The sequence below is a fragment of the Heterodontus francisci genome, chromosome 24 (assembly GCF_036365525.1).
Source record: "Heterodontus francisci isolate sHetFra1 chromosome 24, sHetFra1.hap1, whole genome shotgun sequence".
Taxonomy (NCBI): domain Eukaryota; kingdom Metazoa; phylum Chordata; class Chondrichthyes; order Heterodontiformes; family Heterodontidae; genus Heterodontus; species Heterodontus francisci.
In genome coordinates, this window is record NC_090394.1 from 28401038 (window position 1) to 28473126 (window position 72089).

The 72089-nt window shown below is 43.7% G+C and overlaps 1 pseudogene; it reads left to right on the forward strand.

The window, feature by feature from the left end:
- Positions 1-8919: 8919 nt before the first annotated feature.
- Positions 8920-41893, forward strand: LOC137383603 (cytochrome P450 3A30-like; annotated as a pseudogene).
- Positions 41894-72089: the final 30196 nt, after the last annotated feature.

The following is a 72089-nucleotide window of genomic DNA, read 5'->3' on the forward strand; positions in this document are numbered from 1 at the left end:
ATTTCTGGGAGGTAATTTGTGTCCTCCTTTGTGAAGACAGAACCAAAGTATGCATTTAATTGGTCTGCCATTTCTTTGTTCCACAGTATAAATTCCCTCATTTCTGACTGTAAGGGACCCACATTTGTTTTCATTAATCTTTTTCTCATCACATATCGATAGAAGCTTTTACAGTCAGTTTTTATGCACTCTGCAAGCTTACTCTCATAATTTATTTTCCCTTTCTTAATCAATCCCTTTGACCTCCTTTGCTGAATCCTAAACTGCTCCCAATCCTCAGGTTTGCTGCTTGTTCTGGCCATTTTATACTTCTCTTCCTTGGATCTAATACTATCCCTAATTTGTTTTGTAAGCCACGGTTGAGCCACACTTCCTGTTTTATTTTAGCGCCAGACAGGAATGAACAATTGTTGGAATTCATCCATGCGCTCTTTAAATGCTAGCCATTGCCTACCCACAATCAACGCTTTCAGTAACGTTCCCCAATCTATCATAGCCAACTCACGCCTCATACCTTCACAGTTTCCTTTATTTAGATTCAGGACCCAAGTCTCAGAATCAACTCTCCCACTTTCCATCTTAATGAAGAACTCTATCATGTTATGGTCGCTCTTCCCCAAGGGACCCCACACAAGAAGATTGTTAAATTATCCTGTCTCATTACACAATACCCAGTCTAGGATGGCCTGTTCCCTAGTTGGTTCCTCAATGTATTGATCCAATAAACCATCAAACTCTAGGAATTCCTCCTCTGCAGTATTATTGCTAGTTTAATTTAATCTATATGTAGATTAAATTCACCCATAATTACAGTTGCACCCTTATTGCATGAGTCTGTAATTTCCTGTTTAATGCCATGCTCTACATCAACACTGCTGTTTGGGGGTCTTTATACAACCCCCACCAATGTTTTCTGTCCCTTGATGTTTCTTAGCTCCACCCATATAGATTCCACATCAGGATTCTCTGAACTAATATCCCTCCTCACTATTGCATTGATTTCCTCTTTTACTAACAACACTGCTCCACCTCTTTTCCCTTTTTGCCTGTCCTTCCTAAATATTGAATACCCTTGGATTTCAGTTCCCATCCTTGGTCACCCTGCAGACATGTTTCCGTAATCGCAACTATATTGTATCCATTTATATCTATTTGCGTGGTTAATTCACCTACCTTATTATGAATACTCCGCGCATTGAGACAAAATGCCTTTAGGTTTGTCTTTTTAACATTCTTAGTCATCTTAGCATCATTTTGCACAATAGCCCTATTTGTTACTTGCCCTTGAGTTCTATGCCTTCCACTTTTGCCTTTTTGTTTGCTGTCTTTCGTTTCTATCCTTGTTTCCTCCTCCTCGGTCTCCCCGCTCAGGTTCCCACCCCCCTGCCATTCTAGTTGAAATCCTCCCCAACAACACTAGCAAACACCCCTATGAGGACATCGGTTCGGGTCCTGCCTGGGTGTAACCTGTCTGGCTTGTACAGGTCCCACCTTCCCGAGAACCGGTCCAATGTGCCAGGAATCTAAATCCCTCCCTCCTGCACCATTTCTCCAGCCACGCATTCATCTGGTCTTTTCTCCTAGTCCTATACTCACTAACATGCAGCACAGGAAGTAATCCTGAGATTACTACCTTTGAGGTCCTGCTTTTTAATTTAGCTCCTAACTCCTTAAATTCATCTTACAGGACCTCAACCCTTTTTCCACCGATGTCGTTGGTACCGACAGGTACCACGACCACTGGCTGTTCACCCTTCCCCTTCAGAATGTCCTGCAGCCGCTCCAAGACATCCTTGACCCGAGCACCAGGGAGGCAACATATCATCCTGGAGTCTCATTTGCGGCCACAGGAACGCCTGTCTGTTCCTCTTACAGTTGAATCTCCTATCACTATGACTCTCCCAGTCTTTTTCCGCCCCTGCTGTGCAGCAGAGCCATCTGTGGTGTCACGAACTTGGCTTTTGCTGCTTTCCCTTGGGAGGCCACCCCCCAACAGTATTCAAAGTGATATATCTGTTTGAGAGGGGGAGGATTCCTACACTACCTGCCTGCGCCTATTACTCCGCCTGGTGGTCACCCATCCCTTTTCTGCCTTGCAGCCATTACCTGCTAAACGTGCTATCCACGATGTCCTTAGCATCGCGAATGCTCCAGTGAATCCACCCGCAACTCCAGCTCCGTAATGCGGGTAGCCAGTAGCTGCAGATGGATACACGTCCTGCACACATGGTCGTCAGGGACACTGGAAGCGTCCCTGATTTCCCACATAGCACAGGAGGAGCATATCATGGGTGCGAGCTCTCCTGCCATGACTTCGCTTTAGATTACATGGTTATTCCATTTAATTTTAAAATACTAATAATGCTAGGGGCCTTGTTCCATGCCAAACACTACCCACTACAATCTAAAGTCCTTAATAAATTACATTAATTTAAAAAAACACACTTTAGTATACTAACCTTATCACTTAAATGGTAGGTTTAGAAAAAGAACTTTCCCCTGATTTTTTTTCAGAAGAATGAGAGGGTATCTCATAGAAACCTATAAAATTCTAACAGGACTAGACAGGCTAGATGCAGGAAGGATGTTCCCGATGGCTGGAGAGTCCAGAACTAGGGGTCACAGTCTCAGGATACGGGGTATGCCATGGTGGTGAACCTATGGAATTCTCTACTGCCGAAGGCAGTGGAGGCCAAGTCACTAAATATATTCAAGAAGGAGATAGATATATTATGTCAAAGGGATCAAGGGATATGGGGAGAAAGTGGGAACAGAGTACTGAATTAGACTATCAGCCATTATCATTTTTGAATGGCGGAGCAGGCCTGAAGGGCCGAATGACCTACTCCTGCTACTATTTTCTATGTTTCTATGTTTCATTCCCCTCACAACTTAGATTCCCTCCTAGTTTTGTGTCATCCGCAAATTTGGTAATATTACAATTGGTCCCCATATCCAAATCATTTATATAGATTGTAAACAGCTGTGGCACAAACACTGATCCTTGCAGTATCCCACTAGTAACAGCCTACCATCCTGAGAATGACCCATTTATTCCTACTTTCTGCTTTCTGTCTGTTAACCAGTTCTCAATCCATTGTGATATATTACCCCAAACCCATGTGCTCTAATTTCGTTTACTAACCTCCTGTGTGGGACCTTATCAAAAGCCTTCTGAAAATCCAATTACTGGACTTGAATCCACAACTAGCTGGGTGGTTTTCCCAGGGTTGAAATAGGCATTTGTGCAACTTGCTGACAAATGTTGTTTGATCCAGTCTACCACCTGTTTGCATGATTTAGTCCATTCCCACTTGGTGGTCTCTTTTGTCAGACCGCATAGGGGAGCAGATAGTGTAGTGAGGTCAGGAATAAAATGACTCCAGTATGTGACCAGTCCTAGCAGACTCTGGACTACTTACACCTATGTAGAATCTGCAGCATTTGCAATGGCTTCAACTTTCCATGGATCTGCTGACACTCCTTCACCACTGAACACATGACCGAAGAATTCAATTCTGCTTTCATTAAACAAGCACTTGTCTTTGTTCAAGGTGAGGTTACATTCTCTGAGACGTTGTCGGCATGTATGTAGGTGTGTTTCGAGTTCACTTTTGGTGCGGCCATAGATGAAAATGTCATCACTGATGTTCAGCGTGCCTTCAAGTCCTTGAAGTGCAAATTGAATCAAGTGCTGAAATACCTCAGCTGCTGAGCTGACTCCAAAGTTGAAACTCTTGTATCAGAAAAGCCCGATGTGAGTGGAAAATACAGTACATTACGGCCAGGTAATGAGGGGGTCTCAGGCTCTCCTCTTACCCCTTCCTCTTATTTGACGGCAACAGGGTTTTTTCCTTTCAAACAGTGATTGTGCCTACCACCCCCATGAGTGTTTTACCTTTTTCTTTTCCTGTGATTACGAAAGAACCAATTGGACAGGTTTTCTTGAGTTTAAACAAGAAAGAGGTAAGTTTGGTATACTTAACACTCTAACCGATTTAAAAATACTAAAAATATGCTGCACATTTACATGAGAATCACACACACACACACACACAAATAAATTACAGGAGGGAAAACAGATTTGGTGGTTTGATTAAAGTCCAAAGTAAATGGAACTTAAATACAGTCTGTAAAGTGGTTGATCCAGTAGTCCTCGGCTGAAGCTGAATTCTTGAAGTTCTTGGTTGATCAAGTGTATTTTGACTGGCTTGCTTTGCTCAGGGTTTTCCTGAAGGCAGAACCTGTAGTTGGCTCTCTTCCCGGTTGCTGGCTGTACCAGTCTGTAGGCTTGGAGGGTCCCCCAGTCGTAGACAGTTTTCAAATTTGATGTTTTTTGGGGAGAGAGAGATAGCAAGAGAGACAGGGGAGCAGCAGCCTTCTATGCTGCCGTACACTCAGTTACTGCCTGTCTGCTTGTTTGTGTGATAAAACCTCCAGTTTCTTCGGAGATGAATGGACAGTCACATGGTTCTCTCACGCCCCTTTGCTTTTAATGAGGTCCAAAGTCTAAAATCCAAAGCTTCTCTTCAGTGGGGTTGACAGTGTTTACCCCTGGTGGGACATTTCCATTTATCAATGCCTCTAGATGGTTTGGAATGTCCCGCTAATGAGGGTGATCTGGCTAACCTACTCCGTTAGCCAAAGCATTGTTCTGGCTGGGTTTCTTGTTAGACTTCCTGTCTCCATTTCAATCACCTGGTATTTCAGATGGTTGCTGCTAGTTCTTTTAAAAAGTTACTGTAGAGTTTTTTTAATTAAAAGTCTAATGCAAGTTTCTAACTGATGAAATTAATATTTCCCCTTTGGCATATAGGATTTTCCTGACAAGTAAGATATTTTGATTCTTCTGCAAGCTCGATTTGATGGTAGCCTGCATTGAGGTCAAATTTAACGAATGCTTAGCACCGTTCACTTTCTCTATGATGTCATCAATTGTTGGTCACAAGTGTCTTTCTCATTGTATGGCTTGTTTTGATGTTTGCATATCAATGCAGATTCTAATCTGGTTCTCACTCTTGAGTTTCTTGACAACTTGTGTGGGTGAGACCCAAGGGATAGTCTCATCCCCAACTTTCACAATAATGTCGAGGTCAAGTTGTCATTGAGGTTCCTTCTCTGTCTGTTTCCTAACATGAAATGTTATTCATCGCGTTGATGCACAACTGGGGGCACATTAGGGTCGACATGCAGCTTGCATGTAACAACTTTCAGCTTTCCGATACCAGTGAAGAAATCAGCATACAATTTGAGAATGTTTTTGTTATGCGTAGGAATCGCGTATGTGACTGCAATCATGTGCAGATCTGTTGCTGTGCGGAAAGAGATAAGCATGTTGTATTCTCCAGATATGACACAGAATAGAGTATTCGTTCTCGTGTCTTTGAATGAGACTGGCATTTCAAAAGTTTTGAGAATTTTCAGCGGTTTGTCACAGTCGTAAGGGAAAATCTTTGCATTCCCTGGTTTGCAGAGAATGGGGAAATCCTGAAGTTTGTTGAATGTTTTGTGACTCATGACATTGACAGATGCTCCTGTGTCTATGAGAACATCTACGTCTGAGCAGCCAATGGTCACTGTCACATGTGGCTTTTTGCTGTGTCTGAGAGAGAGCTCAAAAGTACATTCAGGTTCATCGGTCTCTACATTAGCTACATTCTTTCGCTTTTTTCCTGTGTTACGCATATGTGGCGCCCTTCTCTTGGTATTAGTCTTAGTAGTTGATTTTACTGATGAGCGACAAACATGAGCAAAGTGGTTTGGTTTTCCACAGGCTTTACACTGTTTACCAGTAGCAGGACACTCTGTCGAGTGTGGGTAAGCACTGCCACAGTGGAAACATTCTTTGGATTCGTTGCAACTCTGTTTATGAGCTGGCTGTTGTTGCTTTGTGGGTGGTTTCCTGGCATGTGAGCAATGAACAGTGTTCACAGGAGTTGAACTTGCAGTGTAGACTCAACTTCAGTAGCTCTGGATTTTGAGAGTGATGGTGATCTTGCTAACTCCAGCAGCTCTGACAGCTTTCTTTCTTTCTCAAGAGCTTTTTCGTGTATTTGGCTGGAGAGACAGGCTTCGATTATCGGTGCTTTGATTTCCTGTTTGATATGTTCAACATCACTGAAGTCACATTTGACTGCTAGTTGCCTCAATCACATGCAATAGTGGTCAATTGTCTCATTTGTTTCCTGCTTAATATGCCAGAAGACAATAGTTTGATGTATTGTAATAATCGTTTGGTAGTACAGAACTTGAGTATTGCTGATAATAGAGACATGTTTTCGAAGCTTTTCATCTTGTACTCATCAGGACAATCCGCAAGAATACCAGTATAAGGGAAAACAACAACTTTATACTGTATGAGAAGAGAGTGCTGATTGGTTGCCAAGTTAACTCTCACAGGTATAGGTGTAGCCATGGAGAATGCACCAGTTTACGGTGACTGACAGTTAACTGCCAAGCTTTGTTTGAAATTTAAACCAGGCAGTTTGACTCTGATTGATCAAGGCGTTGCCCTGAGGACTGAACCAGCGAATGGCTGTCAGTTATTTTGTTTAGCTGAAACAGGCACAATGTTTGCACATATTCTTTCTGTCTGCAAAGAACAGGGCCCTGTGTATTAATATTTGCAGCTTCCAGAAAGCACAAATGCGCCACACTGTGAGCCCTACTGACAATTTTAAATTGGTCATCAGTGTAATCCTTAGCACACTGAGGATTATTTAGCAAATGTTGTCCAATTGCGGAATCGCATCTAATGTTGTCACTGTGTTTTGAGTTTTGCAAGCACAGGTTAGTTATTGTATTTTTCTTTGATGTATCGCAGGTTGTCAACGTATGTTTTGCTGAGTCAGTCATTTTGCTCAGGTGTCAGAGTCTCAATGATCTGAGATTATAATTGCTTTGGTTGGATGGTTATTTTGGAGAGATCAGTTTGTGTGTATATACTGTACATGCTCCCTGTGTGTTACTCCAACACAGTCTCCGGCTTAAAATGCTGTCTGTAAAAGTAGACAAAAACTTTCCAAAAGATTTCATACCTGAAAGCAATGTTTTCTGTTTTTCACCATCTGTTCCATGGGTTCCTATATGATTCTATAGCAGACTTGAATGTTGCTGGGTTTCTGCTGAAGCAGTTACTAAAGCAATGCACAATCCTGTCCTGAAGTCTCCGAAATCCTGAACCTTGTTTTTTTTTAAGATTGCAATATTATTTACATTTTTAAATGGAGGTTATCTGTTAGACAAGAGATTAGTGTTTGAATAAGGACATAAGAAATAGGAGCAGGAGTAGACCATACAGCCCCACGAGCCTGATCTGCTATTCAATATGATCATGACTGATCTTCTGCATCAACTCGACTTTCCCGCCCACTCCCCCTATCCCTTGAATCCCTTCGAGACCAAAAATCTGTCTATCGCAGCCTTAAATATACTCAATGATGGAGCATCCGCAACCCTTTGGGGTAGAGAATTGCAAAGATTCACAAGCCTTTGAAGAAGTTTCTCCTCATTTCAGTCCTGATTGTTCGACATTGAGACTGTGCCCCCCGCCCCCCCCACCGCATGTTCTAGAATTCCCCAGCCAGGGGAAACAACCTCTCTGTATCTACCCTCTCAAGCCCCTTCAGAATCTTGTATGTTTCATTGAGATAACCTCTTATTCTTCTAAACTCCAGTGAATATGGGCAGAATTTACTCAGCCTCTCATCATGGAACAACCCTCTCATCCCAGAAACACCAATTTAGTGAACCTTCCCTGTACTGCCTCCTATGCAAGTATATCCTTTTTTAAATATGGAGCCCAAAACTGCACACAATACTCCAGGTACGATTGGAGCAAGACTTCCTTTACTTGTGTCCTCCAGTCCCCTTGCAGTAAAGGTCAGCATGCCTTCCTAATTACTTGTTGTACCTGCATGCTGACTTTGTGTTCCTGGTTCCAAGTCTCTCTGAACATCAACATTCCGCGAAAGCATTCTACAAATCCATCTTCCAGACTGCTGTTTGCCAATTTGATTTGTCTAGTCTACATGAAAATTGAAGTCCGCCACAATTATTTGCCTTTGTTACAAGCTCCAATTATTTCTTAATGCTCTGTCCAGCGGCATAACTACTGTTAGGGGGCCAGAAAACCCTCCCACCAGCATTTCCTGGCCCTATTCTTTTATTGCAAACCTCTGCCCATACTGATTCAACTTCCTGATCTTCTGAACGATGATCCTTTTTCACTACTGTCCTTATGTCATCCTTTACTATCGGAGCTAATCCTCCTTTTCCACTCTGTCTGCCTTTGCGAAATGTTGTGTACCCAGGAATATTTATTTCCTCACCTTTATAACCATGTTTCTAATGGCAATTAGATCCAAACCAGTTATCCCTATTTGTGCCCCTAGTTCATCTATCTTCTTGTGAATGCTTTGTGCATTCAGATAAAGAGCCTTTAATTTTTTATTTTTTAATCCTATTCTTTGTGTGGACCTTAGTGCATCAATGAATATCACTGTTAAATTCTCTGTTCCTTCCTGTCCCACTCTGCTTGTCTTTACCCAAATTGCTACACTACTCTGTTGCTTCAGCCTTTCTGTTTAGATTTCTAAATCACCCTTCTGTCAGCCTGCTTTTAGTTTAAAGCCCCATCCACAGCCCCAGTTATTCAATTCACCAGGACATTGATCCCAGCCCAGTTTAAGTGGAGCCCATCCCAACAGAACAGCTTTTCCCCAGTACTGGTGCCAATGCCCCATGAACCGAAACCCCTTCTTCCCACAGCACTGTTTGAGCCACGTGTTTAATTCTGTAATCTGCTTGACCCTATGCTAATTGGCATGTGGCTCAAGTAACAATCCAGAGATGATTACATTTTGAGGTTTTAATTTGGACCCTAACAGTCTCAGCAGAACATCATTCCTAATTCTACCCATGACGTTGGTTCCTATGCGCACCATGAAAACTAGATCCTCCTCCTCCCACTCCCAAGTTTGTCTCCAGCTGCGAGGTGATGTCTTTAACCCTAGCACCGGGCAGGCAACACAACCTTTGGAACTCCTTGTGTCGGCTGCAGAGAAACAGTATCTATCCCCCTGACTATACTGTTCCCAAGCACTACCACATTCCTTTTCACTCCCTCCACTTGAATGGCATCCTGCACCATGGTGCTATGGTCAATTTGCTCATCCACCCTGCACTCCTTGTTCTCTTCCACACAGTTAGCAACCACCTCCTACCTGTTTGTCAAAGTCAAGGACTGAGGTTCCTTTGTCACTACATCCTGAATCCCCTATATCTGCCTGACTCACAGTCACACCCTCCTGTCCCTGACCATTGACCAACTCTAACGTTCTACTTAACCAAGCGGCACAGTGGCGCAGTGGTTAGCACCACAGCCTCACAGCTCCAGCGACCCGGATTCAATCCTGGGTACTGCCTGTGTGGAGTTTGCAAGTTCTCCCTGTGTCTACGTGGGTTTTCGCCGGGTGCTCCTGTTTCCTCCCACATCCAAAGACTTGCAGGTGATAGGTAAATTGGCCGTTGTAAATTGCCCCTAGTGTAGGGAGGTGATAGGGAATATGGGATTACTGTAGGGTTAGTATAAATGGGTGGTTGTTGGTCGGCACAGACGCGGTGGGCCAAAGGGCCTGTTTCAGTGCTGTATCTCTAAATGAAATAAAATTAAATAAATAAATCGGTGTGAGTACCTCTCGGAATAAAGTGTCCAGGCAATTCTCCTCCACCCTGATGTCCCACAATGTCTGCAGTTCAGACTGCAGCTGAGCAACACTGAGCCCAAGTTACTCAAGCTGCATACACTTATTACAGATATGGTTGTCCATGAATACAATGATTTCACTAACTCCCACCTGTGCAATTATGGCGCAACATCTGCCCTGCTATGTCTGTCTAACCTTATTTATTGATTTATTTGATTAGTTAACCAGTTCCTAATTTAGTAACGTACTAGCAAGTTACTGTCTGAGCTTGGAGGAAAAAGAGGAACACTCACCAGCTACTGGAGGTAAAATAAAAAGAATCAAAAGCAACACCTCCTCCGCCTCTGCACCAAAATCCCGACTTTAGCTGTCAGTTTACAAAACACTCTGTTCCCCGAACGCTCTGTCCTTGAGGGATTTATGTACGGGAGGGTATATTTGATGTGACTCGTACTAACCAATTTTAGGTTTTGTTGTTGATCAGGATTGTAATCAGTTCAATTCAATTTGCAGGTACAGTGTTTCACCATATGGGTTATTTAAACGGATTGGAGTTCTAGGGCCAAGGCTACTGCCATTCATTAGAACATATCTACATTACAGAAAGGTATGTTTTATTTCCCTCTCTTGACCATGTTAATAACTCTAGTTAGAACATCACCTATTATGAAACTATTCTACCATCGCACTGCTTCTTCCTTTAACTGAGAGCTGAGAGAGACGTCTTCAAAGCTCCTGCTTATAGTTTTCTATGTTTGGGTGAGAGGAGACTCCATGCAGAGCAGGGGTGGTGTTAACTGAATGACTGACTCTGACTCTGTGTCTCTCTTGATGCTGCAGTGTAAGTGTTTCATTTAATGAACCAGCTAAAATTGGAGAAGTTCTGCTGAAGGACAATCTCGCTGAGTGTCTATAAAGTCTGGTTTGAACTCGTGTCCCTGTGATTGGCAATGCCAGTGTTTCATCCCTGGACTGACTGCAGTGGTACAAAAGAATTCATTTAACAGCTTGGCTAATGAATGCATCGATTCTTTTTTAAAAAATTGTTTAAAAAGGCAAATACACAAAGTAATGGCAATGAATGTATTGGATGGAACACAATGGGCCAGAAATAGATGAAGACCTCGATGGGGCAGCGTACAGGAGAACACTGAGATGCTGGGTGCATTGGCTGGCCTGTCAACCTCCTGAGACTGTCAAGGAGTATGGAGGATTCCAGCTCCAGGTTGGCAGAGTGCATTGCACGGTACTTGCCCTCTCTGCAGCCTCTGCTCCATCTCCCATTGTGCTGCAGACCCAGAGCCACTGTCACTGCTACCTCTCTATCTGTTGTTGCCTTTGTGTGCACAGGTACCAACTCTTCTGCCTTCCTTTTCAGGATGCAGCAACAGTCCCTGCTGAATCCAGGAACTCAACACAAGACCTCCAGAACACTTTCCAAAATTAAAAAAAAATTGTCATCAACTATTTTGCCTGCAATTTGGGTGCCTGGTCTTCAAGCATGTTACAACCTGGTGCCTGGTCTTTGCAGAGTGCTGGAAGACTACATTGCCAGGACTAGTGCTGTCCAAATTCAGGATCCTGGCGTCACATCAGCTGGTTAGGCTGTGGGACGTCAGGATAGTGCTGCTTCACAGGCTTCCTGTGCATGCTGAGGACACCTGCATGGGCGCCATTTTGAGTAGGCCTTGCCTCGCCGCAAGCTGCTGCTTCCAGAAAGCTCCAGCATCACTATGCAACTGAATTATGCATCCAGTCTTTTCTCAATGTCTTATAATTGTTCAAGTTTTTATGAAAAAAAAAAGTGTTTATTTTTTCAAATGGTGACAAGAATACATTTTAATTTCCTTTCTCCTCAGCCCAAGTGGATTAGCAGGTGACCTACTTCCAGGCTTCTGACTATTTCTTGTACTGGTTGCTAGGAGGTTTGAGAGAGATCTTTTTATTCTGGTTCAAGATTCCATTTACCTTGCTCAGGCCTCACTCCCAAAATTGGCCACGCCCCCAGGCCAATATGGCAGCATTTTGCTGATTGTGCTGGTTTGGGAAGGCTCTTCAAACTGTGCTCCATTATCTTGGGTGCACAGGCACTAGTTGACATGTTTTAAAATTTTTCAGATCAAAAATTTAATTTACTAAGAAATTGATTAATGTGCACCAATGAAGCTATTAAATGATTTAGTATCGTTTTAAATCATTGTCGGTGATTTTTAAAAAAAATTGTATTGCTCAGAGTGGACGCCTTATTAAAACTACTTATTCTTGCTGATAAACCCGTTCTCCCCTATATTAATAAAACGGCACCAGGTTATCACCCGACAATGCATCAACACTTTTTAATGGAGAGAAAAATAAAGAAACTATCTTGTCAGTTTCTGGAAGATTTTATGTTTGTAATTGTGCAAATACATTTAGTGGAAACTTGAACTGTAATGTAACCAGCGCAATTTTGAGAGAATTTTCTTGATTTACTGCTAAAGCTGAAACTCTACCTGGTGATGTTTATTAATTGAAAGTAAAACAGGCAGTGTGGATCTTGATATAAGAGGACTGTCTGCTGAACACTGCAGGCTAAATGGCTTCTCTGTGGGAGGGAATGGAGAGAAATGATTCTTTGGTACTTCTAGCAGGCAGCTGAGATCCCGTCACCCAATGCCCAGTTATCCACAGCTGATGAATCACCAGTTAGACCAGGGTGAAGGGAAGGAGCAGGAGGTTTAGCTCGTGTCTGCCCTGCCTCATGCCACCTGCTGCTAAAATCCTCATCCATACCTTCTGCACCTCCTGACCTGTCTATTCCAATGATCTCCTGGCTGCCTCCCAACTTCCACCATCCATAAATTGAAGCTCATCCAAAATTCAACTATGACTTGTGTTCTAATTCATACCAAGTCCCATTCACCCATCACCTCTGTCCTCACCAACCGACAGTGACTCCTGGCCCTTGAACACCTCACTTGTTTGAAAACTCTCATCCTCGTGTTTAAGTCCCTCCATGGCCTCACCCTTCCCTATCTGTGAAATCTCTAAACTCTCTGAGAACTCTGCGTTCCTCGATCCTTGGGCTGCTTTGCATCCAGCACTTCTTTCACCTCACCATTGGCAGCAGCATCACCAACCATTTAGACCCTAAGCTCTGGAAATGCCCCTAAACCTCTCGGCTTAGACCTTTTATGATTTTCCCTCTTTCCCCCCCACCCCGCCCCTAATATCTCTCAATGGACCAAGTTTTTGGTCCGAATGTTTCCTTCAGTTGTTTTCTTTTCTGTCTGATTTATACTGCTGATGAATGTCGGCATTGAACGATGTTAATGGAGTGGCCTTAAAGAAAGATCTTGCATTTATATAGAGCCTTTCACAACTTCAGGATATCTCAAAACACTTTACAGCCATTGAAGCATTTTTGAAGTGTTAAAATGTAAGAAATGTGGCACCCAATTTGCAAACAGCAATAATATAATGACCAGAGAATCTGTTTTGGTGATGTTGGTTTGAGGGATAAATCTTGTCCAGACAGCGGGGAGAGCTCCCCTGCTCTTTGAGATAGTGCTGTGAGATATTTTACCTCCACCCGAGAGGGCAGACGGGGCCTCGATGCAGCTTCTCATCCAAACGACACTATTTACTCAGTCAGGCCACACCTCCATCCGATCACCTGAAATGATATATGGGATGTATACTACACTACCTGTGCCACCCTGCTACCTTCCTGACTCTCACCCCCCACAACACACACAATGTGGGCAAGATCACAGGTCTGTATTTTTGTCTGTCTTTGAAAGAGCCCTGCTCGCCCAGCCAGCAGGTGAGATAAGGACATGGAGATGCAGGACCCCCATCCCACATATCATGGTAGTGTGGTGGGAGCAGTTGTGGGTTTACAGTGCCCTCCATTCTCTGCTGGTTGAGTTGTTTCCATTTGCCACTGCAGAATCCAGTGGGAGAATTGTACATCTAACAGCAGCTGCCCTCCCCCAGCGTGTGGGATGCGCTACCACAAGGAGTGGCTGAGGCGAATCACATTAATGTATTTAAGGGGAAGCGAGATAAACACACAAAGGAGAAAGGAGCAGAAAGTCCTGCTGATAGGATGGGAGGAGGCTCGTGTGGAGCATAAACACTGGCATTGACCAGTTGGCCCAAATGGCCTGTTTCCATCTTTGAAAGTGTTTTCAAACTGTCTCCTGTGATTGGTTCTTTTGAGATCACATGATTGCACACATGTAAGATGTGAGAGTGAAATGAAGTTGAAAAGATGCGTTCCTGATACATAAACTCTGTTTCTTTCTCCACAGTTGCTGCCTGAATTGCTGTGTATTTCCAGCATTTCCTGTTTTTTTTTTATTTCAAATTTCCAGCATCCACAGTATTTTGCTTTTGTAATTTGTGTATGTTCTTTATCATCAAAACAATAGAAGCAAATATATTTTCGCTCCTAGTGACCCCACATTCCGATTAAGTAACGATTGTTCCACTTTTTGTATTATGTGAACATCTTTGATTTTTGTTTTCTTCCTGGTCAGGGTATGTTTCAGTTTGATACAGAATGCTACAAGAAGTATGGAAAGATGTGGGGGTGAGTTCATTTCATCAGCCATAATGTATATGAAGATATGGACTTTTATCCTTTTCAAAAATGCATTTTACTCCAGTAATGTAAAATGTAGTCCAAGAAGTGCTGTACAGGTCATAAACATAGTTTAAAGGCACAGATCATTCCAAGTAGTCTTGGTACTGATGCATTCAATTCTAGCACTTCTAGTACATTGATGTACACTGTTGGCAGGAGTACCTTCACTTTTATCATTGCATTCAAGGATGTTACATTTATATTGAGTTGTGCAGTTTTCAGCAGGGTGTGGGGTGGGGAGGGGTTGCTAAACCTTAATAGATTTGGTTCTTTTGCAAACATTCAAACTGAAGAAATGTCTCCAATGGTGCATTTACACTGAGTCTGAAATTCACTCTGTTTGGGTTTAGACACAGGTGGGGCACTTCTCCCTTCAAGGAACTGGAAAGATGGGGGTGAAGCCCCACTCTGCTGGGAATTGTCCCGTTTCCTCTGTTGCCAGAAATTCTGGCAGTGGGTGGGAGGGTTGCCTGAATCTTCTGTCCGTGCTCCCTACAGCAAGGGAGCATGTCTGGGAGATCTTCCCAGGCTACCCCAGGAATTCCATCCATTGAGAACTGACAAGAATTCAGAGGAGGCTCCAGGAAATGTTCCATCATTCTCACAAAGTTAATTGATCCTGGAGGTGATTTTTGTTCCCTGGGAACTTTTACATTTTCCTGTTTCTTTGGCCCAGGATGGTCTCTGGGAGGTGGGGGCAACAAATGCACTCTTTGGAGGGGTGGGTCACATGGTAAAAGCTTTTAAGGAGGCTGCTTTCCTCTATTTTGCATGTTTTTTATTTGTAACACATTTTGACTGGGTATCCTGGGCATCAACTATTCCAATGTTCTCCTAACAGTCTCTTTCCCCTCTCCCTCCCCAGGTTATCACTGTAGTATAAGGGTCTGAAAGGGTTAATCTTGAGACAGTGTAAAGAATACCTCCTACCTTGATGATGTAAGAGATCACATCAGAGAGAGACTTGAAGATAGATGCAGCGTGGCTTTGGCGGTGTCACACAGACCAGTGTGAAGCTGGACATAGTTATAATGTAATAAAGGGTAATGTTCTACTTACTCCAGACTAAAGAATCTCTCTCTAAGCTAGTCTAATTAAAGTGGCAGCTTACCAAACATACAACAATTGCCTTTTTTCCCTACCTGCTGTCTGCTCCCTGGCTGCGGCCTGGTACTGCAGGTGTACCCTCCTTGACAGTTAGGCAGCCTGTCAATCAGCTATGCTGGAAAACAAGTGACAAAAGTTTGAAATACATTCTGCTGTTAAATTCTGCAGGAAGTCTGTGAAATCTGTGCTTCCAGGTTTTTCTGGAACTCCTCCCCTTAGGTATTGCTGCTGGGGTTTCTCTGGCCTGTTCATGAGTGAATTGTGTGGTTGCTGTTGAAAAACTGTTGTAGGTGCTAGTGGCTTTCCCCAATTATACTAATACCCTGTGCCTGCAATTTTGCAGAGGATCTGCAGCTCAGGCAAGTAGCAGAGTTGCAGTTTGGTCCATCATACCAGCAGGGCAGGCCAATTGGAATTCAACCCCTATAAATTCAACCAATGCAGTTTATGGCTTTGCACTTACAGGAAACCTGTGGCTTGTAAATTGGTTGTCAGGGTCTGAACTGAAGCAGAGCGAGGTTGCTCATCTTCACTCTGGTGTCAGTTGGAGTCTAACTCCTGACTCGGGCTGCACTTGTGCTGCAGCTGCAATACCAATGTGAAACAAGACTGCTTCCCATTGATCTGGTTGCAGTGTAACTGCAGCCTGGATTAAATACTGAAATTTGAGACATTGACCATTATTATAGTAAGGATATATCTACAAATGATCATGTGATATTGTTATACTGATGGAGACCTGGCTGTCAAGAGCTCCCAAAGTTGTTGCAGTAAGTCTGGATTAGTGGGGTTTGCCCAGGCCACTCCCCCAGTCAGACAATACACTTTCTCCAATGCCCAGATTCACTTTGTCACACTTCTGCCTTTTCCTTTAGGATTTATGATGGGCAGCAGCCCATTCTCTCCATCGTGGATACTGACCTGATTAAAACCGTCTTCATAAAAGAGTTTTACACTTTGTTTACCAACAGACGGGTAAGTATTGACCTGCACTGAGGGATATTTGCTCTTTTTTCTCACGACTACAATAGGCCCTTGTTTTCTTTCATCTATTTAGACATACTTTGGTGGTTCAGCTGCAGTGCAACTCGATTCCCATGTTTTTCCCCATCTGATGTTCTGATCTCATTGCATGCAGGGTAAAGGTCAAGCTTATTTAAACAAAAAACTGCATGTGTTGGGGGGTGGGAGTGGGAGAAGAGTATGTTTAATGGGGGAGACCTAATGGGCTGATGCTGTGAGTTAGTATCCTATTTCTATCTCAACCAAATTCCCAGTGATAGCCTGTTCAAGTTTGACCTTTGGAAGTTTGGACTGAACCATATAATTGAGGTAGAGTAGAAGGTGTATCTCACCCAAGCTTTATCTGACTTGTTGCTTGGAACTTGCACCCCTCACCTTGGGGAGTAGATTGTGTAATTGTCTTGAATTCTGACACAATTTTCTCAGCTTGATTTGTGTTACACAGGAGAGGGATTTATTAACAGCAAAAACAGGTACAATATCCTGCATGGTCTGTGAAGAATCCTAATCACTGATAATTTTATGGAGCCCCGGGGCTAGACTTTTCTTCTTTTGGTGGTGGGGGGGCGGGTGCGGTAAAGCAGAGTGAAATGCCCATTTATAATTTACAACCCACTGAGTATTGTGGGAATGTTTGGGTTTGAAATGTGTAATTTCATTCATTTAATAGTTAGTGAAAGAAATAGCACCAGTAGGAAGTGATAAATCCTATGATGTGAAACAACTTGATGCATATGGAAACACGACAGTTGATTGATTTTTAATGTGGAGATTGGAGGGATGTGTGCAACTCATGATATAGAGCATACTTATAATCCATGATATATATTTGTACTCTGTATATGGTGCATGCAATGGCAATAATCTATTGAAATGGAATACTTCAGTTTGTGAATATCTAATGTCACATCTGCTCTTTGAAAGCAAAGATAGCCCAATGAACTACAAGTCTTAGCAAGAGTTGAGCAGCTGTGTGTGTTGTACAACTGCCCACTCTTCTTCATTGTACTAATTCTCCTCCTCTTCTTCCCGTGTCTTCTCACTTCCTCCTCCTACTTGTTCCTCCTCGTACTTCTGTTTCATTGATGTAGACAATTTGAGGCAAGCAGTTTTGTGTTAATTATATCCCCCAAATGAAATATTCCAGGTTTTCTGTGTGCTATCCCAATTGTAGCATGGATCTTTTTCTTATCAAAGGGAAATACAAGATTTCAAGTATTTTGTGGAAGGTGGGATTATTTGATGTGAAGTTGTGCTCTAGAATCCTCGGTGCCAAAGGGGAATAATTCACACTGTGAGGAGCAGCTGCAGAATGATCACATTTCTGGCTATTCATTAAGCTGACTGTTTAGAGGAGCATTCACTTTGGTACAGTTGACTAGAGCAGAGTAATCAGTAAACATACAGCTTTGCAAATAATATATAAAATATGTAATGACATTCAACAGTGTTCTACATTTTGTGCAGTCACTGTCCAGAGAAACTGTGATAAGGTGTGGGAGGGGAAAGGAAGAGGAAATTGAGCATTAAGATGAAAACTGTGCATTTAACAGGTATTTATTTAGGAACAGTTGATTTGTACAGCATCCTGATGGACGAAACACACCAACCTTGAACCCCACAGTGGGAGAATATGAACATCTAACCTCGCTACACAGTCAGTGACCCACTCTGGCAACCCTTTGTAGAATGGTACTGAGACACAAGGGGTATAAATTGGTTTAGGAACGAGGTAGGCCATTCAGTTCTTTGAACCTGCTTCACCATTCAATCACATCATGGCTTATCTGTCGCTCAACTCCATTTACCTGCCTTTGCTCCATAATCCCTTGATACCTTTACTTAATTATCAATCTCCGTCTTGTAACTGTCCCAGAATCCACAGCCTTGTGGGGAAGACATTCCAGATTTTTACCAGGCCAATTTTCAGCTCTGAAATAGAATCTTAGAAACTTAATACACACGAGGCCATTTGGCCTATTGTGCCTGTGTTGGCTTTTGAAAGAGCAGTCTTGCACAGTCCCCCATTCCCACTTTTTGTCAATAAACCTGTAAGTTCCTCAAATTCAAGTACTTTGTACTTGTCTAACTCTCTTAAAATTATTTATGGAATCGGCTTTCGCCACCTTTTTCAGGTAAAGCGTTCCAGTTTCCCACAATTCGAAGTGAAAAAAGTTCCTCCCTGTCTCCTTTTTAAATCTTTTTACAAGATTTTGATTCCATAACCTCTAGTTATTGACTCAATTTCCAGAGAATATTTTTCCATATTTACTCTTATCAAAACTTTTCTTCATCTTGAAAAGCTCTATTAAGTCACCTCTTATCCTGCTCTGTTCCAAGGAGAACAGACCTACCTTTTCCAACCTCACCTCAAACTGAAGTAGACCGGAGGTTCATCCCAAGTTGGACCTGGAGCTTCACTGGAATAATTCCAGTGAGCAGCCGTGCCAGTTTGCCGAATACCAATATGGATTGTCTGTGACTCCAGGACAGACTCTTGTGTAGTTCTGTGTGGGGAAGCAGGTGAACAGGAGGAAGGTGGGCTGGCAGTGTAGCTGTGGAGCCAGAAACTTCACTCCTGCTCCTCTTGTCTCTACGTTAATGTTAAGTTGCCACATAAAAAAGTAACTTTTTAGTTGCTAGTTTCCCAACAGCCTACTTAGGGATTTCTGGTCAGTCCACATAAGAAACCAAAGAACTGAGATAAAGTACATGTGAATCAATACAGGCAAATTCCCAGAATTAGATCAGAAATAGGCACCTGCTAATGTATGCACTGCCTGTTTTAGGTGAACACCACCAGGGAGGCCTGAGGATCGCCTTGCCCAACAGGCATTGGGTGCATTTCAGGGGCCCTTGGGGTGTGGGAAACAACACTGAGATTTTACCACATTTTGCCCTTGCCCTGTGCCCCAAAATAGGCACAGTGGGATCCAATTGTTCTCCCCCCTCCCCCACACACATTATCCCTTCCCATATAGCCAGAGTGCATTGTGCAGTCTTGGCTGAAATCAGTTTATGAATTAATATGTCATTGAACCCAATGTGCAGTTTTAAAAAAATAACTTCATACTTTCTCTGTAGAACTTTGGTCTGAATGGGCCACTGGAAGAGTCTATCCTGATTGTGGAAGATGACCATTGGAAGAGAATCCGAAGTGTGCTTTCACCAAACTTCACCAGTGGGAGACTGAAAGAGGTAAAGACCCCCAATCCCACTCCCCAATAGATCAACTCCTTTTCCTCTAGTTGAAATACCCATGGCTTCTGTCCTCATCTTGGAGGTGCCCGTGGGGGTTCCTAAAGGCTGCCACGACTGCTTTATAACAGGGGCTGCCTCTGTCACAGGGCCTTCTGACTGGTAGGATATTTGCACTAGAGCCGGTGTCAATCTTGACCTTGTGTGTGTATTTTCCAGCTTTCTTTGGGCACATGATGTTGATGGCGGTGAAAGTTTCCAGTTGCTGAACTTCATCAAGGTGATGGGTTGGGTTCACAATGTGGAATGCTTGCTCGTCTTCTGACTGAGACTTACTTCTCTCTCTGCTTGTCTCAGGTCTATTTTGCTGTGGACCTCATATATTGGCTTGTGATTATGCAGATCTCTGGAGTTTTCCTTGCTGCTGTTGCCTTATTGCTGCATCTGTTTTCTGTTGGCTTGTGTCCTACAGTAGCTTCTGGCTGCGTATTCAGAGCCAGAATTCCTGCGTAGGCGAGCCCAGTGCAGATCTCGAAATGCAGGACAACTTTGCTGTGAGTGGGCCCAACCACATTTACCACACAGCTTGCTTGCCCTTTTCGACCTGGTTATGGTGCTGATATTGGCTGCACCAAGTGCTTGTAGGTGCTTTTGTCCAGCTACATTGGCTTCGTACTTCCTGCCATCTTTCAGCTGTGCATCGATGCTGTGACCTTTCTTATTCCCCAAGAGGTCTTTCTGAAATGCTTCAATGGGTGTTGATAAAATCAATAGCCCCATTATTAGGTCTGACAGTTCAGCTTCTGAAAATTGCATTCATTGCCCTTACTTTGGCATTTACTGACAAACAGGTCTGTTGAATCCTGTGGCTGTTGCCTGTAGAATATCAATTCTAGGCAGTGAATTGTGAAATTCACTCTTAATCTGAGCTGATCTTCCAGCACTTTCCATATCTTTGCAGGATCTTTCTGGTCCTCTTCAGATGTGCCTGAGGTATTGATTCTGTGCAATCCCTCATTTCCTATTGCTATCAGAATTTTTACAGCTTGTTTTTCTGGTTCTGTAATTACTTGGTCTGTAAAGCATAATTTCATTCTTTGTTGGAACAGTTTGAACGTGGATAGGGTACCCAAGGCTTTCCAGTTCATGCTGGGAATATTGGTATCCATGTTCCTGCTGTTCTCTTGCTTTACTACTTGCTTTAAGATCTGGTTCTGGGACTCTGCACTTGTTTCCCCTTTAAGAAACTCTCTCTTGGCTGATATGATTGACAGCAGCAGCTTGTCTGTGTGTATAGCTTCCAGCATTAAGCCTGTTTGTTTACACAGCTGTCCAATAGGTATTTCAAGTTGCTTTTTTTTTGCTAGTTTATTTATGTAGTCATTCAATAGGCAATTCTTCACAGTTGAGTGGTTTCATGAGTTTTTTTTTTAAACTCTGGCCGAGTGAACAAAATCTCTTCAGCCTTCCAATGATTTAATGGTTTCTATTTTTAGCTGCAACGTCCCCATCCCGCCGCCAAACTGTGTTTCTCTGACTCTGACTCTGGCCTTTTCCCCACTCCAACCCCCTCACCTCACCATTGGTGGCCATGTTTTCAGCTTCCTTGGCTCCACACAGTAATTCACTGCCTTAGCTTCACTACCTGTCCAAATCCCCCTCCTCCTTTTAAATACCACCTGTTTTACTGACCTTTGGCTACCCCTCCTAATATTTCCTCCTTTGCCTTGGCATCCATTTAATTTTGCTAGCACCTTGGGACTTCTCCTACATTTAAAGACATAATATAAATTCAGGTAATTTGCTTTTTTTTCTTGTAGGTATACCGAAAGAATTTTTTTAAAAAACGAAACCAAACCCAATGGGGGGAATTTTATCCTGTCCCCCGTGTTGGGTTTGGAGGTGGGGAGAGCATATAATTGGGCAGGTGGGTGGGGGGGGAGAGCCCCGCAACCCAAAATGTGAATGGCCTTCCTATCCTGCTGCCAGTTGAGGCAATTAAGGGCCTCATCCGTGGGGGGAGGGGTTGCTGTTAAAAGGCACTTAGTGCTTCAACGAGGGACTTGGTATCGGGAAGGGGTGGGCCTGCTGAGAGCCACCCACCTGCCCTTGCTGCCAACCCTCCTACATTCCACTCCCCTTTGATCCCCATCCCTCATAACCCCTTCAGCTGTGACTTACCTGTGGCCTAGTTGTAGGGCCTTGGATGAGTGCTGTACCGGCAGCAGCTATACAATTAAGGAGCTGCTAGCCTCTGGGGGACAGTTCTCAACAGGTAGGATATCTGTCGCCGGGGTCCTTGATCACTGGGAAGGCCCACCGCTGTCGACTTAAGTGCCTAATCGGCATTTGATTTGGTGGGCCTTCCCCAGAGGAGGCGATGTGAGGCTCTCGCCGGTGGTTGAGATCCCCATCACCAAGACAAAATCCCGGCCAATATGTCCATTCGTCGATACTCCCTTAGCCAAAGTGCTGTCACAAATAACTTGTATCCTGCGACTATCAGCTTGTTGACTTCCATTCTGCAACACAAGGATATGCAGGTGTAAATATCAGTAATGTGACTGGTTTTGACGTAGTTGATGCCAAATTAAGTTGATGCAGGGTATGGCTTCCATTTTCCTTCCCTGCTTTTATTTAAAAAAAATACATATATTTTTCTCTTGATGTGAGCAGGTACTGAGAGTTAACAACAACAACTTGCAAATATAGAGCATCTTTCACCGAAAAATATCCCAAGGTGCTTCAAAGTAGCATTGGTTGAAATTTGACACTGACCCTCATGAGGTGATATTCGGGCAGGCGACCAAAAGCTTGGTCACAATAGGTTTGAAGGAGCCTCTTAAAGGAGGAAAGATGGAGATGGAGAGGTTTAGGGAAGGAATTCCGAAGCATGGGGCCTGGGTGGCTGAAGGCAGGCCACCAATGGTGGGGCAAAGAAAATTAAGGATGCACCAGAGGCTAGAATTGGGGAACACCGAGATCTAGGAGGGCTGTAGGGCCGGAGGAGGTTACAGAGATAGAGAGGGGAGAGATTATGGAAGGATTTGAAGAGCAGGATGAGAATTTTAAATTTGAGAGATAAGATTGTGAGCCCATGCAGGTAGCAAGCGCAGTGATGATGAATGAATGGGACCTGATACAAATTAGAACTAGGGCAGACTTTTTGGTGAACTCAAATTTATGGAGAGTTGAAGGTGGGAGACTGGCCAATAGAGATTTGGAATAGCCAAATCTGGAGGTAACAAATGATCCTATAACTGTTCAACCTTGTCAGTTCTGCTCTGAGTAGGAACAAGAAGAAGCATGTAGAATAGAGAACAACATCAGAGGTCTTGTATTCTAACCTGTGTAGCAGCTGAGATAATCAGCTTTGGTCGGATTCCCACTTAATGCCCTGGTCACCTGCTCTCCATATTGTTATAGATCTGGTCTGCCTGCTTCTGATTTCAGAGTGAAGTCGGCCATTTTCTAAGGGAGAAGATCTGCTCCTGACCAAGAATTCATTGAGGTGGCCAGTATGGATACAAACCTCAGTACAAGCAAGAGTTTTAAGAAGGAATTCACGAAATTTCAGTGATTCCAGATCATTTGTGTCTCGAGTTACCATTTCCCCCAGGATTACCCTGGAGTCTCCAGGATTTTGAGACAAATCTCCAGGAGCAGCGAGCGACCCAAGAGAAAATTCTTCTAAAAGGAATTCTTTGAACAGTTTGTTTACTCGTTATAAAAATATTAGACATGGGATAATATGCTGTTTGACAGTCAAATATCATCCAATCTGGGAATGAAGGGTCTATTCTCTTTCTGATTGGATAGGAAGGTGATGCACCATGAGATTGACAAATGACCAATGGTCAGAGTGGGGGGTATGTGTGGGGGGGTGGGGGAGGGGAGGGGGTGTTGGAGACAGGTGGTCATGTGATGAAATCTCCAGTAATGCATACAACCATATTTGGGTCTAGATTAGCTTTCTGTACATCCTGTACTTTGGTTGTGCTTTTTCTCCCTCCCCAGATGTGTTCAATAATTAGTCACTACACAGAAAATCTTGTGAAAAGTTCAGAAAAGAAAGCAAAGCTGAATGAAACTGCCGACATGAAGGAGTGAGTAATTTGTCTGTCTGATTACAGATCTGCATTCCTCCACAACAAATTCATCAAATTATTTTCACTTTTCTCCAAAAATCTGCTAATTCACACTGTTCTCCGAGTGAAATTAGTTTGACATTCGTTGATTCTTCTATGAACTGACTGCTTGTTCTGTGTTAACCAGTTTTACTGGCTTATTGTCTGGTTTTGATGGGACATAATAACTTCTCATTGAAGCTCAGAAACGTGCAGCTTCCATACTGGAAAACCACACATAAATTTTTATCCTTATGAGGAATTTAACTCCTTCTATTTATCTTCTTCCCCGCCTGCCCCCCAAAGATGGCCAAGAAGCGAATGAATTGCTCTCTAGTTTTCCCCAATGTCACCTTGAGCTGTTCTGTGGGAATGAACTGTTGTGACAGTTCCTCTGGTTTTTTTTCCCACTACAGTTGCATTTTACTCCATGTTCTAACATGTTGGGTGGAATCTTAGCTGCGAGGGGTGAATATTTTAGAAAGGTGGGCATCGGGTCGTCGACCCAATGCGATCCCACCTCCGAGTATTCTTGCTGGAGGTGGGGTCATCCTGATACTGGATACCCACCCAGCAGCGGTGGGTAGTGAATTAGTGGCAATTAAGTGGTCACTTGGGGGCAGTTTGGTGATGTCGCTGTGATCTTGCTGCAGTGGATGGCTCCTTGCTGAGGCCAAAGCCCGGCAGATGGCCGGAGGTGGCCTGTGAGGCCTCATTTAATTACACCCCCCCCCCCACTCACACCCTTCTCCCCAGCTGCAGGGATCAGAGGGTCACAGCTGTGCCCATACACCATCCTTTGAAGGGGGCTTGCCCTGCTCAATGATGGCTTGGTAGCTGTGGCAACACTTTATTTTTGCACGTTCAAAAGTCTCTCGGACGGTTGCACAGGTAAACCTCAAACCGTCGGGGTTGGGACCCGGAAATGATCCTGGCCCGTGCTTAAAAACAAAGCCGATAAGATTCCACCCATTGTGGCTGCATCAATGTTTAAAACCCACTTGAACTGAGAGGAGCTGACTTTTATTTTCTGTTTCCATTTTCTTGGGTTTTAAAGCACAAGCCAGAGGACATGGTGTTAGATTATCTTCCTTCCAAGATTCATCAGTTGATTCTGTTTGGGTCTTGTTCTGGTCTAACCAGAAATTCCTTCACAGTGGGTGATTGTTTCACTCTGTAGATTGATTTTAATTCAAATAACAGCAACATATTATGAGAGTTATAAAGTAACTGGTGAAGGTGTAAATACAAGACTCTCGAGGATGATTCCAGAACTGAGGGGCTATACTAACCAGGAAAAGGTTGGGACTCTTTGTTTTTTCTCTTGAAAAGAGAAGGCTGAAGGGTAACCTAATCAGGGTCTTTAAAATGTTGAACGGGTTTGATGGGTAAACATGGAGATGTTTCCACTTGCAGCAGAGAGGAACAGTGAGGGCTGTAAATATAAATCATCAACAAATCCAACTGGTAACTTGGGAGAACTGTCATTATCCAAAGAGTGTTAAGAATGTGGAACTTGCGAGCACAAGGGGTAGTTGAGGCGACTGGTATAGATGTACTTAAGAGGAAGCTGGATAAGTACATGCAGGAGACAGGAATATAATATGCTGATAAGGTTGGAAGAGAAAGGGGTGGGAGAAGGCATGTGTGGAGCAAAAATGCCAGTTTAGACCAGTTGGTCAAACAGCTGTCGACTGGCAGAAGATTTCTTTCTTTCAGCTGTTGACCAATTGTAATAAACACATTTCTCTTTTGCCAGTACCTTTGGAACATACAGCTTGGATGTGGTTACCAGCACTGCATTCAGTGTGGATGTCGACTCCATCAACAACCCCGATGATCCGTTTGTCAACAACATCAAGAAACTAATAGACTTCAACTTCTTCAACCCTATACTTATTGTTGCTAGTAAGTGATTCAAAATTTTTGCTTTGTTTAATTGAGCTAGTGTAGTGATTTTTTTTTTCTGAGTCTCTTTGGTTAAGAAGATATCCTGTTAGTTGCTCTGTTCACTCGGGTTCCAGGTGCCCTGTTATCCCTTCCTCACACTTCCAGCAACTTTGTGGGAAAATCTTTTTAAGCTAAAGGTGGAGGGGCAAGTCTAACGGCAGACACCATTAGACTCCCTGCTACATCTAAATCTGGTCCAAGTGAGCTGGCTTTTCTGTACAGTTTGCTCAAACTGGTTAGAGAGTTTTTCAGTTCTAATTTTAACCATCAACCCATTGGAGCATGAAGAGAACAGGATATAAGAAGGAGAGGTTAAAGCAGTGACCATAACAAAATAGAAAATGGATAAATATTTGTAATATTCATGCCAGGCAATGACCATCTCTGATAAGGGAGAATCTAACCATCTCCCCTTGATATTCAACAGCATTACAAATATACGAATTAGGAGCAGGAGTAGGCCACTGGGCCCTTTGAGCCTGCTCCGCCATTCAATAAGTTCAAGGCTGAACTGATCACTCCACATTTCCACCTACCCCCCGATAACCTTCCACCCCCTTGTTTATCAAGAATCTGTCTACCTCTGCCTAAAAATATTCAAAGATTCTGCTTCCACCACCTTTTTGAGGAAGAGAATTCCAAAGATTCACGACCCTCAGAGAAAATATTTCTCCTCATCTCTGTCTTAAATGGGCGACCCCTTATTTTTATACAGTGACCGCTATTTCTAGATTCTCCCACAAGGGGAAACATCCTTTCCACATCCACCCAGTCAAGACCCCTCTGGATTGTATATGTTTCAATCAAGTCGCCTCATACTTTTCCAAATTCCAGCGGATACAAGCCTATCCTGTCCAATCTTTCCTCGTAAGACAGCCTGCCCATTCCAGGTATTAGTCAATAAACCTTCTCTGTACTGCCTCCAATGCATTTACATCCTTCCTCATACTTGTTGGACAATCACAAAGGCTGAGGCTCCTGCACTCCTACCCTCTAAGTCTCTTTACCTGTCTCAGCTGCAGCCACACTCCCCTGTCCCTGACCACTGACCAAATCAGAAGACCCTATCCTAAGGGGTGTGACTGCCTCCTGGTACAAAATGTCCAGGTAACTTTCCTCCTCTGATGTGTCACATTGTCTGCAGCTCGGACTCCAGTTCAGTGACTCTGAGCAGAAGCTCTTTGAGCTGCAAACACTTACTGCAGACGTGATTGCCCTGGATCACACTGGCATCCGGGAGCTCCCACGTGCTGAAGCTCTGACACATCACCTGTCCTGCCATCCTTATTGTGTTCTAATTAACCACTTAATTATTTTATTCAATTATTTATTTTATTTTCCTTTTTTATGTATTAAGCTTACCGCTAGTTACTTTACTATTTTCAACTATTTTACTATTACCATCATTGCCACATCATCAACATCCTAGGGGTTACCATTGACCAGAAACTTAACTGGACCAGCCATATAAATACTATGGCTACAAGAGCAGGTCAGAGGCTGGGAATTCTGTGGCGAGTAAACCACCTCCTAACTCCCCAAAGCCTGTCCCTCATCTACAAGATACAAGTCAGGAGTGTGATGGAATACTCCCCACTTGCCTGGATGGGTGCAGCTCCACCATCACTCAAGAAGCTCGCCACCATCCAGGACAAAGTGGCCCGCTTGATTGGCACCCCATCCACCATCTTAAACATTCACTCCCTCCACCACTGGCACACAGTGGCAACAGTATGTACCATCTACAAGATGCACTGCAGCAACTCACCAAGGCTCCTTCGACAGCACCTTCCAAACCTGCAACATTTACCACCTACAAAGACAAGGGCAACAGACGCTTGGGAACACCTTGCCAGTGATGTTCATATCTCATGAATGAATTTTTTTTAAAAAGCAGAGGAAGATGCAGGACCGTAGAAGAGATTAGGGGTAGCAGGATTAGTTTTGGTTTGCTTTATACAAGAGCTGACAGTCATGGCTGAATGGCCTCCTATGCTGTAAACTTCTATGGCTTGTTAAGAGGGGGTTGAAAGGAAACTCTGTCAAGAGCAAGTTCAGAATCCATCGCAATGGGTAGCACTCTTACTTCTGAGTTGGAAGGTTCTGTGTAGATGTCCCACTCCAGAGACCTCAGCACATAATTCAGGCTGATACTTCAGTGCAGAACTCGGAGTAAGTACGACACTATCAGAGGAGCCATCTGTCAGATGAATCGTTAAAACGAGACCTCGTCTGCCCTCTCAGGTTTTAAAGATCCCCTGGGACTATTTTGAAGAACGGGGAGTTCTCCAAGTTTCTTGGCAGTATCAAACAGCATCACAAACAATTTCTGTTCATTATCACATTGCTGTTTGTGGCACCTTGATGTATGTAAATTGACTGCTGCATTTCCTACATCACAATCATGACTACATTTCAGAAATATTTCATTGGTTGTAAAACCCTTTGAGGACCTCCTGTGGAAGGTGGTTTTATAAAAGTGTCTGTGTCTCGCTTTCTTTCCTCCTTGTCCTCCTTTCAAAACCTGTGTGTGCAGGGCCACTGCTGTTGTTTATCTGTATGATTTTGTTTTTTCTTTTTTCTTTATTCCAGTGGCGTTTCCTGTCCTTATTCCAATCTTGGCAAAATTTGGTTTCACCTTCTTCCCTAGAGATGTGAATATATTTTTCGTGAACGTTTTGGCAGATTTGAAGGCAAAGAGACAAAAAGGAGTGCACACCGTGAGTGTTAAACTAACCATTGAAATGTTTCGGGTTCCTGCACCTGTTCTGCCATTCTTCCTCCCTCAACACTGACCATCCTTCTCTGCCTTCTTTCAATAACGAGAAAGGAAGTGACTATAACAATATTGGTATAATTAGAAGAGGCGGGTACTTGGGGAATATTGTGTTCTATTGCAGTTGCTGAGGTTTACCAGCCAGGCGTGCAATTTAAGTGTTCAAACTGGTTGCAGATAGTTCTACAGTCACACGCCTGGGATTGTTGCTGGGATTTCCGATCTCCCAATGTAAAGTGGAACTGGCGGGTGCAATGGCCCTTTCTCTTGGGCTTCTGCTGAGGTTACAGCAGGAGATCAGGAGAAGTCTGTGTAAATTCTCCCCTGTGGTGTTTTATGATGTGTATTTTCTTCAGAACTAGGAGCCCAGTAGTTAGATAAACACCTGGATGACCTGTGAATAGAAGATCTCATTGAAAAAGTTGGGATGGGGGATGGGGGTAAGGGAGGAGAAGAGGTAACTATAAAAGTAACCTTGGTGTGAGTGAAAGCAGTCTGATCTTTTCTCTTGGTCTGTGTTAATGTTGATTAGAAATCTTGTATATTTAAGAAGGCCTCTAACTATTCCATCTCCTTTCGGCATTTGTTTTATGACTGACAGCTATAGTGTATAATTAGTTTGACACTTGGTGCCCTGGAGCTTCACCACCTGTTTGGACTTTGCTCCATTAAATGTCCAGAGCAAAACTGGAATTTATTTAGTTGATGGACAGTATTGGCTGTAATGAGACAAAGATATTGTTGCAGTCAATTGGATTAGAGGATGTCGTCCGACACTGGGGATGCCTTTACAGCAGAGTTGTTGATAATTAAAAATTAGGAGAAGTGCCTGTCAGTGATTGTGCAGGAGAAATGCTGGCGTTTGTTTGTCAAGTTGAACATCTTGGATTCAAAGTAAAGTTGGTTAAATTGATTGAAGATCAAGAGTCTGAATTGATTCCAACCTGCCCAATGTGGAGTAAATGTCTCCTTGACGTGTTTAACAGACACTAGTGAGGGTTTGGAGAGCTTCACTGGGATAAATCAGGGATGAGAGGTTTTAGTGCTGAAGAGAGATTTGAGAAAGTGGGGCATTTTTACTGGATTAGAGACAGTTCAAAATTTTGTCAAGGTAAAGATGGAAAAACGTTTCCACTGGTTGGGGAGTTGGTCACTAGAGGGCATAAATTTAAAACCATTGAAAGGAGAGGTTAGGCAAAATTATATTTCTGCAGAGGATTGTTAGGATATTGAATGTCTAACCAAAAACAGAATCCATTACTGCTTTGAAAAGGAAGCAGATGAATAATATGAAGAAAATTTTAAAATGGTATTGAAGATGGGACACTGCTCTGAGAGCCAATGGGCTGGATTTTTCCCTTGGGGAAGTGGGGGGCAGGACAGAGGCCCAGACTGTTTGCATGTGCCGACCCCACCCCCAGGAGGAAACAAATCACTCGCCCTGTGATTTTTTTCCCTCCTGGGTGGCCTGGAGACAGGTTCACCGTCCAATTCAGTACAGTGGGCCGGCCCTTGGAGCTGGAGAGCCAATCAGAGATCTTCTAGCTTGAGAGGAGCAGCAGGCTGTAATGGAAGGTAAGTAAGAGAGAGGGTGTTTCAAGATGGAGGCACCCACTCTCTAACCTCTTTGAAATCTTTAATTAAAAAATAGATTCAGCAGCCAGGCCACCACTCTGGAGAGGGGAGTGCTTCTGCGTCCAGGCACCTAAACTGGCCCCTGCTGCCTATGGGAAGCTAGAGGCCCACTGAATCATTCTAGTTGGCCTCAATCAGGCTCATAATGAGCCTGATCAGTAGCCCCCTGTTTGGGGGCAGGTAACTCTGCTCACTCTTGATTCTGTCTCCGTAAAAATGGCCTGGAGGCAGGATGGAGCCAGGAAACTGGCACATAGCCAGCCGGGCTGTTTTTAGCTCCCGCTCACCTCCAATCACAGCTGAAAGTCCAGCTCAATGTAACTGATGAGCTGAGTGATCTTCTGTGAAAAGCTATAGCCTTGGAATTCCATGACTCCTGCTCTGCCACCAGCAGATTGGAGTCGTGGGGATTCCCACTGGTCACCCAAGGCCATCAGTGTTGATCCTGTTCCAATTGTACAGGATGGAGTAATTTAAAGAGATGCTTTGAGTGACCTTGCCTGACTGCAGAATATAAAATTGGAGCTGACCCCTGCTGCTCCAGTCAGGGGAGCAGGGAAACCTTGAAGGCCAAACTTCAAACTTGTTAGATTTTTGTCTTCTCCCCACAGGGATAGAATGATGATCCCTCTGGGATTGATTACCTTTCTCTCAGGCAGTCCTGGGGGCCCTTCACTCGGCCCATAATCAGCTGACATGAGTTCCATTGGACTTCGGGAAAATGTAATGGACAGAATACCCAGTGTAGATCAGGAAGTCCCTCCCACACACCCTGGAGGAGTCTTTGGGTATATATGGGTTAGTGGAAGGCTTGACTGCTCTTCTCTGACTAGAATTCAGGGTGGATTCTGATTCCCGTCCCTCTGGAGGCAATATGTTCTACTTCCTACTTTCCAGCCCTTTGGAATTTCAGGATTGATGACTTTAATCCTGTTTCTGTGCCATCATAGCTGAGTTCTCACATGGTTCTTTTTTTTTAACTCTCAGGGTCGATTGGATTTTCTGCAGTTGATGGTTGATTCTCAAATAACTGATACCAGCTCCGGGAAGCAGAATGGTGACGGACAAAGGTACCATCAGTGGAAATCTTCTCATTCCCTTCATCCTTGTTTCTTTCTGCTCCTGAAGTTATTGCTCCCTGTTCAGTTATTGTTGTTCATTCTTTAACATTGTGGTCGTCCCATACCCTACCTTGCTGGCAGTTCAGACATGTGACCTGCTCCCAGCCCCTTAAACCCCAGTCAAAAGTTATTTGAGAACAGTCTGGGGAAGCATAACTCTGCTGGAATTTGTTGCCTCTATTGCCCGACTGGGAATTATCTGGTTTCTGGTCAGTGTTTCTGCACAATCATGGGCAATGATAGGCATCGACATGTTGCACCACAGACATTTGACAAATTTATTTACTCAGCCATAGACATGGGAGCAATTAATCTGTTGGCAGGTAGGGGCCTGCATGACAAGAGTGAGGCACATATTTCACCACATGAACATTAAAACTTAAAGTTGTTCCTGTGAAGAAAAGAGAGCCTATCACAACTAATTGCCAGGCCCCACGCCGGAAAGACCTTTTTTGCAGAGTAACAGACAGTACTTGGAAAGGACAAAGGGGCCACTCTCTGCTGCACTTTAATCCACAATGGACTTCTGATTAACGGACATTGAAGGTGGAGAGGAAAGCATTCCAGGTTAACTGCTAAAATGGCCGAATACACAAACCGACGTGGTCAGACCAGTTTAGTCACATGACTGTTGGCGTTTTTTGAATTTGAACTTGCCCCAGAGAATTTCAATGCAAAGCTGTTTGCTGCTGGACTGAAAAGACCTCTCTCCTGTCTGCTCCCATCTCTTTCTCACGGAATTGAAGACACATGAACCCCAAGAGAGAAAAGTCTCTTGCAGTGAACTAGATTTAAGAAGAATACTGGGCCCCAACAAAAAGCAAGACTACCTCCAATCAAGGGATTCTACAGAAAACTTAAAGCACAGTAACAAACCCCCTTCAGAGATTACCTCAAACTTTTTCACTTTATTTCTTTTCTGTTCTTTTCTGTCCCTATTTGCATGTATGTATTGCGTGTGCATGCTAGCATGGCGTGTATCCGTAGACATTAACCAAATTAGAGCTTGAGTTTAAGGATTAATAAATTTCACTTTTCTTTTACCCCTAAGAGAGCCTGTTTGTACTCATTTCTTTGCCTTATAATTGTAAAGCAATGAACAAGGATTCACCAAAGGTGAGCTCAAAACAGTGTGTTTAAAAATTAAATCCTGTTACAGTAAGAACAGGTGAAGGCTGAAAGAGACTCCTAGACACCTTTCTCTCCTGGTTGTAACACTGAATGAATGTAAAGCATCTAGCCAATCTAATGCTATCGAAGCACAGTCCAATTTAAAACCCATTTCTCCCTATAAATAAAGTAGCTAAGGATATGAGCATCAATGGAGAGCTGCACAACTGTACTAGCTAGCTAGCAAGCAAAATAGTATGCAATGTCAATGTGAATTACTTTTGTTGATAGAATAGAGCTAGCTACACCATGTCACAGGGTGGTAGATGGACCTTGTCGGATGACCTCGGTGGATTCACAGTATCGGGAGTGCAAATTCATCCAATAAAGCATGAAACTCTAGGAGAGGACTGTTGTTGTGGTTATTGAGGTGAGGCAGTAGAAAAATCAGCAAAAGGAAGACTGACCATTTCTCACACTGCTGTTGTCAGAAGACAATTTAACCTGTGATGGTCAATGTTAGTGCAACTACTCCACTTACTTGTAATAGGTGTCTGAAGACAGGGCATACAGCAAAACAGCATTGATCTCCAAACAAGGAGAGTTTTATAGGCTTGAACAGAGAGTACTTCCTGTAAACAGTCATGTAAAGCAGGAAAGCAGAGTGGGACAGGAAGGGACCAAGAGATTAATGGTCGGTAGTCAAGCCTAGTTTATTCATCTTGACAGGCTGTTAAACTAGGTCCTGGATTCTAAAATACAGAAGCAACAGAACCTCTCATTGACAAAATGTCATTTACTCACCAAAGCTAGTGACAAAATTAGATAAACACAATTACAAATAAAGAGTGCCCTTCAGTTCCTCCAATAAAGTTAAATTTAAATTCACTTTTGTCTATATCTCAATTCATCACTATCGATACAGCTCTGACAAGATAATTATTGACAAATCTTTTCTGCAAAACGTTAAGTGGCGGTTACTACATGTATTATTCAGTCACAAAATGTTTCGTCACTATCTGAGATTGTACTCCAGATTAACCAATTTGTGTCCAAGCCAAATCTCTATTTGTTATTGAAGGTGGACTTAAAAGGTAACGTAACTATATGATACAGACCACTGTCAAATGGCTTTGACCACTCAGGTTATCTGTTACTGATCTTTGACATACTTGTAAAGCTTGTGCTTTCATCCAATTCGCAGCAAAAAAAAATCAGTTAATGAGTGTTTCCAACATGGTCATTGAAACCTAATAATTTTTTACAATATGACTTCCCCAACAGTTTTCAAGGCTGCATTTGCAAATTTAATTTTGTTAAGGTATCAGAGTTCATTATAAATTATGGTTCATTAAATTTATCAAGTAACATTATAATTAATAACTATTATATATGGATCAGCAGCATCCTGTTTTCGCCAATATCATTCAGCCCCAATTACACCACGCTCTTGTATTCATGAGGAACTTACAGTGCTGACTTCTGGAGATTCCTTGGATTTTCCTGCCTATTTTTCCCCTCAATGCAAGTTCTAGAACAATGTGATTCCAAATGGATAGCAGTGGAATTGTGGCATTTATGTAGAAATAAAAGTCCAGTAACTTTCAACATGTCACTGAGCTTGTGTCCCAAGTGAAAGTAATACGTGCTGGAGCATAGAAATTGCAGCATTTCCAAAGTAAAAGTTATTTTAAAACTCAAAGTTAAAGGCTTGGAGCAGGGGTGTCCAACCTTTTTTGGGTGGGGGCCACATTACAATTTTTGTCTTGCGTCGGCAACCAATGAGACAATTTCAGAAAGATAATGGCATTAAAAATATATCTTCCTATTAATCAAAACAAGAACAAATGTGTATTTTTCAGAAGAAGCTTTAAATGAGAAGACAAATTTATTGACTTACTTTCGTGTCACCAATTTGGACACTGATTTAGTGAGATACCTGGGTTTTTTTGCTTGCAGAAGTAGTCAATATCTGCCCACACACTTGTGTCGCCATGCGGAGTATTCCAGACAGATTTGCATCTGTCAGGAGTGAACTTGCTTGCTCTCTGTGTCTGTTTCCTACCCCCTCCCCCAATCTGCGTGTTGCTCGCTTCTCTCCATATTTGTGCTGCCCGCCCTTTGCCCCTCTCGCCCGCCCACCCTGTGCCTCCCTCTTCAGCTGTGAAACTGACACTTGCGATTTTTTTTTTGTTCTTTCAAAAGCTGGTCTGAAGCAGCCAATGGGAAATTTCTCATTTGTGAAATTACCAGTCACGGACCCTAAAATTGTTTACCCGTGGACACTGGTGTCAGTGTACGGACACGTTGCCAACTCCCGGTCGTGGGTCTAGATTGGGAACTGGGGGTAGTGAGGGAAATTCCAAGCACACATTAATCATTATTGCACTTTTGTGTGATTGGGCAGTGGCGTTTCAGTGTGCACTACCTGCACATTAACCCTGTAAAATGCTGACTATCCTGCAAAGGCATAAAAGTGGTGAGATACCCAAGGATTAGAAAGTAGACTTCAACAGCCATTTTTCTTGTGTCCTCTCACTAAACTCTAGCTTGTAATCTATTCCACCTAATGGTGCAGGGTATATATTCAATAATTTGAGTACAAGTGCTTAATTTTATGTTTCGAACATGGTTTTTGGAAACATTTAATTGCCTGTGGTGTAGCACTTTTAAGTAACTGGAAAGAATAAATGTTTTTAGAAATACTTGAATTTTAAGCCTCTGTGTTGCAAGGTGAGGTTTATGGTACAAATTCTGATTCTTCCAATTCTCTGCAGCTTTGACTGACAGAGATTCTGGCACAGGCCATGACCTTTATCCTTGCCAGGTATGAGACCACCAGCAATACATTGTCATTTGTCGCATACAATCTGGCTACGCACCCGGACGTACAGAAGAAACTGCAGCAGGAAATAGATGAGGCTTTTCCCAACAATGTGAGTCCATGAGAAAGAACGCGAAATAACTTGCATTTCTATAGTGCCTTTCATGATCTCAGGACATCCTGAAGCCCTTCACAGCTAATTTTTGCAGTGTAGTCACTGGTGTAATGTAAAATGTGGTAGCTAATTTGCATACAGCAATGGGCCAATATCTCTATGAACACATGAACATCTGAATTAGGAGCAGGAGTAGGTCACTCGGCCCTTCGAGCCTGCTTCGACATTCAATAAATGAGAAGGGCCTCGGTTTAATGTCTCATCTGAAAGACGACCTCACCGACAGTTCGGCAGTCCCCTGGGATCCATTCATGCTTTGTGGGGGTTGAAGTGAAGATCTGAGGCAGCTCAAATGGCGGAGGATGAAGGAGTCATTGGTGGTTGCCAGGAACGCCAGTGCACAGATGGAGGAAGCTCTTGCAGACCAGTTGGACGTTGAGGGAGTGGAAGCCCTTCCTGTTGATGGATCTCACTGGCTGGTCACTGGGTGTCTTGATGGCTTCATTGATGCAATCAATTGACTCCCTGCACCTGGGGGAATCCAGCGATGGAGATGAAACCCAGTGCCCTCTGTCCCTGCGAGGCTGTGTCTGTTAAATGAATATGTTGGCCATCACTGGCAAAGAGGGCATCAGTAACCAGTGAGATGCCATGGTGTGCAGTCATTTTTGAGATACCACTAAGATCTGCAGCTGATCCTTGGAAGGAACCAGAGGTGAAGAGTTCAAGGCCACAGTGACTTTTGGCGACCAGTGCTGTGAGGTGCGAGGTCTTCAAGAGCAGAAATGTCTGTGACCATCTGCCTGGAGAGTCAGTCTCCTGCCGCACTGGTGCTCTGTCATCTCCAGGTAGCTCCAACTTTGGCGATAGGTTCTGTTTTGAAGGTTTGGCTTCCATTGCCCCTCATCGCCATTGGGCCCAAAATCTGATTGTTGTGACCCCATTGCCTGCTGGACACTTCCTTCTTGGCAGATGACTGCCCAATTGTGATTCATAGCCTTGCCCCCTGCTCTTGTGTCTCTGCGATGCCAGGGAGGTGCTGACTCTGTTCAAAGCCTGGGCGCTGAGTGTCCACTCTCCCTGCCAAGGGCACCCCCTCACCAAGTACCAAGTCCCCCTTTGCCCAGCTGACCCTCTGATAGAGCCAAGGTGATGCCCTGGGGCAGCTATGACTGGCTCACCACTTTTTTTTTTTACCCACCTGCTTTCAGCTGATCTGTTTCTGAAAGTGCAGGTTAACCATTTGTGTCGTTTAAAAGTTTAAACCTCAAACTTTCCCAAGCTCTTAAGCTTTTAAACAGCTTTAATTGGTCTCAATTGGGAGGAGAGTGGGATTCCTATCCTGCCAGCACCTCCACCCTGGTGATTATTGCTGTCACCACTTATGGTAGAAGAGGTAAGTATGGAGAAGCCTGGATTTTATTAGCATGCATACTGTATATTAATCAGCTAGTCTCGGTTCTTGGTGTTTTTATCTAAAATGAATTGAATGTGATTGAGTAACACGCTGGCATCAACAGTTCCAACCCAAATAGATGCAGCTGAAGTCCATTTACAGATGTGCTGAGCCTCCTAATCTACACAGTGCCCACAATGTCAAGCTCTGCTCTCTGCCTTTTATTGATTGTCATTATGAATATAAAGCACTTAGTGGTCTTTGCTCTGTTTTGTGCTCATGACATATTACACAATCTTTACATCACAGAAACAGGCCATTGAGCCCAACTGGTCCATTCCAGTGTTTATGCTCCACCTGAATCTCCTCCCATCCTTCATCCAATCTCATTAACATATCTATCTGTGCTATCTGTCTCAACCACTCCTTGTGGTAGCGAGTTCCACATTCTAACCTGTGTCTGTAAAGAAGTTTCTCCTGAATTCTCCTTTAGATTCATTAGTGACTATTTTATATTCATGGCTTCTAGTTCTGGCCCCCCCCCCCCCCCCCACAAGTGGAATTATCTTCTCTACCAATACACAATAACAGAGAATGTTTGTTTCTCCTGCCCTGTGACAAAATATTTTAACTTTCTGGATTGCCTCCCACCCACATTTTCACGAATGTCCTGTTCAGTTGTTAAAGTGTTTTTCTGTGTGAAGGCTCCTCCCACATATGATGGGGTGATGCAGTTGGAGTATATGGAAATGGTGATATCTGAAACCCTGCGACTGTACCCTCCTGCAACCCATATTGACAGAGTGTGCAAGAAAGATGTCCAGCTCAATGGGATATCCAGTCCAAAAGGGACTGTAGTCATGGTGCCCGCCTACGTCCTGCACCATGATCCAGCATACTAGCCAGAACCTGAAGAGTTCAGACCTGAAAGGTACGTAATAATGATTTGTGTTCCCCCATCCCCCATGCCCCTGCCACTGTTCATGGCCTCTGTTGCTACAAATTGGACTTTATTGTGTTGATTTCCTTTATTTGCATGGAAACTTCCTACCTGTGGGGATTTTCAACTAGCTCAGCATGGTTCTCAGACCTGCATCAGTTCCATAATTTACTGGAGTGCTGTTTTCATCACCACTCTGCGCAGGCCTTGAATTCTTACTTGGCTCCTTCCACTTCTGCTGCTGCTTTGGCAGGCGGCCATTCTTTAAGTATAAGCCTGGGTTTTGGTGGGTTATTCTACTGCTGGGGCATTAACCGGAGCTGGCTTGCACGGCCTTCCCTAGATAGAGAACAGAAAGTGCAGAAACAGAAAGTTCTGAAGTTATAGTTGTGTCTTGGACTCCTGACGGTTTTTGACTTTTGGTGGTCAAGTAGCTTGAGGGTTTGTTTATTTGTTTGTGATTTCATTGTGAAGCTAGCAGAAAATGGAAGGCAGGTTACTGGCTACTTTATACTGAGGTATAAGTGCTTGAGTGAAGGCCCTGTTACTATGGTTAAGCACCCAGATGGTTAGGCAGGCATAGTGTATGCCACACCTGTCAAAGACTCAACAGCACTGGGCAGAACAAGGTCTTCTCTGAATATCAACATACACAGCTACTTTCCAGCAAATACAATTGTCAGGAGCCAACACCAGGGAAGTTTCTGTTGATTGTATTCCACTAACTTGGGCTACTGAGGCTCAATTTAGCAGTCTTATCACTGCTCTGACTGAGGCCAACTAACTCAGCACTGAACAGACGTCAAATTTTGGACTTTGCTGTTTCATGTGTTAACCAACTGAAACATCAGGAACCTTTTGGTCTGTTTTTAAACTGAACCTCTGCCATCTGTTTTCTTACTTATCGGCACATGTGCAAAAGCATTTTGGCGATCTTGGAAGTTGAATATTTCTCCCTGTTTTGGAAGGTCAGCCGAAGTTCAATGCAGAGAAATGTGAAGTGATGCATTTTGGTAGGAAGAATGAGGAAAGACAATATAAAATAAAGGTACAATTCTAAAGGGGGTGCAGGAACAGAGGATCCTGGGTCTGTATATGCATAAGTCATTGAAGATGGCAGGACAGGTTGAGAGAACAGTTAAATAAAGCATACAGTATCCTGGGCTTTATTAATAGGGGCGTAGAGTACAAGAGCAAGGAGGTTATGTTGAACTTGTATAAGATACTAGTTCGCTCTCAGCTGGAGTATTGTCTAGTTTTGGGCACCATGCTTTAGGAAGGATGTAAAGGTGTTAGAGAGGGTGCAGAAAACATTCTGGAGAATGGTTTCAGGGATGAAGAACTTCAGTTATGAAGATAGATTGGAGAAGTTGGGACTCTTTTCCTTAAAGAGAAGGCTGAGAGGTGATTTGCTAAAGGTATTCAAAATCATGTGGGGTCTGGACAGAGTAGATAGAGAGAAACTGTTGCCATTTTTTAGGGCGGCATAGTGGCGCAGTGCTTAGCACCACAGCCTCACAACTCCAGAGACCCAGGTTTGGTTCTGGGTACTGCCTGTGCGGGGTTTGCAAGTTCTCCCTGTGACCGCGTGGGTATCTGCCGGTTGCTCCAGTTTCCTCCCACAGCCAAAGACTTGCAGGTTGATAGGTAAATTGGCCATTGTAAATTGCCCCTAGTGTAGGTAGGGAATATGGGATTACTGTCGGGTTAGTATAAATGGGTGGTTGTTGGTCGGCACAGACTCGGTGGGCCGAAGGGCCTGTTTCAGTGCTGTATCTCTAAATAAATAAAATAAAAAAATTTTTAAAAACATAAAACTGACCAACTTCCTCAAAGTTTTGAAGCCAGATATGTTTTGTACTTAAACCTCCAAAAGGAATCTGACAAACATCAGCATAAAAAGGTTGTTGGTTCAACTGAAGGTTTTAGGAATTCAAAGTAAACTGGTGAACAATCTAAAGGGTAGAAAACAATTCATACTTATTGGTGGAATGGTACTGCACAGTGTGCCCCAAGGCTCAATGTTGGGACCACTACTGTTTCTAATTTACATAAATGACCTTGACTCAAATCTGTGCAAATTGTCAAACTTACAGATGATACCAAATTAGAAGGGGCATTGGAACTTTAGGATGCAGCTGAAATGACAATGATTTGGAGAAAATATGCAGGTAAGCCAATAAAATGGCAGATGAAATTTGGTGCAGACAGATGTGAGGTATTTGCCCATAGGAGAGAAACATGAGCTTGCCACTGAGCTAGAAGAAAGCTGCTCACAAAATTCTAGCAATCTGTGTAGATTTCCCCTTTCCTGACATCAGTTTGAATGTGGCACCAAGTCGAGGGGATTTCCAGGTGTCCAGCAACAGTGATGTCATAAAGCAAGGTAAGCAGCCAATCACATTGATGTATTCTCACAGACAGCAAATCAGGAAGTAAACTGTGTGAAATTTTACAGTTTTAATTAACATTTTTACAGAGGGCAATAAATAATTGGGGCATATGCATAGGATTAAGGTAGAAACTGAAATATCATAAACTGACCTTTTATCATAAGGGAGAAATTTCACATTCCACAAATATACATTTAGTTTTTCAGAGCTAGTGAGGCTGTTCAGCATTAATTATGAAGTTAGTATGCTGCTTAATATCCCAGTTACACTTCATTCAACAAGGTGTAACTTTCCTAGGGTTTTTTAAAACCAAACTGAGTGTAAAATGGATAATTTCCATCCACTCACTGATTTCTCTTGATTGCAATCTGTGGTGATTTCACCTTCTGGAGAAGCATAGCATTACTGGCAGAAACTTCTGAATTTCCACTTTTAACTGCACATGTGCAGACTCCAGAAGATACTGTCCATTTCAGAGGAGTAATGCTGGTGAAGGCTAACGGTTTCACTGTCATTACTACAGCAAAATGCGGGTCAATGACTCCATGAATAGCTAATGATGAAGCTGAAGGAGACCGAGCTCACTTTGCTGCTCTGCAATGGTTGGACATTTTGAGCTTACAATCAGCTGAGACGCAAGGGAAACCATGTACTGTGGTTTAAGCGGAGCAGAGTCATTTGGCTGATTCTGATGTCTGGGTTATGATGAAAAACTGGAGAAAGCTGACCACTTCAGCCTAGATTAGAGGTGATCTTTTTGAGGTACATAGATAGTTAAAGGAATGAAAAAAGTAAACTTCAAGTGATCAATATTAGGAAATGCTTTCTTAAACAAAGTGATTAATATATGGGATAGAATTCTTGGAAGAGTAGTGCAGACAAAAACCCTGGACCCTTTAAGAAACAATTGGAATCTGAAATAGGAGTTAGTTTAGGATTGTTTTGAGTAGATGGATTGGGATGAGCCAAATGGCCTTCTCATCGCTAAACCATCTTGGGGTCTTTGTAAAACCAAATTTCTGATGACCAGAGCAGAGATTTGAATTCCTGCAATCTTCCTTCCAGATTCACTTTTGCAAGTGTCCTATACAATCTTGTTTTCGCATAGAACTGAAGGATGAAAATTGATAAATCCAAACTATCTCTAAGCAAATATGACTAGTCTATTATTGCCTTTGCCAATATCACTAGGTTCAGTAAAGAGAATAGAGAGTCTCTGGATCCTTGTATCTTCCTGCCATTTGGGATGGGCCCTCGAAACTGCATCGGAATGCGATTTGCTCGACTCGTAATGAAGATGGCTCTGGCTTCATTCTTGCAACGCATGACCTTTGTGCCGTGCAAGGAGACAGCGGTGAGAATTCTAGAATATAGAAATTATCTGAAGGTGTGAATGAATGAATATTGTGAAGCTACATTTAAATCTTTGGTGTTTTTTGAAGTGAATACTGTGGGAAGAGGAGGGAATTTATGGAATGATAGCTATGGGGTTGGAATAGAACCAACCATCTCTGCAGTCAAACCTTTCTGTTGACTTCCTATCACCATTGTTCTTTCCGTTCCAGATCCCATTCGAACTGGATGCGAAAGGACCCATGCATCCTAAAAAACCCATAATCCTGAAATTTGTGCCACGAATGAATGCTGATTCAAAGGAATAAAGCACACAGAGCATGTGAAACTGAAAATGTGTAAGAGTGTACACAACTCAAACTAATGATGAGCATCTTGCATTACTAAAGAAATAAAAATACATGGAAACTTGCACAACTCAAAAATATATCGGATGGGAGGAAACAATAATTAGGCAGCAATATGCATCCATGATCTATCTCCCAGTTGTTAAGACTGAATGTTGACAGTCACCATTCCACAGAAATACTATAATAGTGATTATTCAATAGGAAAACATCTGTCAACTGACCATTCCTGTCTGATCAATAAAATGTTGAAAATTGAATATTTTTAACCTTGTATATTGAAATGAATCATTTTTTCTCCCAAAACTATTTGACAATGTACGAAACTATTTGACAATGGACAGTCTATCATGCCAATGTACTAAATATTTTGTCGAGAAAATGTATTTGTAAAGGATTTCTTAAACTAATTACATCTATTTACACAGCTTTTTAAATAACTTTCATGTCCAACAAAATTCAAATAAATTTAAAATCATTCAGTACAATATCCTGTTTTGACTACTTGTGTCTGAACCAACTAAATTATAAGTTTGGGTTGGCTGTTATACTTGTGGACAACTGGCTAATAACTTTGTGCGCTCTCTCTTTTTTTTCTCTTGTCTCTCTCCCGCTTTCTGTTCTTTTGCCACCACTCACTCACTTGGCTGTTCATTTGCTATTGCCTGTTTCATACTACCAGCCAAGACTAATTAGTTGCATCTCTACCACCCCAATTAAGTTCTTGCTCTTGACTGTGGATTCAGAGGAAGGCATCAGAAGAAAAAATTGGATTGGACCTGATAACAAGTGCGAGGATCATGAAGCACAATTATGTCTCCAGTCCCATTGAGGCAGGCAACAAGCAAACCTTGTGCTTCCTGCTCATCTACATACAGCCCAGCACAGAACATGTTGACCGGCTGCACCCCCAACAGATAGCCCAGTAGCATTGATGCCTAGCAGGGTAGACCGCTGGCCTGTACCTCTTAGAGGCAGCCTGACCCTCTCAAAGGGGAGCAGCACTCAGGCTGCAGTAGCTGTTGGATCAGAGCCTGGAAGGCTTTGATGAGTGAAAGAGGACAATAAGAGGAGCAACAGGTCAGTGCAAGGGTTCCCAGGTTTTCAAATGTGGTATTAGAGGCCTTAGTGATGGAGGTGGGAAGGAGGAGATGTGGCATTTTCCAGAGGGAACCAGGAGGCTCTTGTGGCTCTCACTGAGAAGGGAATGGAACCCGATGGCCATGGACATCAAGGACCTGGCTGCCGTACCGGGAAAAAATTCAGTGACCTCACAGAGGTCAAGGCCAGTGAATAGATCTTCACATGACATCTCCGCATCGCTAACTCCTTTCACTACTCAATGTACTTCAACCCCATCACTCACTCATCAGCAATTTTAGTATAAAGTTGTAAAGAGTTAATACCGACAACAATGAGAGACCCCTTGCACTGTCCGAGTGATGATGCAGTAGACACATGAGATAGGCTTGAGGAGAAGGTGTAGCAGCACAAAGGATGCTAGCTTCAGTAGCTTGCTGAGAGTGTATATCGTAACTGTAAATAATAGAGTTGTTAGTTAACCTTGACTGGAGTCGAAGACTCTAGAATGCTCTAAAATGCTACTAATACAACAATACATAACATGGTGTCAACAGTAAAACAGCGATGAAAACAACCAGGAGAATTTGAAGATCTTACCTTTGGAAGAAACACCAGGTAAACAACAGAGAAATTTAAAGATAAATACTGGCCCGGTACAGTAAGAAAACTACTTACCCATGGAAGAGGCTGTGAAGAGCACTGCAGCTGTGAGTGAGTCAGAGCACAGAAATACAGGCTGCAGCACTGAACAGAAGCATAGTGGCTTGCAAATAGAATCCAGCGATTGGGTGAGTCACAATACTGATGGTCGGGGATCACTTTTAAAGCCTTTGAAAAGCTTGCAGTAATTTTCTTGAGGCATTGTGCTTAGGAAGAAAAAAATGGAAAAACCCAATCCTTTACTCGAGCTGAATGCGAGAGCGAAGAGCGGGAAACCCTCGAAAATCGCGGAAATTCCTGAAAAGCATAGGAAACTCCCAAAAACAGCAGGGACACCTCCATTAAGGCAAGCAAGCCTGAAAGAAAAACAAGGTGCATCTCTCAAAGGGGAAAACCCTACAAAAGCCTACTAAAACGGCAGGGAATTCTTGAAAACAGCTGGGACACCTCCATTAAGCCACCAAGCCTAAAAAAAAAAGAAAAATGAATTTCTTAAAGAAAGAGGAGCACCCTAAAACATCTATTAAGGAATCAATATGGATCCAAAATTGGTAATGGCTGAGAATTTCCAGAGTCAAGAGGGACCTAATCAGATTCACAATTGGCTATCATGGAGAAAAAGGTTCCTAAGGTTTAGAATCGCTTCATAACTTCAGACAAAATCATAAGTGGAACAAGTGAACACCCTTCTATATTTCGTAGGGGGGATTGTGGACGATATAATTGTCAGACAAGGGATCAACGAGGCTACCGATAAATGTGAAGATGTATTCCAATCCTTTGATAAGTATTTTAATTTCCAAACCAATAAAATCTTGGAAAGAGGCAAATTTAGTAAGTGGGCACAGATGATTGGCGAATCTGTAGACTCCTGTGTTAATGACTTGTATAAATTGACAGAAGGTTGCGAATACGGCGAAGTAAAGGCAGAATTAATCAGAGACAGGATAGTTGTCGGCAGAGTGGATGAATTCTTGTCAGACCTGTTGCAATCCAAGGAAGACCTTACACTGGAAAAGGTCATTCAAATTGTAAGACAGGCTGAAGTTTGCAAACAGAATAGGGACATCCTACGAGCTGAGAAGGAGTCCAATGCCCATCCAACTGGTTAAGCCAAAGCCAAGGAAACATTTTGAGGAAAAGAAAAAACGTACAGGTGAGAAGGTGCATGACATAGGAAAACCTTGCCAACGTTGTGGAGCCAAGAAGACCCACAGATGAGAGCAGCGCCCAGCAAGTAAAGCTGAGTGTTATAAGTGTGGAAAAACTGGACACTATGGGAAGATGTGACACAGCAAAATTTCTGCGCTTAAAGGTATGAAGCAGAGGGCCTTCACACAAAGAGCAGTAAATCAAGTACAGCAGTACCCACAGGAGAAAGAAACAGGAGAGTTCTTGGCAGAAATCAGTAATCCAGACCAAGATTTCTGGACAGCAGACATCTACGTGAATGGACATCTCCCGAATTTTAAGCTCAACACAGGGGCTAGTGTCACGATATTGTCTGACTAAGAGTCTTAGGTAAAGAGACATTACCTGCAACTGACAGTTATACAGTTGCATGGTCCAGGCAGGACACAACTGAAAGTAACAGGCAAACTCCAAGTAACTCTCAGCATAGAGGTAGACAACTGGTGGAAACAGACCTTATACATCTACCACAATCAAGAATTTTCTTTACTGAGCAGGAATACATACTTACAACTGCAGTTGATTGAAAAAGTAGAAAGGAATTGTTTACCTTTGTTTTCTAACAGAATTCCTGAAGCTGTTCACAGAGCTCGGAAGATGGAGTACAGGATCACTCTGAAGGAAGGGCCAGACCAATGTGTATCTTCACACTAAGAAGAATACCTCATTCCCTTATTAACCAAAGTCCAAGAACAATTGGAGGAGACGACATGAATGGACTAGTGTTCAGCCATGGTTCTGTCCCAAAGCCAAATGGAACTCTGTGAATATTCATGGACTTAACGCAGCTCAACAAAGCTGTAGCACATGAGATTCACCCAATGTCTACGGTGGATGACAGTTTATCGAAACACTCTCAGAGCAGCATGTTTACAAAACTCAATGCCAATAGTGGGTTTTGACAGGTACCCCTGGATGAGACCTTAAGGTTATTAAGTACATTCATAACACCTTTTGGGTGCTTTTGTTTTAACAGGTTACCATTCGGAAAAACCTCCACACCAGAGATTTTTCAATGTCCAATATCTGAGAAGGGCTCACAGGATTGATATGCCACATGGATGATATTCTGGTAGACGGAATATCAGTGGAGGAACATGACCACAAAGTCAGAGAGATTCTTCAGAGACTTCAAGAAGTGGGACTGAGTTTAAACGAGAAGTGTGAATTTTCCAAGACTTCAATTCGTTTCCCGAGCCACATTGTGAGCGGAGAAGGAATAATAGCAGATCCTCAGAAAACAAGGACCATTAATGAATTTCCTATCCCTACTATAGCAACTCCAGAGATTTCTTGGAATGGTAAATCAACTAGCAAAGTTTATACCTCTATTTAGCACAGCATCTTATGTTAGATGAATGAATGAAGGGAACATACGAAGGAATCGGAGGAATATCATTCCTATTCTGCAACAGCTAGTAATCCATCTGCAAGATACAGCTGAAGAGGACCAAATCCAAACTGAACGGAATACTGCACCCCTTAGAAACAAAAAACCAGGTCAGTAATCCAGAGTTCCTACAGAGACGACTGATCGTTCCAGACAGATTACAACCAGATCAGGGAGAGTTATCAAACATCCGATGAGACTGAATCTGTAAAATCAGAGACTTGGGGGGGCGGGGGGGAGAGAGAGTAGTCGAGAAGTCATAAATGTATATATGTTTGCAAAACTGTTGGATAAAGACTTGAGGGGAGCTGTAGTATAAGGTTGTAAAGGATTAATAGCGAAAACAGTGAGAAAGACCCTCCCCCACTGTACGAGCAATGATGTAACAGTCACATGAGATAGGCTTGAGAAGAAGAAAGTCTAGCAGCACGAAGGATGCTAGCTTAGGTGGCTTGCAGAGAGTGTATATAGTAACGGTAAATAATCAAGAGTTGTTAGTCTGAGACTCCATAAAGATTAACATTCTCTGGAACATCCCACAACACTACTAATACAAAAACATGCAACAGCAATCAGGGCTCATACCTAACATTCAGGGACTCCACTTCACCCTCACATGCTTACCAATGCTGCCAGCCTTACACCAAACTTTTGCTGTTTCCACAGATGTCCAGCTATTCAGCTGTGGCAGGCACATCACCCAAATACATTGCAACACATTCACTGACATTCTTTCCTCTCTCTTGTAGGACAAGACTGCACATAACCACAGGCAGCAGCAGAGAACTGCCATTGGGAACAGGCCCACCTGCATCTCCTGAGCCCTGTGGAGGAGACAGTGTGTCGGTTTATTGGGAAAGCTGTGGCTGAGGCCGTTGCTTTCCACACCACCTCACTCCCCTCACCCGAATCTTCCCCTTTTGAATTTCTGCTTTCCAATACCCAAGATTTGTCACCTGGTCAGTTGGTGCAGCCTCCTCACGAATAGCATGTTTTTTTTTTTGCTATATATAAATGACCTGGATCTTGGAATACAGAATAGAATCTCAACATTTGCTGATGATACCAAACTTGGAGGCGTGGCTAGCAGTGAGGATGATATGAACTGCCTGCAACAGGACATAGATAGGCAAGCAGAATGGGCAGACAAGTGGTTGATGGAATTAATACAGACAAGTGATGCATTTTGGCAGAAGGAATAGGGTGAAGCCATATGTACTTAATGGCACAGTTCTAAAGAGTGTGCAGGAACAGAGGGATTTGGGGGTGTATGTGCATCAATCTTTGAAAGTGGCAGGACATATTGAGAGTGGTTACCAAAGCATATGGAATCTTGGGCTTCATAAATATAGGCATTGAGTACAAAAGTGGGGAAGTTATGCTGAATCTTCATAAAGCTCTGGTTAGGCCCCAACTAGTGCATTGCGTCCAGTTCAGGCCACCACACTTTAGAAGGATGTGAGGATCCTTGAGAAGGTGCAGAGGAGATTTACCAGAATGGTTCCAGGGATGGGGGATTTTAGTTACAATGTTAGGTTGGAAAAGCTGGGCTTGTCTCCTTAGAGCAAAGGAAATTGGGAGATTTGATAGAAATGTACAAGACAATGACAGGTTAAATATGTTAGCCAAGGAAAAACTGTTCCCATTAACTGATGGTACAAAGACTAGGTGACATAGATTTTAAGGCTTTGGGCAAGAGATTCATGGGGGATTTGAGGAAGAACTTTTTTACACAGTGATTGGTAATGACCTGGAACTCACTGCCCACGAGAATGGTGGAAGCGGAGACAATGATTTCAAAGGAAATTAGATGGGCACATGAAGGAAATAAATTTGCAGGGATGAGGGAATTGTGCAGGGAAGTAGAACTGCAGTGAGCCGGCATGGATTTGACGGGCCAAATGGCCTCCTTCTATGCCATAAATGACTCTGACTCTGTGAGCAGACCTCAGATGAAGCACCATCATTTGACCTGATACTCGCAGTCACCAGCTCAGCTCCTGGCACTGTTCATACTTTATAGGGTAATTATAGAGTCAGGATTTTCACGTAATGAGACATCGGGCATGAATGGACTGCAACCAGGTCAGGGGAACAGGATAATTTGTGTGCCGGTTCACTGTAAGTCTAGATCGCAGAGACGTTCTGCTGCAGGGGACTTAGATAAGGAATTCAATGGGCCAGTGTACAGGAGAACGCTGAAGGATGTGTAGACAGAGATGCTTAGTGCATTGGCAGACCTGCCACAGTGCCTCTTGTCACTGTCAAGGAGAATGGAGGAGTCTGACTCCAACTTGGCACAAGGCTTTTGTCATGGACTTGTATCTTTTTTCTCCTCAGATAAAAACAGTGTGTGTCTTTAAGACTCTGTTAAAAACAGTGCACCTTTAGGGGAGAGAAAGTTCTGGAATTTCGAAGGCACAGTGTGCCAGCATCTGCATTTTTGTTTCCCAGGCAACAGCAAGAGTGAGAGAAGTCATATGGTATAATGTTTCCACTTAACTCTGTATAAAACTGGCAAAAACTGGTCTGAATAAGTTTGTTTTGACAGACTCTCCAATGAGGCGTGCTACTGAAGAGAAGATAGCTATCTATTTTCTCTCAGCTAAAATTCTACAGGGAGCTACGGGCCAAGTTAATTGCCTAAAGAAGAAAAGCCTCTTTTTCAAGAAACTGTTTGCATTGCTGAAGGAACTGTTGCTGCCTACTGCAGCTGAAGAGTTAAATACCTATTAAGAATAGGCTACTACATCAAATCCACGTGAAGACTTCAAGTGGCCTTTGACTATTTCCACATTAGGATACCTCATCCATCAGGAATGTTACCTACAAAGACTTATTTATTTATTTATTTATTCTTAAGCAGCTTATTTTTAAAACACCACTTTTTAAAACTGGTTAACTACTGTTATTTTTGAGTGTATGTGTCTGAATGGAGGAATTAGATTAAAATAACAAGTTATAGCATCTTTAGACATAGGTTTATCTTAATTCCGGAGAATCCTTGGCATCAGGTGGCAGGACCATATCTCCAACACAGAAGTCCTCGAGGCAACCAGCATCCCCAGCATATACACCCTACTAAGCCAGCGGCACCTGAGATGGCTTGGCCATGTGAGCCGCATGGAAGATGGCAGGATCCCCAAGGACACATTGTACAGTGAGCTCGTCACTGGTACCTGACCCACCGGTCGTCCATGGCTTCACTTTAAAGACGTCTGCAAATGCGACATGAAGTCCTGTGACATTGATCACAAGTCGTGGGAGTCAGTTGCCAGCAATCGCCAGAGCTGGCAGGCAGCCATAACGGCGGGGCTAAAGCTTGGCGAGTCGAAGAGACTTAGTAGTTGGCAGGAAAAAAGACAGAAGCGCAAGGGGAAAGCCAACTGTGTAACAGCCCCGACAACCAATTTTATCTGCAGCACCTGTGGAAGAGTCTGTCACTCTAGAATTGGCCTTTATAGCCACTCCAGGCGCTGCTCCACAAACCACTGACCACTTCCAGGCGCTTACCCATTGTCTCTCGAGACAAGGAGGCCAAAGAAGAGGAAGAATATCTCAATAGTGTTTAAGATTTAGTTTTAATATATAGTTAATTTGTTGTTGTCTAAAGATAGCTGGTTTGGTCTGTTTTATTCAGGGGATTACAAGAGTGTTTAATTTGGCTGTTTTCCGGTTGAGTGGAAAGTTTTTAATAATATGCTGCAACCTGTGGAGTGACAGGACTGAATTGACAGTGCGTTGTTCCCGCTGCGATCGTAACATATTTAATTGGGCAGCTCGTCTGGGATCAGAATTGGATTAATTGGGGGTCTCGTGTTTGGAATCATATTAATTACTTGTCTCTGGGATAGCATATAAATTGGGGTCTTGCATCTGGCATCATATAAATTGATTTCGCTTCTGGGATCATATTAATTGGAAACTCGATTGTCAGGATCCAAATCTAACATCAATTATAAAAAAAGAATGAACCTGGTTTCTTGTATAATAAGGTACAGTCTATATCATCAGAATGGCATTAGCAGTTTGCAACAGAGTTTCTGGGAAAGGAGAATGTTTCCCTCAGTGACTTGATAACTTTAACTAAAAATTGCGGCAAAATTGGGGTTAGAATTTTAAAAAAGCAGTGACGATTGACCTAATAGTCCAACATTTAAAATTAGAAGAAGATGAGGAATGAGAAGGTAGTAAGTCAGAGAGCGATGCAGTGGAATTGACTAAAATTCAGTTACAGTTGGGGCAACTGGAGCTTCAACAGGAAACAGAAAAAGAAATAGCAATAAGAAACCGTGAGGCTGAAAAAGAATTAAGAAAACTTGAACTTGAAAAAGAGTAAAGGCAGAAAGAGAGGGAATTTAGGCTAAAAGTGATGGGATTAAGACAAAGGGGTGGTCTTGATTCCAGGGAAAATTCAGTTCAGGAAGAATCTGAATTCAGCCCAGGACCCAGTGAAAAGCTGTTTACATTTATACAAGCTCTTCCTAAGTTTGAGGAAAGGGGCGTAGAGGCATTTTTCATATCTTTTGAAAAAATAGCCAAATAGATGAAATAGCTGAAGGAAAGCTGGACACTGCTTTTGCAAAGCAGGTTGGTAATCAGATCTCATGAAGTTTATGCCATTCTTCCTGAAGAGGCTTCTGCAGATTATGAGATGGCAAAATAGGCTATTCTCCCTGTGTATGAGTTAGTTCCTGAAGTTTACCATCAGAAGTTACAGAACTTACAGAGATTGGCTGGGCAGAGTAACGTAGAATTTGAGAGGGAGAAGCAAATTAATTTTGACCGTTGGATATGGGCATTAAAGATGGAAACCACATAGGAGAACCTTCGAGAGTTGATTCTCTTGGAAGAGTTTAAAAACTCCATTCCTTCAGTAGTGAGAACTCATGTAAATAAGGGCGGCACAGTGGCGCAGTGGTTAGCACCGCAGCCTCACAGCTCCAGCGACCCGGGTTCAATTCTGGGTACTGCCTGTGTGGAGTATGCAAGTTCTCCCTGTGTCTGCGTGGGTTTTCTCCGGGTGCTCCGGTTTCCTCCCACAAGCCAAAAGACTTGCAGGTTGGTAGGTAAATTGGCCATTATAAATTGCCTCTAGTATAGGTAGGTGGTAGGGAAATATAGGGACAGGTGAGGATGTGGTAGGAATATGGGATTAGTGTAGGATTAGTATAAATGGGTGGTTGAAGGTCGGCACAGACTCGGTGGGCCGAAGGGCCTGTTTCAGTGCTGTATCTCTAAAACTAACCTGAAAAGTTTGAAAACTAGGCAAGCAGTGGAAATTGCTGATGATTTACAGCTTGTGAATAAGCCAAAACCTTTTGTCCGTCACCTCCATAAACCTGAGAAGGATAGAAAGTGGGAAATGAAAGGAAGGCAAGTAGTTGGGGACAAGACAGAACAACTGGGAATGCCCCAGGATCACCTCCTCAGGCCAGAAAGGAAGGTGCTGATAGTAGAAGTGAGGTTTGCAAGCCGAAGTGTTATCATTGCCACAAAACGGATCATCTTCATTCAGAATTCTGGAAATTGCGCAGTGGTTAGCACTGCAGCCTCACAGCTCCAGTGACCCGGGTTCAATTCTGGGTACTGCCTGTGTGGAGTTTGCAAGTTCTCCCTGTGTTTGCGTGGGTTTCCTCCGGGTGCTCCGGTTTCCTCCCACATGCCAAAGACTTGCAGGTTGATAGGTAAATTGGCCATTAGCAATTGCCCCTAGTATAGGTAGGTGGTAGGGAAATATAGGGACAGGTAGGGATGTGGTAGGAATATGGGATTAGTGTAGCATTAGTATAAAAATGGGTGGTTGATGGTCGGCACAGACTCAGTGGGCCGAAGGGCCTGTTTCAGTGCTGTATCTCTAAAGTAAAGTAAACTAAAGTTACTAAAGTAAAGACTTGTTGGAGTACGCAAATGTAATGCAGAGGAAAAGATTCTGACTGAGCTATAGCAGACCAGGCTATAGCTTTAACAGCAGCTGTAAAACCAGATCCAAAAACTAAAGTGAGTGTCGAGGTTAAGAATAAGATACCCAAGAGTTATAATGAATTTCTGTTCAAGGGGAAAGTAACTCCATATCCTTTTAGTGAGGCAGGAAAACCAATCATTATACTTAAGGATACAGGAGCAACCCAAACTCTCTTGCTGGGGAAAGATATAACATTTCCATCAGAGAGCACCTTGAATGCTAAAGTTTTAGTTAATGGAGTTGGCAGGGAGTATATACCCGTACCTTTATATAAAGTACACCTAGAGAGTGACTTAATATCTGGGATGGTAACTGTAGGAGTTGTCCACAGTTTGCCAGTAGACGGATTTGATCTACTCCTAGGAAATGATTTGGCCTGATCAAAAGTATCAATTTCTCCTATACTTACGGAGGAACCAAGTGAAGTTAGGGAAATGGAGCAATTACAGGAACAAGTTCCAGGAATATTTCCTGCGTATGTAGTCACCTAAGCAATGGCTAAACAGGGTCCATTGTTGGAGATAAAAGTGGCACCACAAACAGATAGTCAAGTATCTGAAACCTTATTTGGGAAATTAGATAATCGAAATGAGATGTTTAACAGATCTTCAATAATTGCAGCACAGCAAGCTGATCCAGAGATATACTGAATAGCACAGATGGCTCTGACAGAAGCTGAGGTGAAAGGTGTTCCAGAAGGCTATTATATGGCAAACAGTGTTTTGAGGAGGAAATGGAGACTGCCTCATAGATCTGCGGATGAAGACTGGTACCACCTAAATATTTCCAGGCTTGTGCTCCATGAAGCCACTGCCAATTTCCTAGGACAGCGTCTCAGTAATCCAAGCAATCTGTTGGAGAATAGGTTGCTGTACTGCTGTGACACCCTGCAAACCCCGCCTTGAACACTGGTATTTATAGAATAATAACAGCAGCCTGAGCCTGCATGGCAACAAGCATGGATCTCATGATGTCAGTCTGAGCTTCCACTGCAGTACTGAGATGTTGGGTGGGTCCACAAGTGCCGTCATGGAGTTGGCGACCACTTACAAACTGGAAAGCATGGGCACCAAGCTTGGTGCAAAGTGTTACGATTGCAGCAGGAGCAATGCACTGTCAATTCAGTCCCGTCACTCCACAGGTCGCCACATATTATTAAAAGCTTTCCACCAACCGGAAAAAAACCAAGTTAAACACTTTCGTAGCCCCCTGAATAAAACAGACCAAACCAGGTATCTTTAGACAACAACAAATTAACTATTTATTAAAACTAAATCTTAAACACTATTAAGATAAACCTATGTCAAAAGATCTTATAACTTCTTATTTTCATCCAACTCCCCCATTCACACACATACACTCAGAAGTAACAGTAGTTAACCAGTTTTAAAAGGTGGTGCTTTTAAAAAATTAGCTGCTGCTTAAAAATAAAAATAAATAAGTCTTTATAGGTTATGTTCCTGATTGATGAGGTATTCTAATGTGGAAAGAATCACAGGCCACTTGACATCCTCATGTGGATTTGATGCAGTAGTCTGTTCTTAACAGGCATTCAATTCTTCGGCTGCAGTAGGCATCCTCCAACAGATTGCTCGGATTACTGAGGCGCTGTCCCAGGAAATTGGCAGTGGCTCCATGGAGCACGAGCCAGCTGTCATCCCTCAGGATGACAGAATTTGTCCTCCCACTACTGCTACTCTGTCAGTGCCCCTGTTGTTGCCTGTCAGCCAGCCAGCCGAGACTGTTTCCATTATGCCGAAGTTCTGCAGTTCGAAATCAGGCTCATAAGGTCCAGAGCTGCTTGAGGTTATCTTACAAGGTTATTTGCAGTTTTCCCCAATGAAAGTCAGCAGCCTTCCACCATCCATGCTGCAACCACTCAGGTAGCACTGCGTAAGAGCAATAGGACATGCAAAGAGACCCACAAGGCAGGCACGAAGGGAGTGCACAAGGCTGAATTGTTCAGTTTTGTTCGTGTTATTGGAAGTGTTGTTAGATAAAGTTGTGATGGAATGGTTTTCTATTTGTGGCTTTGATTGCAGGATTTTGGCTAAGAGGATGCTGTAACAGATGGATTGAAAGGTGGAGAAGTGTGGAGCAACTGATGTGGGGATGAGCTCTCAGGAGAACCAGAATCTGATTATTTGATGACACAAAACTAGGTGGGAATGTGAGTTGTGAGGATGATGTAAAGAGGCTTCAAGGGGATTTAGACAGGCTAAGTGAGACAGGCAAGAACATAGCAGATGGAATATAATGTGGAAAAATATGTAAGTTATCCAATTTGGTAGGAAAAACAGAAATGCAGAGTATTTAGAAATATAGAAAAATAGGAGCAGGAGTAGGCTATTCGGACCTTTGGGCCTGCACCGCCTTTCAATACGATCATGGCTGATCATCCAAACTCAGTACCCTGTTCCCGCTTTCTCCCCGGATCCCTTGATCCCTTTAGCCCTAACAATTATATCTAACTCTTTCTTGAATATATTTAATGATTTGGCCTCAACTGCTTTCTGTGGTAGAGAATTCCACAGGTTCACCACTCTCTGGGTGAAGAAATCCCTCCTCATCTCAGTACTAAATGGCTTACCCCTTATCCTTAGACTGTGACCCCTGATCCTGGACTCCCCTGCCATCGGGAACATCTTTCCTGCATTTAGACTGTCCAGTCCTGTTAGAATTTTGTAGGTTTCTATGAGATCCCCTCTCATTCTTCGAGATTCTAGCGAATACAAGCCTAATCGACCCAATCTCTCTTCATACATCCGTCCTGCCATCCCAGGAATCAGTCTGGTGAACCTTTGCTGCACTCCCTTCATAGCAAGAACATCCTTCCTCAGATAAGGAGACCAAAACTGCACACAATACTCTAGATGTGGTCTCACCAAGGCTTTGTATAATTGCAGCAAGACATCCTTGCTCCTGTACTCAAATATCCTCGCTATGAAGGCCAACATACTTTGCATTCTTAACTGCCTGCTGCACCTGCATGCTTACTTTCAGCGACTGGTGCACAAGGACACCCAGGTCTCGCTGCACCTCCCCCTTTTCCAATCTATCGCCATTCAGATAATCTGCCTTTCTGTTTTTGTCACCAAAGTGGATGACCTCACATTTATCCACATTATATTGCAACTGCCATTTATTTGCCCAATCACTCAACGTGCCCAAATCACACTGGAGCTTCTCTGCATCCTCCTCACAGCTCACACTCCCACCCAGCTTTGTGTCGTCTGCAAACTTGGATATATTACATTTAATTCCCTCATCTATATCATTAATGTATATTGTGAATAGCTGGGGTCCTAGCACTGATCCTGCGGTACTCCACTCGTCACTGCCTGCCACTCGGAAAAAGACCTGTTTATTCCTACACTTTGTTACCTGTCTGCCAACCACTTCTCTATCCATGTCATTACCTTACCTCCAATTCCATATGCTTTAATTTTGCATGCTAATCTCTTATGTGGGACCTTATCGAAAGCTTTCTGAAAGTCCAAATACACCACATCCATGGGTTCTCCCTTATCTATTCTACTAGTTACATCCTCAAAAAATTCCAGTAGATCTGTCAGGCATGATTTCCCTTTCATAAATCCATGTTGACTTTGTCAATGTTTTTCAAGTGTTCTGCTATTACATCTTTTATAATGGATGCCAGCATTTTTCCCACTACTGATATCTGGCTAACCAGTCTATAATTCCCTGTTTTCTCTCGACCTTTTTTAAACAGCGGAGTTACATTAGCTACCCTCCAATCCATTGGAACTGTTCCAGAGTCTATAGAATTTTGAAAAATGACCAGCAATGCATCGACTATTTCTCATGCTACTTCCTTAAGTACTCTGGGATGTAGATTATCAGGACCTGCGGACTTATCGGCCTCCAATCCCATCAATTTCCCAAACACCATTTCCCTACCAATACTGATTTCATACGGTTCCTCCTTCTCACTAGACCCTATGTTCCCCAACATTTCTGGGAATTATTTTGTATCCTCCTTCGTGAAGACAGAACCAAAGTATGTATTTAATTGGTCTGCCATTTCTTTGTTCCCCATTATAAATTCCCCCATTTCTGACTGTAAGGGACCCATATTTGTCTCCACGAATCTTTTTCTCTTCACATATCTATAGGAGCTTTTATAGTCAGTTTTTATGTTCTCTGCAAGCTCTCATACTCTATTTTCCCATTCTTAATCAATCCCTTTGTCCTCCTTTGCTGAATTCTAAACTGCTCCCAATCCCCAGGTTTGCTGCTTGTTCTGGCCATTTTATATTTCTCCTCCTTGGATCTAATACTATCCCTAATTTCTTTTGTAAGCCACGGTTGAGCCACCCTTTCCACTTTATTTTTGAGCCAGACAGGAATGAACAATTGTAACTCATCCATATGCTCTTTAAATGTTAGCCATTGGTAATCCACAGTCAACCCTTTAAGTAACATTCCCCAATCTAACGTAGCCAACTCGCGCCTCATACCTTCATAGTTTCCTTTATTTAGATTCAGGACCCGAGTCTCAGAATTAACTCTCTCACTCTCCATCTTAATGAAGAATTCTGTCATGTTATGGTCACTCTTCCCCAAGGGACCCCGCACAACAAGATTGTTAACTAATCCTTTCTCATTATACAATATCCAGTCTAGGATGGCCTGTTGTCTAGTTGTTTCCTAAACATATTGGTCCAAAAAACCATCACGTATGCACTCCAGGAATTTCTCCTCTACAGTATTATTGCTAATTTGGTTTGCCCAAATGTAGATTAAAGTCACCCATAATTACAGTTGCATTCTTATTGTATGTGTCTCTAATTTCCTGTTTAATACCATCCTCTACATCACCACTGCTGTTTGGGGGTCTATATACAACCCCCACCAATGTTTTCTGCCCCTTGGTGTTTCTTAGCTCCACGCATACAGATTCCACATTAGGATTCCCTGAGCTAATATCCTTCCTCACTATTGTATTGATTTCCTCTTTTACTAACAATGCTACTCCACCTCCTTTCCCTTTTTGCCTGTCCTTCCTAAATAGTGAATACCCTTGGATGTTCAGTTTCCATCCTTGGTCACCCTGCAGCCATGTCTCCATAATTGCAACTATATCATATCCATTTATATCTATTTGCACGGTTAATTCACCTACCTTATTGCGAATACTCTGCGCACTGAGACACAATGCCTTTCGGCTTGTCTTTTTAACATTCTTGGTCATTTTAGCATTATTTTGCACAATGGCCCTATTTGTTTCTTGCCCTTAATTTCTATGCGTTCCACTTCTGCCTTTTTGTTTCCTGTCTTTCGTTTCTATCCTTGTTTACTCCTCCTCGGTCTCCCCATTCAGGTTTACATCCCCCTGCCATTCTAGTTTATATCCTCCCCAACAGCACTAGCAAATGCCCCTGCGAGGACATGGGTTCAGGTCCTGCCTGGGTGTAACCTGTCCTGTTTGTACAGGTCCCACCTTCCCCAGAACCGGTCCCAATGTCCCAGGAATCAAATTCCCTCCCTCCTGCACACTTTCTCCAGCCACGCATTCGTCTGGTCTGTTCTCCTTTTCCTATACTCACTAACACGTGGCACAGGAAGTAATCCTGAGATTATTACCTTTGAGGTCCTGATTTTTAATTTAGCTCCTAAATCCTTACAAAGAACAATGAACAGTACAGCATAGGAACAGGCCATTCGGCCCTCCAAGCCTGCGCTGATCTTGATGCCTGTCTGAACTAAAACCTTCTGCACTTCCGGGGACCGTATCCCTCTATTCCCATCGATTCATGTATTTGTCAAGATGCCTCTTAAACGTCACTATCGTACCTGCTTCCACCACCACTCCCGGCAGCAAGTTCCAGGCACTCACCACCCTCTGTGTAAAGAACTTGCCTCGCACATCCCCTCTAAACTTTGCCCCTCACACCTTAAACCTGTGTCCCCGAGTAACTGACTCTTCCACCCTGGGAAAAAGCTTCTGACTATCCACTCTGTCCATGCCACTCATGACTTTGTAAACCTCTATCATGTCGCCCCTCCACCTCCGTCGTTCCAGTGAAAACAATCCGAGTTTATCCAACCTCTCCTCATAGCTAATACCCTCCAGACCAGGCAACATCCTGGTAAACCTCCTCTGTACCCTCTCCAAAGCCTCCACATCCTTCTGGTAGTGTGGCGACCAGAATTGTAGGCAATATTCCAAGTGTGGCCTAACTAAGGTTCTGACAGCTGCAGCATGACTTGCTAATTTTTATAATCTATGCCCCCTACCGATGAAAGCAAGCATGAGGTGTGCCTTCTTGACTATCTTATCCACCTGTGTTGCCACTTTCAGTGACCTGTGGATACGCCCAGATCTTGCTGCCTGTCAATACTCCTAAGGGTTCTGCCATTTACTGGATACTTCCCACCTGTATTAGATCTTCCAAAATGCATTACCTCACATTTGTCCAGTTTAAACTACGTCTGCCATTTCTCCGCCCAAGTCTCCAACCGATCTATATCCTGCTGTATCCTTTGACAATCCTCATCACTATCCGCAAAGCTACCAACCTTTGTGTCGTTTGCAAACTTACTAATCAGACCAGCTTCTCCTCCAAATCATTTATATATACTACAAACAGCTAAGATCCCAGCACTGATCCCTGCGGAACACCACTAGTCACAACCCTCCATTCAGAAAAGCACCCTTCCACAGCTACCATCTGTCTTCTATGACAGAGCTAGTTCTGTATCCATCTTGCCAGCTCACCTCTGATCCTGTGTGACTTCACCTTTTCTACCAGTCTGCCATGAGGGACCTTGTCAAAGGCTTTACTGAAGTCCATATAGATAACATCCACTGCCCTTCCTTCATCAGTCATCTTCGTCACTTCCTCAAAAATCTCAATCATGTTAGTGAGACACGACCTCCCCTTTACAAAACCATGCTGCCTCTCGCTAATAAGTTCATTTGTTTCCAAATGGGAGTAAATCCTGTCCCGAAGAATCCTCTCTAATAATTTCCCTACCACTGACGTAAGGCTCACCGGCCTATAATTTCCTGGATTATCCTTGCTACCCTTCTTAAACAAAGGAACAATATTGGCTATTCTCCAGTCCCCTGGGACCTCACCTGTAGCCAATGAGGATGCAAAGATTTCTGTCAAGGCCCCAGCAATTTCCTCCCTTGCCTCTCTCAGTATTCTGGGGTACATCCCATCAGGCCTTGGGGACTTATCTACCTTACTGCTTTGCAAGACGCCCAACACCACATCCTTTTTGATGATGAGATGACTGAGACTATCTACACTCCCTTCCCTAGGCTCATCATCCACCAAGTCCTTCTCTTTGGTGAATACTGATGCAAAGTACTCATTTAGTACCTCGCCCATTTCCTCTGGCTCCACACATAGATTCCCTTCTCTGTCCTTGAGTGTGCCAACCCTTTCCCTTGCTACCCTCTTGCTCTTTATATACATATAACAAGCCTTGGGATTCTCCTTAATCCTGTTTGCCAATGACTTTTCATGACCCCTTTTAGCCTTCCTGACTCCTTGCTTAAGTTCCTTCCTACTTTCTTTTTATTCCTCATGGGCTGCTTCTGTTCCCAGCCTTCTTGCCCTTAAGAATGCTTCCTTTTTCTTTTTGACTAGGCTCACAATATCCCGCATTATCCAAGGTTCCCGAAACTTGCCAAGCGTATCTTTCTTCCTCATTGGAACATGCTGGTCCTGGATTCTAATCAACTGACATTTGAAGGACTCCCACATGTCAGATGTTGATTTACCCTCAAACAGCCGCCCCCAATCTAAATTCTTCAGTTCCTGCCTAATATTGTTATAATTAGCCTTCCCCCAATTTAGCACTTTCACCTGAGGACTACTCTTATCTTTATCCACAAGTACCTTAAAGCTTATGGAATTATGGTCACTGTTCCCGAAATGTTCCCCCGACTGAAACTTCGACCACCTGGCCGGGCTCATTCCCTAATACCAGGTCCAGTACGGCCCCTTCCCTAGTTGGACTATCTACATATTGTTTCAAGAAGCCCTCCTGGATGCTCCTTACAAAGTCTGCCCCATCCAAGCCCCTAGCACTAAGTGAGTCCCAGTCAATATAGGGGATGTTAAAATCACCCACCACTACAACCCTGTTGCTTTTACATCTTTCCAAAATCTGTCGACATATCTGCTCCTCTACCTCCCGCTGGCTGTTGGGAGGCCTGTAGTAAACCCCCAACATCGTGACTGCACCCTTCCTATTCCTGAGCTCCACCCATATTGCCTCGCTGCACGACCCCTCTGAGGTGTCCTCCCGCAGTACAGCTGTGATATTCTCCTTAACAAGTAATGCAACTCCCCCACCCCTTTTACATCCTCCTCTATCCCACCTGAAGCTTCTAAATCCTGGAACATTTAGCTGCTAATCCTGTCCTTCCCTCAACCAAGTCTCTGTAATAGCAACAACATCATAGTTCCAAGTACTAATCCAAGCTCTAAGTTCATCTGCCTTACCTGTTATACTTCTCGCATTGAAACAAATGCACTTCAGACCACCAGTCCCGCTGTGCTCAGCAACATCTCCCTGCCTGCTCTTCCTCTTATTCTTACTGGCCTTATTTACTCGTTCCCCCTCAGTTATTTCACTTGCTGACCTACTGCTCTGGTTCCCACCCCCCGCCACACTAGTTTAAACCCTCCCGAGTGACGCTGACAAACTTCGCAGCCAGGATATTTGTGCTCCTCCAGTTTAGATGCAACCCGTCCTTCTTGTAGGAGGCCCCACCTGTCCCGGAAGAGACCCCAATGATTACATTAATCTTCAACCCTTTTTCTACCTATGTCGTTGGTACCGACATGTACCATGACCACTGGCTGTTCACCCTCCTCCTTCAGAATGTCCTGCAGCCGTTCCGAGACATCCTTGACCCTCGCACCAGGGAGGCAACATATCATCCTGGAATCTAGTTTGCGGCCACAAAAACTCCTGTCTGTTTCCCTTACAATTGAATCTCTATCACTATGGCTCTCCCAGTCTTTCTCCCCCCCCCCGCCGCTGTGCAGCAGAACTATCCGTGGTGCCACAAACTTGGCTGTTGCTGCTTTCCCGTGGGAGGCCATCCCCCCGCCAACAGTATCCAAAGCGGTATATCTGTTTGAGAGGGGGATGGTCACAGGGGACTCCTGCACTACCTGTCTGCACCTACTACTCTGCCTGGTGGTCACCCATCCCTTTTCTGCCTGTGCAGCCATTACCTGCGGTGTGACTACCTCGCTAAATGTGCTATCCACGACGTCCTCAGGATCTGGATGCTCCATAGTGAATCCACCCGTAGCTCCAGCTCCGTAATGCGGGGATAGCCAGTAGCTGCAGATGGATACACTTCCTGCACACTTGGTCGTCAGGGACACTGGAAGCGTCCCTGATTTCCCACATAGCGCAGGAGGAGCATATCATGGGTGTGAGCTCTCCTGCCATGACTTAGCTTTAGATTAATTAGTTACTCCCTATAAAAAAATACTAATTACAGGAGGGGCCTTGTTCTACTCCAAACACTACCCACTACAATCTAAAGTCCTTAATCAATTACACTAACTTAAAAAAAAACACATTTTAGTCACACTCACCATAATAACTTAAATGGTAGGTTTTGAGGCTTTTTTTCAAAAAAAACTTTCCCTTTTTTTAAGCTTTTTAAATGGACTAACAGCTGTTACTTACCCAACCAATCAACTTGCAGATTTCCCATGATGTCACTAAGTTTTTTTTTCCTCTTTCAACTTTCAGCATGCACCGACACAGAGAGAGACAGAGCCTGCCGCACACCTGTCTCCAGGTAAGTAAGGGCCTCGAGCCCTGCTGTCTGCTTTCAGGTCCCGCTCAGGATGCGATTCCTCCCAGGTCCGCCTGCTGCTGCTCCTGTCACCAGGTTTATTAAATGGTGAGAGATTGAGAAGTGTTGATGTCCAGAGGGAGCTGGGTGTCCTTGTTCATAAGTCACTGAAAGCTAACATGCAGGTACAGCAAGCAATTAGGAAAGCAAATGGTATGTTGGCCTTTATTCCAAGAGGATTTGAGTACAGGAGTAAAGAAGTCTTGCTGCAATAGACCCTTCAACTAGAATTCTCTATCCCGGAGGGCTCGGAAGGCTCAGTCATTGAGTATATTAAAGACAGAAATAAATAGATTTCTAGATATGACAGATATCAAGGGATATGTGGATAGTGTGGGAAAATGGCGTTGAGGTAGAGGATCAGCCATGATCTAATTGAATGGCAGGCAGGCTCAAGGGGCCAAATGGCCTAATCCTGCTCTGGATTGATGTGTTTCTATCTGCTTGTGGTCTGGACCAGTTCCAGATGCCTCCTCCCTTCCTTTTCTTCCTCCTCTTCCTTCTGCTCCCGACGTTCCCTCCAAATGCCTGGTGGCAATGGCTGTGCTCTCATGACAGCAAAGTTGTGAAAGATGCAGCAGATCACCATAAACTTGGAGACACACCCTGATGAGTACTGGCGGGCTCCCCCTGACTGGTCCAGGTAGCAGAACCATGCTGATGGTTTGCTCCACCAGGTTCCTGCGACATCATGGCTCTGATTGTAGACACACTGTTCCTGCATGGTCAGGTGGCGGAGAGGCATCAAGAGCCCTTGTACCCAACAGCCAGCCTCTGGATCTGTGTGGTTGGCCAGAGACGTTGGGGATGCCTGACTAGTGTAGGATGAATGCATCATGGCTGCTGCCAACATAGCAGGCATTCACTGGCAGATACATGGCCATACGTCAACTGCACATTAATGGAGTGGTGCTCCTTGGGGTTGTGAACATCTCCCCCTTTACAAGTGCGATCTGCAGAACCACATGCATGCAGTCAATGGCTCCCTACATCATTGGAAATCCAGCTAGCCATGTGCTCATTCCTCCTGCTTCTCTCTGGTTAAAGAGTATTCTATGAAGTCCCCTTTCCTTTTGTCTGGACCTCTATCACTTCCATGATGCAGCAATCGACAACAAACTGTGAAATGTTGCTAATGTTACCTGCTTCCTCCTGGAAGAATCCATAGGTGTTGAAATTGAGGGTGACAGTGATTTTGACAGCCATTGGCAGTGCTGTCCTCACCCTGCTGTGGGGCGATAGGTTGGGTTGTAAGACGTGGCACAATTCAATCAATATCTCCATGCTGAGACGTGGCCATGACAGACACTGCTCCTTGCTGAGCTTACTGTTGGATAAGTGCTCTCTAGAGACCCTTGGTAGGACAACCTTTTATTGAGAGCTGCCCTCCTCCTTCCTCTGCACACAACATCCCCACCCTGCTGCATGTGCTCCATTTCCAAGTCATGTTGCAGCACAAGAGGGAATGGAACCATAGCCACCATGACTGAAAACAACCTTTATTCCTGACAGGCCCTCCAACTCCTCTGATCGCCTTGTCAAAATACAGCACCATTCCCTTGTAATTCCAAAATGGTTGCAAAGCTCCTCCAGTAACACTCAACACAGTACTTCCACTAACTGTGTACCAGCAAAAGAAAGTCAAATGCACCTCACCTGAAGGTTGTATGGTCAGCAGTTTAAAAAGCTGCCGTTTGTGGGTTACGTGTGCAGCTGAATATATATTCATCTGGGAGTGATTGAGAGCGCATTAACAAGATGGTCCAAAGTGACAGATTTTGCACCAAATCAGTGTTAGAGGCTGTTTGATGTCACAATCTGCCTACTCTGTGTGCTTCTGGATTATAGTCAGGCTGTGCTGTGCCAGAAGTGGCCGGAAGCTTTCAGACCAACATTTTTTGAGCATTGGGCTTCTATAGTGCTGACACCAGTGGCACTATGGAGACGAATTTCGCAGCCATCAAGTATGGCATAGGGTGGGCGGGCTCATTCCAGAATGCTCGTATCTACCTCCTAACAGCCATGTCGAGTGATTTTTCAAGAGTTGGAAAAAGTTTTGTGATTTTTGGAGAATTTAAACTCTCTGGATACAAAGAAGAAATGTTTACAGAGGCTCGTTCCATTATTCTAGTTTCACAATGTGATATTACCCCACTGGAGATCTTTGAACACAGAAATTCAAGAGCTTGAGAGTGAAACCATTCCTGTAATAGTTAAGTTGAGACATTACAAAACAAAGATTAGCATTCGCTGTCATGGCAACCAACACAAAACATGGAATTCTCAGCAGTGAACTCACTTTAACCGTTCTCTTCCTCATAACAAATTAATGAATTAAGAACAGGAAATGCTGGAAACACTGGAGCTGCAGTGTATTGCTGGCCCTCGCAATAGACTAAGTAACTGTCTGAATCTGCTGGGCTCACCACAATGCATTATTGTAGTTCATCAAAATGAACATAACACTTTCTGACAATTTGTTCAAGAAAGCCTCTTTCTCTCTCTAATAGCTACATACATCACCTCACAAAACTAACCCAAGAATTTTGTAAACTGTTAACTCTTCTGAATGCTTGGGCTGCCTACAAAACAATCAGCAGGCTGGATGTTATCTAGTCTCACATTTTGCTGTCATGTTCCCTTTGCACCCAATGTGGGAGAACAGTGAAAAGGGGAACATATTCTGCTCGTGAACATCACAGTATGTTACTACAACAGAAAAATTCTCAGGAATTTCTGTGGCTGTTGATGATACCCAGCAATTTTCCCTCCACACTATCACAAACCCTGAGAAACAAATCTGACTTTTGCGATAACCTTTAAGCTTTTTCCTTTACTTCTGTCCTTATGCAGCCTAGACTCTATGCTATTCTATCCTACATTCATTGGAAAATTGGCTAAAGGTCAAGTGTAAACACATTCTTGGCTCTTCTTTAGTATTTCAGAATTGTTTGCAGTTTAGTGGATCAGCATTCTGTGGGTGGTCCAAAGTAAAGGCATTTTGCACAAAGGGCAGATAATTATTTCTGATGAAAGGTCACAGACCTGAAATGTTAACTGTTTCTCTCTCCACACATGTTGCCAGACCTGCTTAGTATTTCCAGTGCTATCTGTTTTTATTTCAGCTAATTAATCAAGTTCATTCATTTGACCCTTTCCTTGATATTTTGTTATCTGAACCAAAACTGTACCAGTGAGCATTCCTCCCAGGAAAGGGCAATGATCCTGATAGCTTGTCCTACTGTCCAGTCAACTGCAGTAAAACCCCATGTTCTGCTAGTCTGAGTATGAAGCAAAGTAGATCAGAGATTCTCTGTATGTTGTTATGATCCTGTAGTTTTTTTCTTTTCCGGCAAGTATGCACTGTGCCTTTAAGGTTGTAAAAGGATCAGTGCTGCTTTAAGGCAACAGGCTCTAGGGACTGTGAGCAAGGAAAGTGCATCTTGGTTTCCCCAGGTACAGCCACTCAGAGTGGAAGTACCAGCCATCTTCAAATGTGCATTCTGGTTGCCCTTGGATACAGTCACTCAGAGACAGAGGATTGAGAGATACAATGTTACAATTTAATTTTGAATTGGCTTATAGTGGAAACAGACTGTTCTAACACACAGACACAGTCAGACAGCTGGACCAGCTTGAACCTAACATAGTTCTCTGATAGTTTAAACTGAAGGAAGGTGAATTTTAGACTGATCACTTTTTCACCCCTCAAAATTCTAAAGCCAAATTGATTCATTGACATGTTTGCAAGTTGTTGGTCAGCTGAGATCATCGCTGGAGAAAGAGAAGCTTCTGTTTCGGATGTTGGATGTTTTCTTTTCCCCCATCGAATGGCTGTGAGAACTTCAAACAACCATAGACTGTTCCACATTGGGAGATTCCACTTCGGCAGGAGGGTAAATCTGCAAGAACACTAATTTTTTCTATTTTAAATTTTGTTTATAGCTTAGTAGTGTTTAAGAATTTAGTTTTTCTAATTAAACAGTTAATTTGTTGATCTAAAGACACCTAGTTTGGTTAGCTTCATTTGGGGGTTGGTGGATGGTCAATTTAGCTTTGGCTTTCTTTAATTTGGAAGTTTAAAGTGATATGTTAGGCGATCTGTGGTGGGGCAGAACTGAATCAACAGTGCGTTTCTCCCACCACAATCAGAATAATATATTTTGATTGGGGGATTTGTCTTGAGCGGTCGGTCATAACAGTGTTTAAGGAGAAAGCATTGTGCCTGTTTTAACCATAACACAATCATGGAAGTCTATTTGACAGCTGATGTTTTTCCATACAAAATAGTGTCCGCTGGGACTGGGGTTGTTAGTATTCCTATCAACCAACAACAAACTTCACTTTTTAATGAAAGGTTTGACTGGGCCAGAACATTGGCTGATTAATATCTGAGTGCGGATGCCAAGTCCTCTGATGTTCTGTAAAATGCTAGAAGGTCTTTGAATATCCTGTTCTTGTATTTAACAAACAGCAACGAGTTCGTAAAAAGCAAAGTTACTGCCGATGCTGGAAATCAGAAGCAAAAAACAGAAAATTCTAGAAACACACAACTGTCCATAATCGGTGGAGATACCGACAGGCAACTTTTTTCGGCATGTCTCCTTCTTCAAAACTGAAAAATATGAGGTGCCCGGGCATATTAATACAATTAGGAATAGGGAGGACGGGAAAGTATGCGGTGAAAATATCAGATAAACCCAGAGATAGGATCGTGGATGGAATGATATCTGAGCCAAATAATGGACAGAAATATTAAGTCATTAAAGGGTCAAAGGGCATGTTTTGACCTCGTTCCTAAACACATATTTGAAAGCTGGGCCCATGGTGATGGCCTCTTGTTCCCCTGCCCTCCTTTTTTCCAATTTGTTTGATATACTTTTCATCCCTTTAATTTCAGTGTTGAAGATGGACACAAGCCCGAATGTCCATTCTCTCCACTGATGCTGGCTGACCTGCTGTGTGTTTGGACTTTTTCCCGTTTGCTTCAAGTTGCCAATATTTGCAGTGTTTTGCTTTTTTCGAATTTGTGATCTCATTCTCTTTGGATTCCAGCGTGTTGATCCAAATTCAGAAACATTCTCTGTATTTCAAGAGTGTTTTCTCAGTGAGCCACAGAGCCATTTCATAATGATATTCCAAGAAAGATCCTGCAATGTTCTTTTGTTATAACCAGTTGAGAAAGGTGTCTAGAGGTCTTTTTACTGTCTTCACCTGATCTTATTGTAACAGGGTTTAATTTTTAAACACTCTGGGCTGAATTTTACTGGCCCCTTGATGCCGCTGGTCTTGGCGCAGGGTCCAGTAAAATTCTGCGGAGAGAGGACGCCTCGACTCGTAATGCCAAGAAGGGCCTGCTGCAAATTACTTGCTGCGGCGGGACTTCGATGTGGTCCCCCGCCACACACTGGCAGCACCACAATTAGCATATGGTAAACGGTACGTACCTTTACTGATTATGTGGCCTGCTGCCTCTCAATTGACACTTCCGGATTTTTCGCTGAGCGGGTGCCCATCATGTGCCGTCCCGTTCACGATTGGAAAAGCTGGTGGGTCCACAGAGGCAGAAGGTTTCACAGAAGGTAAGTTTTTCAGGGATCTCACTCTGCATTTTTAAAGGGATGGGTTCTGGGATTACTGGAGGGAAAGCTTTGCTGGTGTGAAGGGAGGGACTGTGTACCATCCCTCCATTAACAGTGTACGCTCTGTGTTTGTTCATGTTTGTGAGGGAGCAATGACGCATCAGGCACCATGTGTGGGGAGGGTGCCAGTAAGGGCAGGAGCATTAAGGTTATATGAATGGTGGGGGTAATCAATTCAGCTGGTAGGATCTTGATGTGATCATGCTGTGCCAGTCTGAATGTTGGCTAAGGTGGGCAATGCCATATAGTTGATCCAGGAAGCAGCTGATGTACCCGTCAACACCAATCCCTGCTCTGTTAGGAACCTTCCAATACATGAACTGTTCAACTTTATTTATCACATGGAAATAGATATGGCTCATCCTATATTGTGTGATCCTCTGTTCGTGAGAATCCGTATGGCCGAGGGGCAATATCAACAGGCAGGTGCGATCCACGTAGAGGCACCTGGTCATGAGCAGCAGTCCCCAAGGGGAGCTCGCCATTACGGTTGCCGTGTATCTACAGGCCCCACATGACATGCCATTGGATGTCAGAGCACCAGTGTCAGAGGTGATTGCGCATTTAGAAAGGGTGGTGATACATCTCTGTGCCCTGCTCAACGATGACCTGCAGCCCATGGGCTCTGGTGGACATCCCATGCCTTTGTTCCTCATAGTGGCAGCAGTTCTCAAGCCTGATGCCTGTGTAGCTTTTTAGGGGCCCACCAGAGACCTTTGTGGGTCACACAGTCAGCAGTGCACCGCTGCATCAGGGAGGTCACCAATGCCCTGCACCGGAGGGCCAGTGAGTATGTCCACTTCAGCACGGACTCTCACAGCCAGGCCCAGAGGGCCGTTGGTTCTGGCACCATTGCCAGAGAACCATAGGTTGTAATGTTCATAGACTGCACTTATGTGGCCATCAGGCCTCCCGTCAGGCTCCCACCTGCAGACATCACCATTAAAGGAGCCCTCTCAATCTAGGTGAAGCTGGTATGTGAACACCGCAGATGCTTGCAGCAAATGTGTGTCTGCTTCTCAGGCAGCTGCCATGACACCTGGGTCTTGTGCCAGACCCGGCTGCCAACGCTGTTCACTGAACTGGCTCAGATGGAGGGGTGACTTCTTGGAGATAAGGGCTATCCTTTATAGACATGACTCCTGACACCAGTGAGAGATTCCACCACTGCTGCAGAAGAGAGATACAATGAGAGCCACTGAGCAACATGAGCCACCATTGAGCAGGAGATTGGCATGCTGAAAGAGCGCCTCCAATGCCTGTATGGATAGAGTGATGCCCTGTCCTACGGGCCGAAAAGGCCAGCTGTTTTCTTTGCTGCTCTGCACAACTATGCACCCAGGCCTGGCATGATGAGGAGAGACGCCAACAGTATTCCTCCTTGGACTATGAGGATGCTGAGGACCGACAACATGAAAGACGCATGGGAGGGCAGATGGCACCCAGGCTCTGCATGCAGGGCTAGCAGTGAGCTAGGGACATACGGAAGTGGCTTATCAGACAAAGGTTGTCTGCTCCATAGGAACCAACATGAGCTCTGCAAGCCACACATCACCCTCGCTCACCTGCTATGCACCAGTCCACATCTGCAGCATCCCTGTGTAAACCATTAGAGACAGCAGCTGACTGAGCCAATGTCCATGTCAGTGCATCCATGGGGACGCTCATGAGTAATGGTGGCATGGCAATGATGTTATTGTATACATTGGCTCTTCTGAAGGGCCAACGGTTCAAAGGGATGTGACATTGGCACTACATGCTCGCACACATCATTCACACAGTGAAAAGGACACACGTGTTGGTGAGGAACATTTAGTGCAAGACGTATTTACATTGCTGTGACACTCATGCATTCCCATTTGTGTCAGTGTGTTCTCTGTAAACCTCTGTAATACCTTTTATGGTCTATTTAAGTCTCACGTTCTGGAATGTGAAAATTTAGATTATTCACCCAGGTGCGGCACGCCTACAAGAAGGAATGTTACACTTGAGCGGGAGAAGAGGATCACAACTTCACAGGACACTGGGATACAGGAGGGTAACTATGTGGCAGCAAAGCAGAAAGTGCTGGGGTCACTCAGCAGGTCAGGCAGCATCTGTGGAGCGAAAGGCAGAGTTAACTTTCAGGTCTGTGAACTTGGACAAGTTAACTCGGCTTCTCTCGCCACAGATGCTGCCTGACCTGCTGAATTTCTGCAACACCTTCTGTTTTGCTGCCAGATTGACAGCAGCCCCACTCTTCAGCAGTCAGGTAAGTATTTCTTTGATAGCTGTCTGGAGGCAGGTGCTGGGGCGCTTAAAATAGAAATGAGCACGCCAGGTTTTCTTAGGTTTAAAGAAGAAAAGTGAAATTTATTAAAAATGAAACTCTAATTCGTTTAACGCCTATGGGTTTGTACTGGAGTGCTGACTTGGGTTACAATAGAGTGCGACAGTGGAAGTTTGGTAACTGAGGATAATTAAGGGTTAATTTTATCTTAAATCTAATGTCTTTTATTTAGCAGATTAACTTAACAGTTGCTGTTAGGGTTGGAGAAGGTGAGTTTTAGACCAGCTTTAAACAGGGTTCACTCAGACTCTGCTTGCACCTGCACCTTGTTAATTAGAGAATTGGCTTAAACCAGTTTTCAGGGGCCTCGAGTCAGTCAGTATAAAAGTGAGTCATCTTACAGTGTTGACTGTGTTTGCACGGGAGCGCTACAGTGGAAGTTTGGTAACTGAGGAAGTTCGGTAAGGAGGGAGCGAGGAGCTCCTTTCATTTCCTACCTTTCCTCATAGTGAGGGGAGCCGAGAGCTTCCAAGGAGCACAGCTGACTGTGAGAAGACTCGGAGGGCAGAGTTCCGGACTGGTAAGTATAAAAAACTTACCTCTGGTAAAAAAACTGAAAGTGACGTCACAGGAAAGCTGTGACCTGATTGGCTGGTAGGGAATTTTTTTTACTGAATTTGAAAATAAAACATTGATAAAAATTGATTAAAACCCTGATTAACTAACTAATACGTAGAGTAACTAAACCAGAGGGAGGAGATTACTGTATTTAGTTAGCATTTAATATTTATAGTAGGAATCTAGCACTAGGGACCATATAGTTATTATAACAATTTAGTAAGGATTTAATAAGTATTTATCTTAAATTAATTTATTAATTAGTGTGAGAAATGTCAGTTAGAATGTTGAAATGCTTCACCTGTGAGATGTGGGAGGTCCGTGATGCTTCCAGCGTTCCGGGCGACTACATCTGCAGAAAGTGTACCCAGTTGCAGCTCCTCACAGACCGCATGGATCGGTTGGAGTGGCAACTGGATGCACTTAGGAGCATGCAGGTGGCAGAAAGCGTCATAGACAGGAGTTTTAGAGAAGTGGTTACACCCAAGGTGCAGGCAGATAGATGGGTGACCGCTAGAAGGGGCAGGCAGTCAGCACAGGAATCCCCTGTGGCTGTCCCCCTCTCTAACAAGTGTACTGTTTTGGATACTGTTGGGGGGGGATGGCCTATCAGGGGAAAACAGCAGCAGCCAGAGAATGGCACCACGGCTGGCACTGTTGTTCAGCAGGGAGGGACAAAGCGCAGAAGAGAAATAGTTATAGGGGACTCGATAGTCAGGGGCACAGATAGGCTCTTCTGCGGACGTGAAAGAGACACCAGGATGGTATGTTGCCTCCCTGGAGCTACGGTCAAGGATGTCTCTGAATGGACAGGGGACATTCTGAAGGGGGAGGGTGAACAGCCAGAGGTTGTGGTACACGTTGGTACAAATGACATAGGCAGGAAGAGTGACGAGGTCCTGCAGGGGGCGTTTAGGGAGTTAGGTAGAAAGTTAAAAGACAGGACCTCCAGGGTTGTAATCTTGGGATTACTCCTTGTGCCAGTGAGGCTAGAAATAGGAAGACAGTGCAGCTAAACACGTGGCTGAACAGCTGGTGTAGAAGGGAGGGTTTCAGATATCTGGACCATTGGGATCTCTTCAGGGACAGATGGGACCTGTACAAGAAGGACGGGTTGCATCTAAACTGGAGGGGTACAAATATCCTGGCAGCGAGGTTTGCTGGCATCACTCAGGAGGGTTTAAACTAGTGTGGCAGGGGGGTGGGAACCAGAGCAGTAGGACAGCAAGTGAAATAAATGAGGGGGAGCTAGTAAATAAGGCCAGTAAGACTAAGAGGAAGAGCAGGCAGGGAGATGTTGCTGTGCACAGCGGGACTGGTGGTCTGAAGTGCATTTGTTTTAATGCGAGAAGTGTAACAGGTAAGGCAGATGAACTTAGAGCTTGGATTAGTACTTGGAACTATGATGTTGTTGCTATTACAGAGACTTGGTTGAGGGAAGGACAGGATTGGAAGCTAAATGTTCCAGGATTTAGAAGCTTCAGGTGGGATAGAGGGGGATGTAAAAGGGGTGGGGGAGTTGCATTACTTGTTAAGGAGAATATCACAGCTGTACTGCAGGAGGACACCTCAGAGGGGTCGTGCAGCGAGGCAATATGGGTGGAGCTCAGGAATAGGAAGGGTGCAGTCACGATGTTGGGGGTTTACTACGGGC